The 72089-nt window shown below is 42.7% G+C and overlaps 1 protein-coding gene across 2 annotated transcripts; it reads left to right on the top strand.

Annotated features, from left to right (window-relative positions):
- Positions 1-26567: 26567 nt before the first annotated feature.
- On the top strand, positions 26568-71886 carry SLC10A2 (solute carrier family 10 member 2). Of its 2 annotated transcripts, XR_009740084.1 has the most exons (7): positions 26568-27129; positions 34997-35115; positions 39804-39892; positions 41297-41472; positions 43819-43976; positions 62816-62970; positions 71705-71886. XR_009740084.1 is itself a non-coding variant. In XM_061435328.1 (6 exons), exons 1-6 carry the CDS (start codon positions 26753-26755, stop codon positions 46509-46511), a joined length of 1011 nt encoding a protein of 336 aa, XP_061291312.1. In that variant the 5' UTR covers positions 26571-26752; the 3' UTR covers positions 46512-48438. The 2 variants fall into 2 exon arrangements, 1 of the variants encoding a protein (XP_061291312.1); XM_061435328.1 differs by lacking the exons at positions 62816-62970; positions 71705-71886 and adding an exon at positions 46420-48438 and having other exon boundaries at positions 26571-27129.
- Positions 71887-72089: the final 203 nt, after the last annotated feature.

Genomic DNA, 72089 nt, shown 5'->3' with positions numbered 1-72089 from the left:
GTAGGCACCAGATATAATCATATAACCTGATTTTTTCCCTCTGGTCCTAAATGGGGAAAAGTTACTTGTCTCTTTTGCTTGATATTTTATTGGTACAAAACATATAAAAAATAATAACATGTCAAGTTGAGCATTCTGCTTAACTGCCTTCTTTTTATACTTTGTCTATCCCTTTGCCTTTGACCTTGGGGAAACATGAACAGAATTTCCTCTACACCAATTCTGATGAGGTGAGTACCCTGCATATCCAGTGAGATAGTGGCTTATGTCATAAATTTCCTACTTCAAAATACATCTCTTTAATGGTCTTTAGCTGTCAAAAGAATTAACCTTTTAACTGATAATAAACTTTAATTGCTGATCACAACTAGACCTTTAGGTCTATTGTTACCTAAAAAGAATGCTTTGCATATAAGCAAGGTAAGACTTGTGTGTAGCCACTCACTAAAGATGTTTATGCCTCTTGGTAAGTTCCTCTGTCAGCCAACTATTAATTGTTTGAGCTAATAGGTAACAACATAATTGAAATTAATGATCCGATAACTCTCTTCTATTTTCCAAAAACCTTTTATTTTGTCTTTGTCACAACGTCTGCCACACTTAAATAACTTGTTTGGTCTCCTTCTATTTCTACTACCCGTGTGTATAGATGAAATGCCAGTAAGCAGACAAAAGTCAAATAGATCACACAGAGAATAAAAGAAAAGAGGTAAGTACAGTCAAAAAAAAGAATATTTATCCCCCAAATTTAAAAACTCAACTGCGTTTCCTTATTATAAGAATAGAGTGGGGGAAAGACTTTACATTCTGGTAGTTATAAATGATCAGCTTCCCTGGTAGCTCAGACGGTAAAGAATCTGCCTGCAATGCAGCATACCCAGGTTAAATCCCTAGGTTGGGAAAATCCCCTGGAGAAGGGAAAGGCTACCCACTCCAGTATTCTGGCCTGGAATGGAATGTATACCCCATGTGGTCACAAAGAGTCAGACACAACGTTCGTAATTAATTGCTTGCACTGTTTCATAACCGTCATGCGTGTGTGCTAAGTCACTTGAGTCATGTCCAACTCTTGCGACCCTATAGGCTGTAGCCCACCAGTCTCCTCTGTCCATGGGATTCCCCAGGCAAGAATACTGGAGTGGGCAGCTATGTCCTCCCACAGAGGACCTTCCTGACCCAGGGATCGAACCAGCATCTCTTACATCTTCTGCATTGGCAGGTGGGTTCTTTATCAATAGGGCTGCCTGGGAAGCCCTTCATATCCGTCATGCTCATTTAATTCATATAAAGTTCACATCTGAGCCAACCTCACCTTCCATTTCTGGGACATAGGTTCCCACTGACCATCCGTGTCCTCCTGCCCATCTCCACTAATCCAGGTGCCCCTGTGGCTTCCCAGGAAATGGCACTCACTCCTGAAGGATGACAGCTGTCACAAGAGAAGCTGTGTGGAAAGCGTCTACCCCTGCTTAGGGAACTAGAACCCACAAGCTTCAGCTAAGCGCTCAAATGCTGCACCTTAAGATCCCACACGTCACAACAAAGATGGATGACCCCAAGTGTGCAACTGAGACGGCGCAGCCAAATACATAAATAAACGGATATTTTAAAAATAAATTAAGTAAAGGTCAGTGCCAGATAAATATGCATTCAGCAAACATGTTTGCTGAGTGTCTAGGTTATGAAAGAGAACTTTATATATATTGTTATTTCTATCATCATCATCACCATCTCCACCAGACCACACTTTGGCACAGACCTCTGCCTTGACACTTCGCCCGACCCTTTGGGGATTAGCTCAGAGTCTCAGTCTGGCTTATTAGAGAGGGACCCCAACACGTCTCTCAAAGAAGCGGGAAAACTGTCCACAATTACTTCTCTCTGAGCCACAAGGATCACTTCGTATTCCAGAAGAGCAGTCTCTCCTCTGTGGCCCAGCACACAGCTCCCCAGCTGTGTTTATTCGCAGGGTCCCCTGAGCATCCGTTTCATTAACGAGTGTGTTGCCCTCACCACGCTGACTCAGATGGATGTGAAAGGGCCTTGTGCCGACGTGCCTGAGAACTCAAATGTCCTTCCAAACAAGAGCCCAGGACCCGAAAGCCCATTTATTGTTGAGACAGACGCATTTGTTCCCCTTGCTGAGCTGCAGGCAAAGTCCAGCAGTTCAGAACCAGGGAAAGGAAAAACATCTTTTTACATCGCTCTGTCCTGTGTATGATCTCCATCAAAGTGCCAAGACCAACCAAGTAACGAAACCAGACAAATGTATTTCCTTCACCAGTTTTAATATATTTGTGCAGATAGTTTGTGAAAAACTAACTCTTCGTGTTGTGAATTCCCAATCTCAGTAACCATCTATTTATGTTATCGATAAATCCTTGACAATATCCATGTGTGATTTTTGCCTCCTTTTCTAGGATGTAAATCTCAGAACACTGCCTTTATTACTTATTCACGTTCCTAGGCTCTTTACCTGCATAATTGCCTTTTTTTCTGTTTTCCTTTGTAAGCTAAATTCCAATGCCACCACTCCCAGACTGTGTAAGCTTGAGCAAGTTGCTCCCCCTCCTTCTACTTCAAGTTCTTTATCTATGAAGTGAGAATATAATAGCCCCAAACCCACAGGATTGATGAAAGGATAGAACATCTTGATACACTGAGAAACACAAAGAACTGAGGTGGGCAGAGACCAGGGACATTTTCAGTTTGAATATCCATTCAGGAAGAGATCAAAACATCAGGTGACAATATCTGAAACTTCAGTAATACAAAATGAATATTAAAGAAGTATTAGCCCTCATTATTTATTACGCAAGGGCCTTGTACCCAATAGGGCCATGTTCCAGGCATCTCAGTCCTAGACAGTCTTTTTCTTTTTAATTTATTTATTTTAATTGAAGGATAATTACAGTAAAATCAGGCTTCCCTGATGGCTCAGGCTGAAAAGCGTCTGCCTGCAATGCGGGAGACCTGGGTTCAATCCCTGGAACATCCCCTGGAGAAGGAAATGGCAACCCACTCCAGTACTCTTGCCTGGAAAACCCCATGGACGGAGGAGCCTGGTGGGCTACAGTCTGTGGGGTTGCAAGGAGTCGGACATGACTGAGCGACTTCATTTTCTTTTCTTTTACAGTACAATATGTATGTACCTCCACCCTACATGAACATGAATCTGCCATAGGCATACATGTGTGCCCTCCCTCCTGAACCCCCCTTCCCCCTCCCTCCCCACCCCACCCCTCCAGGCTGTCACAGAGCACCAGCTTTGGGTTCCCTGAGTCATACATTAAACCCCCACTGCCTATCCATTTTATATATGCTAATGTGTATGTTTGGGCTTCCCAGTGGCTCAGCAGTAAAGAATCTGCCTCCAATTCAAGAGTCTCAGAAGCCTCAGGTTCAATCTTTGGGTCAGGAACATCCCCTGGAGGAGAGTAAGGCAACCCACTCCAGGATTCTTGCCTGGAGAATCCCATGGACAAAGGAGTCTTGTGGGTTACAGTCCTCCAGATCTCAAAGATTTGGACATGACTGAAGCAACTCGGCACGCGTGCACACGAGGTATATGTTTCAGTGCTGTTCTCTCAAATCATCCCACCCTCTGCTTCTCCTGCTATGTCCAAAAAGTCCGTTCTTTACATCTGTGTCTCCTTTGCTGCCCTGCATGAAGGATCGTCAGTACCATCTTTATAGATTCCATATATATGCATTAATATACGATATTTGACATTCCAATTTCAGTAAATCATTTTCCACCCATTACCTTCCCATCATTCATTGACTCCTGACTCTTTAGACTTTCCTCCCTTCTGGTACTGGAACCTCATGACAATTCATCTTCTATGTTTCCACTTTTCATACTCCCAGCAGGGACGTTTTTGTGCTTGTCCTCTGGCCTCCATCTCTTCTAACTGTCTTCAGTTGTGGATACCTGTCCTCTAATGCCTCCCTCAGGACACCCTCACCAAAGGTAACCAACCAATGAGAAATAAGAACTTGGGCAATGGAGGGACTGGCTCAAGTGCATGCTGGGAGGATGGAAGGGCCTCCTGAACAGGACCAGAAAAATCAGCAGAGATGCACCTTTGGAGCTGGTTGGAACTCAGTCTTTCCTCTGGCACTTTGTGGTTGAAAGAGTGATCCATAGCATTTTTAAATGTTGCTTTCATTACATAGAAGCAGGAAAAAAGCTAGCCATCAAGTAGAAGCAACCTTGGCACATTCCCTACTTCTGTTCTGATTCCTGGCTTCCTAGAAAGGAGGAAGTGTTTGGAATAGAAGTGTGAACATGTTAGTCACTCAGTCCTATCTAACTCTTTGCGACCCCAGGGACTGTAGCCCACCAGGCTCCTCTGTCCACGGAATTCTCCAGGCCAGAATACTGGAGTGGGTAGCCATTCCCTTCTCCAGGGGATCTTCCCAACCCAGGGATCGAACCCGGGTCTCCCACATTGCAGGCAGATTCTTAACTGTCTGAGCCACACAGGGGAGCCCTGGAAGAGAAGTGAGGCACACCAAATGTGAAGCAGCAATGAGCTGACTGCCTCAGACCAGCCAGTCCCCCTTGAAAGCCGGCAGGAGGCCCCCTGACTTGAGTTCTCAGCTCTCCACCCCTAGGACCACCAACTCCCTTCTGGCTTCTTCAAAGCCCTCCCAAGTTAGCCCCCACCCACCTTCCCAGCTCCATCTACTTCAACTGCCTCCATACAGGATACCCTGAAGCAAGGCTGGAATATTTGACGTTCCCTGTGATCTCTCTCAATGATACATAATAATGTTTCTACCAGAAAGCTCTTCCCTCCTTTCTCCCCCCATCTCCCTCATTTTCCATATCAAATTTTACTTCCCCGCTAACCACAACCACTATGTCCTCCCACTCTCAGCACAAGATATAATCTCTCTCCATCAAACCGCTTTTAAAACTGTGGGTATACCTCTCCTTGGGCCCTTATTTCTTCTGCCCAATGCTATAATCATTCACATATTGAATCTTTTTTTCTCTTGCCACCATCAAACCATATTCACCTTCAAAGTAAAGACTGACTGTATCGTTGTATTCCCTGCCATGCCTAAAACAGCTTGGCATGTGGAAAGCCTTGAGTAAATATTTTCCAAGTCGAATCGAAGATCGTATTTTGGATAAATATCCTTTGATTTACTTTATATTTGTTTATATTTATTTAATTTTATTCTGCAAACATTGCTGACTCTATCAACTTCGTATTTATTCTCCCCTTTTGTTCCTTTTACTGGCAATGAAGAATACTCTCTGTAGAGTGTATATATATGAAACTCAAAAGAGAAAAAAGAGTGAAAAAAATTAAAGAAGGAAAGAAAATGGTGAACCAAGCCTTGTGACATTCTCAGATAACTTGCATACTACACCAGCTATGGCTCCACTAAAATAAACTAATATTTATAAGCAAGGTTATTATTCTTTGAGATCATGCTTCTCAATTATCCTTTCATTTATCTCTAAATCATCTTTCATCCCTGTGAAGTTTAGCGTTCTGTCCCTTTTTCCTTTGTAAACAATTCACTTCACAAATGCTGAATAATGAAATTAGGTTTAATAAGAGAAGGTTATGAATGTTGATAGAAGATAATTCATCTCTCTTTATCCTCCCTGTGCTTTGCTTCTCAGTTTCTATGGTTTCTTCTTTCTGGATCTGTGTCTCTTCGATGCCTTAAGGTCTGAAAGTTGAAAAGTAGAAAGGATGAGAAGAATTTCTGCTAATGAGGACAATTGGGTACTGTGACTTTGTAGTCAATATTCTCAGCACAAAGCAAAAGAATGCTAATTTCAGAGCTAGCTTAAATGTTTCATCTTGTTTTTCAACAGGAGCACCTGGAAGAATATATTGGTTTTGTTTCAATCGATTTTTTATAAGGCCCATCCTAGCCCAGCATATTATGATGGAAAAATAGAGCATATGCTGAAAAAATAGTATATTATTATGGTATTGAACAGAAATAGTGTGATTGATTAAAAAAAAAAACTGTCAATATTTTTGTTTCCAAATTATTTAAAAGACATTGACTCACTGAACCAGTAAAGAGAGAGGAAGGAAGGAAGGAAGGGGAAAGAAAAGAAAGGGAAAGAAGAGAAAAGATGCTGACATGGGAGAAATAACTCAAGCTCTCTGTTATAATAAGTACATTGAAAGAGCAAAGACTTTCAACTAAATTACACAGTGCCTGTCAAAGTTCAGGGTTGAATCTATCTAAAGGAAACAATATGGTCAGTTTTTTATAGTAAAGAGCTCCAATAAAGCCATCTGAAATGTCTAAATGTTTGTTTCTTGTGACTCACATTTTTCAGGAACACACAGTCATGTACTATCTGTTGTATAGTCAGCAACACACAAGGTATTAATGTCTTTCCAGGTTCAATGACCAAAAGGCTGCGTGTTGAAAACCCTTTGTCCTCCACTTTCAATAGTACTTGTACTGATGTAAAGAGAATAAGGTGGGTGGAGGGTATTCAGAAACTGGAATATACATTTTTGTAAAGGAAATCAGCGTGCAAAAAGAGGGTCTTTTTCGAGCACTGCCCTGCATCACAATTCTCCACTCAGACGTTCTTACTCAAAGACTCAAATTCTCTTAAAAGCAAAAATACTCCCTAGTTTTCTCTCGCCATTTCCTTAACTTAATATTCCATCTATTCTGTATTTCTCTTTTTAGTATTGCCAGATTTTGTGAATGTATACACAGGATGTCCAGTTAGGCTTGAATTTCAGACAAAAAAAAATTTTTTTTAGTATAAGTACATTCCGTGCAAACTGGGAAATTTTACACTTACAAAAAAAGAGTCACTGAATCATTGTTTTGAGTATAAGCATGTTCCAAATACTTCACAGGACACACCTACACTGAGAAGTCATTTTTGTTTATCTGAAGCTCAAACTGAACTGCACCTCCTGCATTTAATCTGTCAACTTGGCTCTTACGTCAAATCTGCCATTATCCAAGTCCAGACCAAATCCCATACCTTCAGGGAAATGTCTTCATACCTATCTTATTTCGAAGGGATTCATGCATTTATTCATCACCCCCTGCCAATCAACAAATATATATTGAATACCTATTTTCCTCCAGGAACTGTGTTAGGATCTGTAGCTAAAAGGCAGAGAGCGGCTAGAAGACAGGGAATAATGACACAAGAGAACAAGTGCCATGGAAAGAGAAGCACAGGGTACCACGGGAATTCCCCAGGTGAGTCTCTCAGTAGAACAGCTGACTGCCCATCCCTTTTTAAAAATCTCTTATCTAACTGTATCTTGTCCAAGGCCAAACACTATTTACATTCCTGGTTACTACCAGACAACAGCAGATCTGCTTGGTCTGAGAAACTAGAATCATGAAAGCTTTTTAAGTAACTGTTTAACTTAAGGTTAATTATCATGTAATTAAAATATAAAAATATCCTTACACATTTGTTAAAAAAAAATATTAGAGAAAACCAAACATAGTAAAGAGAGATATACTTGGGATGGAGTATTGTAACTTTATTACAAACCTAAGTAGGCTGAATGTTCTAAAGTCTTAGTGACTTCCAAAAGGTGACCTTATAAGGCCACATAATGAATGTCAAAAATATCCATTTTTCCATTTGCCTAGAATGAGGATACTTAAAACATAAGAGATTAATTTGGATTCACTCCAAAGCTCCATTCTCTAACGAAGGGCCGGCATGTTCCCACTTTTTGATGCTTGAGGCTTCTAGCAAATGCGTCATGATTTAAATTTCAGCTACCTGGATACTGATAGGAACCAGAGAACAAACATTTTTCCCATGGAAAGAGACAGCCAAACTGACAATCCTCAGGGAGTTTCAGCTTCAGGAAATCACCTTTGTCTGTGAAAAAACAGAGGATGCTGTGGTCTGGTCTCAGTGTTCATGTTCCACTTAGTTTAATGCAGTAAAACAGAGAGGAACGTTAGCTCTGTGTAATCATTGCTAATAATTAAGGGTTTCCCTGATGGCTCAGACGATAAAGAATCCACCTGCAATGCAGGAGACATGGGTTTGATCCCTAGGTCAAGAAGATCCCCTGCAGAAGGGAATGGCTACCCACTCCAATATTCTTGCCTGGGAAATCCCATGGACAGAGGAGCCTGGTGGGCTAGAGTTCATGGGATCATAGAGTCGAACACGACTGAGCAACTAACACTTTCTTTCGCTTTAAGGTATTAAAATAAGCAAAGTTGGTATGGCTGAGTCCCTTTGCTGTTCACACAAAACTATCACAGCATTGTTAACCAGCTATATATTAATAAAAATAATATTACATTTTATTAATATAAAAAAGTTTGAAGTAAATAAATAAAATAAGCAAAAAACCAATGGGAAGAGCTGTTTGTCTCCAGATGGCATACTGATACCAAAGCTAAGACTGACATTAATTGTGAAATACAGTCTATGATCTCTCATTTCAGAGTCAGAAATGGAAAGCTATCATATCACATTTTAATACTCATACAAATAACATTTCAAAAATATCAAAAATACACAAAATCTTCTTATTTTAGTTAAATTTTCCAACATACACATTGGTATGAACTTCATATATAATTGATAATACAGAGTATGACCTTTAGAAAAACGTAAAATGTCAACAGAGACATCCAGAGTGAACATGTCACAAAAGCCTGTGTTTATCACAATAAAAGATAAATAGGTTTGGGGGAATAATAGAATCTCAGAGACTGAAAGAACTTTAAAGGTTATCAAGTTTACTCACTGGAGATTTAAAACACTCTCCAGTATCTTTTCCCAAATCTAGGCAGTTCTGGCTTAAGTATGAGTGACTGTGGTGTCACCCAGGAGTTTGCAGCCTGTGTATACTCAAAACCATCCCAGAGACTGACTTACTGAGACAGAGAAAGAAAATGGGACTAAGATTGGGAAAGGATTTTGAAAGCATCTGTTTTCTACCAATTCCACAACAAGTATTTCTGTCTCTCTTTCAACTTCCACTCTGTCTTCCAACTCTTCGAAAGAGAACTTGGGCCCTTGGAGGAGGCCTGGGTGAGTTGGGAGTCATGGTTTATAGGGAATTGCTATGCACAGGCCTGTACTGTAATTAACAGAGCTTCTTTGATAACTAAGAATGACTTTCTCATCACCCCCAGGTGAAGGGCTGGGAGCAGTAAAAGTAATCGTGGAAAAAATATCTTGAAAACAAAATGTTTTTGTGACTTTTTACTGCTCCCAGCCCTTCGCCTGGGGGGATGAGAAAGTCGTTCTTATATTTTCAAAGAAGCCCTGTTAATTACAGTACAGGCCTGTGCATAGCATATTCCCTACAATGGTTGTAAGGAGAGTGAGGGTCAGAATGAGTGTGAGGTCAGTGGAGACAGTGCGGAGTCCTGAAGGAGAACAGCAAGTGTCTCCACCTTGGCCTGGAGATGGGGTGAGGCCATGTGATCAGAGACATTTCTTTTTTAAAAACTGTAGGAAAACACACATAACGTTTACCACCATAACCACCACTAGTTCATCATCATGGTTCTCCTGTGTATTCTTGCCACCTCTTCTCAATATCTGCTGCTTCTGTGCGGTCCATACCGTTTCTGGATTTTATTGTGCCCATCTTTGCATGACATATTCCCTCAGTATCTCTGATTTTCTTGAAGAGATCTCTAGTATTTCCCAGTTCTAGTTTTTACCAGTTCTGGACTGAACTGAACATCATGGTTCAGTCATTACTCTCTTGTGAGTTGTTTTAAGGTGTCAGTGTTTGGAAAGTTGATGAACTCCAACCTCTCTGAGCCAGCAAACCAAAAGATAAGACTATCATAGGAGGATCTCCCCAAAATTCTGCCACTTAAAGCACATTCCATGAGCAGCTGAACTCTGTCACAGGCTCATCTTTGGTGTCTAAATTTCATGTCGGGGTAAAGATATCTAGCTATCTACCTAGCAATAGTGAGGAATGAATCTCAGTGGGCAGATCTACCACAGGTTGTGAAGATCAAATCTTTCAACCTGAGATAAAGGATAGAACCTGGGACAGCACCTCATAAAAGCTCAAGTTTGGAAATGCACGCAGTCATGAAAACCAGGACATCCAATAAAAATGAAGAAATAAGCTGGAGAGTCCCAAGCTATGACAGGCAGGGCAAAAAGAAGCAAAAGCAAGAATCAGAACCGATGTGCCTTTGACAACCTTCAGTCCTCTCCAATCGGCGAAAGTACCCCTCTGCCATCTTCACCTCATTATCCTTGATGTCAACCTCTCCTCTGCCCCCTTTCAGATGAAATTCTCAGAAATAAATATAAAGTCAATCATTTACACCTTAACATGAAATATATTCTACTCAGTGGGCCCTGAGGATTGATTACTTGGATATTAAGCCTCACCTTCTATGATGAGGCACCACGGCAAGTTGAGTCCCTGGAAAAAACCATTTCGTGGTTGTTGTTCAGCCGCTAAGTGGTGTCCAACAATTTGCAACACCATCGACTGTAGCCCAGCAGGCTCCTCTGTCCATGGGATTTCCCAGGCAAGAATACCGGAGTGGGTTGTCATTTCCATCTCCAGGGGATCTTCCCAACCCAGGGATTGAACCCACATCTCCTGCTTGACAGGTTGATTCTTTACCACTGAGCCACCAGGAAATAATCATAAAGGTATTTAAATGGTCAGCTGACAGAGGAACCAAATACAGTTATCAATAGGTGTCCCAGGCCCAGGTAGGCTAAATAGGTCCAGAATCAGAAACCCAGGCAAGTCAGAAGCTTAGATTAGAAACAGTTCTGACCTGTCTGGATGGATTTTGCAAGCCATCAGTCACTGACACAGCTTTTATTTTGTTTCCTGGGTGTTTGTTTGTTTGTTTTCTTTTCTGTTTGTGGTTTTGATGTGTCTGACATCCTGATGGTTGCTGGTGGGGATGGAATGAGGAAGAGAGTGGACTGTTCATTCTCTAAGATAAATAGACAGGGATGACCAGGATTCTGAGTCCTAGTTTTCACCAGTTGTTAGAGTATCTATAGCCACCTCCAAAAAGGCCTGGGGTAGTCATACACACAAAGGACAAGGATGCACAAAATTATATTGTATGACTTTAATACTCTGCTTCACAACCCTTAACCTAAAGTAACTCAGTACACCACTTCTGCCCTGTTCCTATATGCACCTATTTCAATGTCTGTTCTCTCTTACTTTAAAAATCTGCATAAAGTTGGTACATATACACAATGGACTATTACCCAGCTATAGAAAAGAAACACATTTGAGTCAGTTCCAATGAGGTGAGTGAACCCAGCGCGTATTATACAGAGTGAAACAAGTCAAAAAGAGAAAGACAAATATCATGTATTAACACATAGATATGGAATCTACAAAGAATAGGAATAAAGATGGAACTCTTACGGTAGAAACAAACAAAACATCATACCTCAGAAATTATTTTGCCACACATGCAACAAAAATTCAAAATGCCCTCCTCAATAATTATCAAATGTTAAGATAATCTTCAGTGAAACAGATGGAATAAATCACTGTGAAATATTTACACATTTATTGGGGCTGCAGCAACTTCCCAGACAGTCTGAAATCCCAGAGTAATATTCCTCACGATGCAGCAGAGATTCTGGGGGAGTCATTACCACATCTGAGAAGCTCTGCTATTTCTATTTGGTCCTCAGGAACAGAGAAGGGCATTCTGATGGATGACTTCCAAATCAATGAGATCTTCTGTTTGTGGAAATAAGATATGCCGCAGGAAAATCAAGCTCATATGTGAGTAAATTGTGGTGCCTCACATCGCTTTATGGGAACTGACATCCATTGATTTTTTGAAAGTACACGCTTTACCAGAACTCAAGGATGTTTTTAAACACGGTTTTCTCATAGAGTATCATCAGCTTCCATCACTCTAAAATGAGATTCAATTAACATGTCCCAAGTGCCAGAGGGGCTGGCAATAGTGACAGCATTTAGTACAGTAGATCATAAAAATTAAAATGTTTGCTCTCCATAGCACTGCATTACATATGATATGCCTCTTAACTTCCCTAATTTTCCATCTTAGGAACCTTGAGAATTATGGTTTCTTATGGTCAGTCATAAGAAGAAGATGGAAAAGGCAATGGCACCCCACTCCAGTACTCTTGCCTGGAAAATCCTGTGGATGGAGGAGCCTGGTAGGCTGCCGTCCATGGGGTCGCTAAGAGTCGGACACGACTGAGCGACTTCACTTTCACTTTTCACTTTCACGCATTGGAGAAGGAAACGGCAACCCACTCCAGTGTTCTTGCCTGGAGAATCCCAGGGATGGGGGAGCCTGGTGGGCTGCCGTCTATGGGGTCCCACAGAGTCAGACACGACTGAAGCGACTTAGCAGCAGCAGCAGCAGCGTGGTCGGTGATACATATCAACATATTTTAAAGACAGGTTTCCTGGTAGATTACATAGTATGAAGACAGAACAATCAACTCATAACAAAAGTGAGAAGGCTCCATATCCAACCCTTCTTTCTTGTCAATTGCCTTGTTGAAATTAAGCTTCCTGGAAGAGATCATCTTTGAGGAGGAGAGAAGTGTAGTTTGAAAAGATGAAATGAAATATTCCTCAAGCTATGTAATAGCAACCTCCTGTTCTGCCAACGAGGAAGTATAAGATAAAATAAGATCTAAGCATTGTACAATCTTGCCTATAATATTTAGTGGCTTCATGAGCATGAGCAAAATAACATGATACGAGTAAAAACAGAAAGTAAATAGCAATAAACTACAGTGTGAAGTGTGAGGTCAGTATAGCTAACTGCCACATTATTGGACACGAATTTGAGCAAATTCTGGAAGAAAGTGGAGGATGAAGGAGCCTGGCAAGCTACAGTCCATGCGGTCGCAAAGAGTCAGCACGACTTAGTGACTGAAAAACATGTTATTTTCAGAATAAAGGTTAACATGTGAATTACTAATTTCAAATAACCTAATTCATTGACAGAGATAAATTCACATACAGATATTAATCAACTGTTGTCATTGTATAGTCACTCAGTCATGTCCAACTCTTTTGTGACCCCATGGACTATAGCCCAACAAGCTCCTCTGTCCATGGGATTTCTCAGGCAAGAAGTGAGTGAGTTACCATTTCCTTCTCCAGGGAATCTTTCTGACCCAGGGATTGAACCTGTGTCTCCTGCATTGGCAGGAGTATCCTTTACCACTGAGCCATGAGGGACACCCCAAAAAAGACAATTAGGAGAATCTATATATTTGGCAAATATTAATATATACTTCTAAGTAAACCTTGGATCAGAGAAGAAATTAAAATGAAAATTAGAAAAAGAAATTACACCCTAAAACATGCCTCCCTAAAGGCCATAGTATGGCTTTATTTCTTATTTGCATATTAAATAAATGAAATCACAGACTACAGTTTCTGGTATTGCCAGAATGTTTCATGGTGATTGATGTTTCATGATGATATCCTACAGACATCAATAATACATTTTGGCAAAAATATTAAAAAGAACTATTTGAAAGTAATGAGTAGTCACCAAAGACAGGAAGAAACTAAAAGATATTTGATTTTTGATACAAAAATGAACCACCTGGATGAGATCTATGATGACAAAGCTTTTCTCTGAAGGCGGACGTCAGTCCCTGCAGCGCTGTGTGGGAGAATTAGAGCAGAGAGCCACGGAAGCTTGAGATACCTGAGAAAAAGAATTTGGAATTGCCAGAGGATCTAAAAACTAAGGGAAAATCCCGAGGAAGACATAGGCAGATCTCCCCAAGTCTGCATATATTCTTCCCTAAATCCTTGGCTGACTTCTGAACAGCTGAGGTGCAGGGGAGATTTCAAGGAGCAAACCATAAAGCCAAAGCTGAGAGTCTGAAAGAACAGGGTGTAGATTTCAAATTTTTGTCCATCACTGAAGGAACAACTTCGATTTGCGTTCCAACAAATTAGAGGCGATTTGTAAACACTTTGGGCTTCCCATCAAAATCAAAGAAGGGCCATGCCTCAAAAATAAAATATATGTGTCAAGACGAAGCTGTCTAGACATTAGACTAGACTAAGTACAAAATCAACAGTCTCACTCATAAAATGAAAAGCCGATACAAGTTCAGTGTAGTAAGCCAATAATTTAACTGTCCACCGGGTCAATAAGCAACACTCCTCAGAGGAAGATTCTATAATTAAGTTCTCTGCAACAAATAATGCACAATATCCAGTACCTATGAGAGGATAAAACCTAGGCATGTGAAGAAGCAGGAAAATGTGACCCATACTCCAGCGAAAAAAATAATGTCTAGAGAAGACTTCAAAATGTGACATTCTGTATCAAGAAAATAGTGAAGTCCACCACTCTGCCTCAAAAAGAAAAAGACACAAGAAATCTGGAAACAAATAGGTTGGATATATAACCCAAAGCTAAGAATGTCAACATACAGTATCCATGTATTACCCCTTCAATGGATGAACAGATAAAGAAGTCATCTGTTCATATATATGAAATCCATGAAACACAGTTATAAAGCAAGATATAAATATTATAATGAGTGAAATGAGAACTCATCCTGGTTCCCAGTTGATGCACAACCTAACGTCCTCACTATGGCTTGCAGGGCTCTGCTTGGTCAGCCCTTCCAACCTGTAAACGTCTGCGTCTTCCGTTCCTCTTCTCTTTCCTCACTCCAGTCCAGGCCCGCTGGCCTCCTCTCTGGTCCTATAACTGCCAGGCAGGGCTGAGGGATTTCATCTAGGATCTTGCCTTCAAAATGAATTGTGAGTATAACCTTCTCTCAACACCATATCTGGCATCCTTCTCCTTACCATTTGTTTTTCTATTTATATTTATTAAATTATCATCATGTTTACTTTCATTATTTATCTTCCATCTCCCTCTGACCACACTACAAGCTCCACAAAGACAAGAATCTGCCCATTTTATCCCCCCGAGTGTATCCCAAACACCTAGAATAGTTCCTGGCTCATAGTAAGTACTCAAATATATATATATATTTTTTTTTTAATTTTATTTTATTTTTAAACTTTACATAATTGTATTAGTTTTGCCAAATATCAAAATGAATCCGCCACAGGTATACATGTGTTCCCCATCCTGAACTCTCCTCCTCAAATATATATTAATTAATACAGTCAGAAGTTGGAAGGCAGAGAAGCAATGTGAAAATGCTAATTTTTGCCGTCTTTTATGCTAGGGAGTCAAAATTGCATAAAATTCATTATGCGTTTTTAAATACAGTCAACAACATCTTATGATTTCCATAATGTGTGTGTGCATGTGTGTGTGTGAATTCACTTCAGTCATATCTGACTCTTTGCGACCCTATGGACTGATGCCCGCCAGGCTCCTCTGTCCATGGGGATTCTCCAGGCAAAAATACCCAAGTGGGTTGCCATGCCCTCCTTCCCGGGGACCTTCCCCACCCAGGGGTCGAACCTAGGTCTCCTGCCGCTCCTGCATTGCAGGCGGATTCTTTATCTCAGAGCCACTGGGGAAGCCCATGCTTTCCATAGGACCGTCTCAGTATTTATCTGAAATCCTTCATTTTCTATTTTTCTGATAAGCTCATATGAAATATTTTTAATTCATCTTATTTTTACAAGGACGTGCATACATGATCTCATTTTTATAAGCTTATCTCTCTCTATGCCAACAGAAAGACATCATCCTTCCCTCAGCATATCTGCGTAGGGACATATCTGACCTGACACTCACTTAATATTAACAAAGGTTATTTCTGGAGGCTAGTATTTGAACATTTTTCCTACTTTCTTCTTTGAACCTGTTTGCATTAATTGCATTAATTTATAATAAATATTTATCAGTGGTAAAAATTATAAAGTTAAATTTAAAAGATAAATTATTGCCTAATGAAGTATCTCTACCCAAATGTCCCCAAAGCAGCTCATATTCAACATGTACTCAAAACAGAAATTGACTACCCTCATCCTATTTACCCCAAGCTTGTTTTCTTGTGCTTCACTGAGGATGAGGCCTGCTTATCAAATTGCAACTTGAAATTTAAATCTCTCTTTGACTCTTTCTGACTTAACAAGGCACCTAGTTACCAAGCATTCTTTGTTTATAACTTAAATTAGTGTCAGAACCATCTCGGCTCCTCAATCCCATTGCTGTGATCAAAAACCCTGTACAGGAAGTAGTCCAAATTCCTTCATTCATCACTCAAATATCTGATCATTTGTCCTTAACCTCAGTCACTGCCTCTCCCCAGCCTAGACACCCTTCTTGAACTCATAAAAGCCTGGACAATTTGCCTACATCTAGGCTTTCCTGTATTTTATTAATTTTGTTTTCTCCTCTCTTTGTATTTAGTCAAGTATCCAAAAAATCTAACATGTCTCCAAGTACAGAGGAAAACAAGGAAAGATTTCTGTCTGTCTGGGTTTTTTGTCTTTTTTCCCCTTGATATAGAAGTTTGACAGGAGCTAGAGTACATGATGGAGAAGGCAATGACACCCCACTCCAGTACTCTTGCCTGGAAAATCCCATGGATGGAGGAGCCTGGTAGGCTGCAGTCCATTGGGTCGCTAAGAGTCAGACACGACTGAGCGACTTCACTTTCACTTTCATGCATTGGAGAAGGAAACGGCAACCCACTCCAGTGTTCTTGCCTGGAGAATCCCAGGGATGGGGGAGCCTGGTGGGAGGCCGTCTATGGGGTCGCACAGAGTCGGACACAAATGAAGCGACTTAGCAGCAGCAGCAGCAGAGTACATGAAGACGGTAAAGAGATGGGGTAGGTATACTCCCGGAAGGGAAACCAAGGGAGAAAATCCGAGAAATAAGACACAATCAGAGTGCATGTTCCAGTGTGCTTAGTCGCTCAGTCGTGTCCAGCTCTTTTGCGACCCCATGGACTGTAGCCAGCCAGGCTCCTCTGTCCACGGGATTCTCCAGGCAAGAATACTGGAGTGGGTTGCCATTTCCTTCTCCAGGGGATCTTCCCGACCCAGGGACTGAACCCAGGTTTCCTGCCTGGCAGGCGGATTCTTTACCACTGAGTCACCCAGGAACCCCTTCTAGGGTTACATCATCTGCTTAACTGGCTGACCCTGCCACTTGGAGAGGTCTGTTGCCCGGATGCCACTGTTCCTGTTTTGGAAGGTATGTGTTTTATTAGAAAGGTTGGTACCTTGAACTTTGTTTCTCAAAGTACCCTTGCACATGAAGCTCCTGACATGACTGACATATAATTGGTGTGTAACGACCAGCCGCTTGACCCCCTCTGAGGTCCAGCCAGCCACAAAGCCACATCTAGGGCATCTCTCATGGATAAGGGGTCTGGCTGTGGTGGACAGGACCAGTTTCTTGAAGACTAGGAAGGACAATGGGAATCCAGGCATTTGCAGAGAGCTATTGGAAGTCAAAGTGAAACCATGCTCAAGGACACACGAGGCTGGGGCTGGTAATAAATCTGAGATCAAGAAGAGGGGTGGGGGAGAGTTGCTGAGCAAGAACAGTAAATGCCACTCATGTAGCAACACTGATAGGCGAGGCAGAGAGGAAAGGTGAGGATGGATGATTTATACGACCAAGACTGAGGAATCTTGCATGTGGACATCGGTCATGGAAACCCCCATGATTGGGGTTTTCACAGCCTGATACAGAGCACGAAGCAAAGGTCCAGTTGAACGTTTGCAAGAAGAGAATGTTCTTAGGCACTTGGTTAGCAGGACTTCTTTCCTGACTCAACTCTGATGCAAAATATAGAGCAATGAGTAAGAGAAAGTCATGCTCCAGAAGGACTGAGTAGGAGTTGGAGCTAAGGATTAAATTGTGTCCCTCCAAAGATTTATATATTCAAGTCCTAATGTGCAGTACCTCAGGATGTGGCTTTATTTGGACATACAGTTTTTACAGATGATCAATTTAAGATGAGGTCATTAGAGTGGATCCTAGTCTAATAAAAAAATTGCAGGTCTCATTCCAAGGTTTTTTAAACTAATTTCTACTGGAGAGTAGTTGATCTACAATGTTGTGTTAGTTTCAGATGCACAGCAAAGTGAATCTGTTATACATATATTCGCTCTTTTTTAGATTCTATTCCCATATAGGTCATTACAGAGTGCTGAGTTGAGTTACCTGTGCTATACAGTGGTAGATCCTTACTAGTTACCTATTTTATATACAGTGGTATGTATATGTCAACCCCAACCTTCCAATGTACCCCCTGCTTAACCTCTGGTAACCATAAGCTTGTTTTCTACATCTGTGACTCTATTTCTGCTTTGTAAATAGCTTCACCTGTACCATGTTTTTAGACTCCACATATAAACAATATCATACAATATTTGTCTTTCTCTGTCTGACTTATCTACTTAGTATGATAAACTCTAATTCCATCCATGTGACTGCAAATAGCATTATTCCAACCTCATGCGAAGAGTTGACTCATTGGAAAAGACTCTGATGCTGGGAGGGATTGGGGGCAGGAGGAGAAGGGCAGGACGACAGAGGATGAGATGGCTGGATGGCACCACTGACTCACCACGTGAGTCTGAGTGAACTCCGGGAGTTGGTGATGGACAGGGAGCCCTGGTGTGCTGCAATTCATGGGTTGCAAAGAGTCAGACACGACTGAGCAACTGAGCCGAACTTAACGGAATCTTTTTTATGACTGAGTAGTACTCCATTGTGTGTGTGTGTGTGTGTATTAATCTTTTTCATGACTGAGTAGTACTCCATTGCATATATGTACCATACATTCTTTATCCATTCTTGTGCCAACGGACATTCAGTTTGCTTCCATGTCTTGGCTGTTATAAACAGTGCTGCAGTGAACACTGGGATGCATGTATCTTTTCAAATTATGGCTTTTCTCCAGATACAGGCCCAAGAGTGGGATTGCTGGATCGTATGGTAGCTCTATTTTAGTTTTTTAAGGAATAGTCTAATATAATTGTGTGCTCCTACAAAGAGGAGATTTGGACATAGAGATACAGTGGCACAAGTGATAACACCTTGTGAAGATAAAGGAAGATATTGAGGTGATGCTGCTATAAGCCAACGACCACCAAAGACTGCCATCCAGCCCCCAGGAGTCAGGATACGCCATGAAACAGTCTCCCTCAGGAGGAGCCAGTGCTGCCAGACAGCTTGATCTTGGACCTCTACCCTCTAGAACTCTGAGTACCAGTGTGTGGTACTTTGCTATGGCAGCAGGAACAAACTAAGGTGGGTAGAAACTGACAATTAAAAAAGTGAACAAGTAAACAAGCAGTGGATTTCCACTAGCAGTGAGGGCTTTAAAGAACAAGCAGGGGACTTCCCTGGCAGGCCAGTGGCTGAGAATCCACCTTCCAATACAGGGAAGTTAAACCCCTGTTCACGGAACTGTGAGCTAAGATCCCACATGCCACGGGGCAGCTAGACCCATGTGCTGTAGCTACCGAGCCTACACACTCTGGAGCTCACACTCCACAACTAGAGAGATGCAGCAAAGACCCAGTGCAGCCAGAAATAAATAAGTAGATAAATAAAGAGAGTTCCAATACCTAAAAAAAAAAAAGGACAAGCAGAGTATTGGGATTAAATGCAGACAGAGTATTTTTTAAACAAGGTCATCAGAAGAGGCTTCTCTAAAGAATGCCATGTGAAGAAGACTTAAATGAAGTGAGGGAATAAACAGTCCTGAAAGCAAATGGAAATGGTTCTGGGCAAAGCAACAGGGAGCCCAAAATCCAGAGGGAGACATGAGGCGCTCATGTCTTCAGAAACATCAAGAAGACAAGAGTGGCTGAAGCAAGACCATGGCAGAGGTTCAGATTAAAAAGATGGGGCCAGGCTATGCAGAATCTTTTAGAACACAATAGTTTGGGTTTTATTCTGTGTGTAACGGGAACTTATATGGAGAAGTTGAGCAGAGATTGGCATAATCCGATGAGTTTAGTTTTAGCTGTTTGGGCATAAAGACTGCTATGTGGAGAGCAGAGGATGGCGGGGAAAAGACGGATAGCTGGAGGCAGGCTGTAGCTCAGGTGATACTACGCTGCCGGCCAGAGAGGGGCGGTAGCGAGGCGAGAAGATGCCGCAGGACGTATGGCCATCCTAGGCGAAGGGACCAAGCCTCGTGAAGGGTCTTGAGAAGCCGTCAGGACGAGGGAAGAGTTGGTATTAACACGTGGGTGATCTGGCTGAGATGCTGGCTCTAGGAATAAAACTTCAGATGTAAGGTGGGAGGAGCTGAGTTTCTGAGACACTTCCTGCTTAAGTGAGCCAGGTCAGGGTCAATAGCAGAGGTGTTATTGAGCTAAAGCACAGTGCACCTTGAGTCCGATGGGAGTAGGTTTTCTGGCGCAGAGCTATCAAACTCGCAAGTATTTCCTTGGCCACCAAGCCTGGAGATCTTGCCAAGGGAAGTAGTCTGTGTGTGTACATGCTTGGGGGGGGGGGGGGGGGGGCAGAGGTCTACACACTGAATAAGCATAAAGGTGTACACAGCCTGGCTTCTCACTGCCAGTGGGAAATTGGAGGTACAGTGTGAAATGAGTCCCTTGGTGTCTGTCTGACCCAACAAACCTGATGCCCACATCTACCTGAGGCTCCGAGGGAGACTTGTTTTTTTTTAAAGGAGCTGGTATACCAGAGCTCACACACCTGTGTATGAGAAATGGTTTACTTCCTCCAAGCCTCAGTCACTCCATCTGCAAATTGGAGGTGGTAATACCTTCCTCACAAGGAGATGGACTGTTTCTCTATGTTAACAATGTCACAGTCTTACTCTTCCGAACTTGACAGATGATACAAATAATTTAAGACCCTGGTGACCCTCTCTAAGAAGCAAACTGTAATCTATTGAGGGTGTAAAAATTCATAGAGAATAAACGATTGAGGAGCTGAGATTATGAGACCACTCTTTGAGATTATGCATCTGTATCTCAGCCAGCTCTTGATGATATGAGTACACGCTTGAAGATCCAGAGAGAATCTGGCTCACATTACAACACAAATTCAATTTTTTTTTAAGATAGTGCCCATTTTCAAATTTAGTACCACTTTGAAATCAGTGAGTTGCAATTGATTTGTAATTAGCTGTGTTTGTATACAAATGGTCTTGAACCACAAAACTAAAGAGCATACCCAAGAAATAGTGATGGTCATCGTCCTAATAAGGGACAACACGACCCAGAAAATAAATTCATGGTTACCAAAGGGGAAAAGGGGTGGGAAGGGATAAATTAGGAGTTTGGGATTAGCAGATAGACACCACCATGTATAAACGAGATAACCAACAAGGCCTTACTCTATAGCACAGAGAACTATACTCAATATCTTGTAAAAATTTATAAGGGAAAAGAACATGAAAAAAGAATGTATGATTCACAGCAAGTGTATATTGTATATCTGAAGCTAACACAACTTTGTAAATCAACTCTACTTCAATAAAATTAAATTTAAAAAATATTATGAGTCACTGAGGAAGCAAAAAGGACCCAAGCATTGCCTCTGTAGAAAAGGGTTTGCTTGGAGGTTTATCTAGAGTTGATTAACCCAAGAGTACTTTATTAAAGACTTACAGAGAGCAATGTTTTTAGACATATAGAGAATGTTTAACTGATTGCCACAAAATGACTAAGCCGTAGTTAGTTAGCAACCATAGGATGGTAAACCAAACCAACCCTTGTTAAAAAGTGAAGATGAAATATCCATCTCCCTACCTCCCTACATCCTGATGCTCCTCAAATCCCCTATTTCTACCCCCTACTTTATTCTCCCATGAAATCATCTCAGGTCTGGTCTTATCTTTCATCATTTGCCTTCTCTGGGCCAGGACCTATGTCAACCCCCCCACCCCCCAGTCTGTTCCTGCAACCGCATAAGTGTTATTATTTTTTAATCAACTTCTATTACAGTACAGTTGCTTTACAATGTCATGTTAGTTTCTGCTATACAGCAAGATGAATCAGCTATACGTGTACATATACCCCCTCTTCTTGGATTTCCTTCCCATTTAGGTCACCATGGGGCACTGAGTGTGGTTCCCAGTGCTGTACACTAGGTTCTCACTAGTTACTATTTTATCCATAGAATCAGGAGTGTATATGTGTCCACCCCAGTCCCCCAGTTCATTCCATCCCTCCCCTGCTTTCCCGCTCGGTATTCATATATTTGTTCTCTACATCTGTCTGTGTCTGTATTTCTGCTTCGTGAAAAAGATCATCTAGAAGTGTTGCTACTTCTAACTTTCTGTTAAAGAACAGCAAGCTTCTCACGCCTTCAGTCTCCTTTCTCCCACATCCAAGGGTAACACCGTCTCGACCTCTAACCCCATAGATCAGTGTCGCTTGTTTCTGTATGTGCTGTTTCCTGTCTGGCCTCTTTTACTCAGCATTCACCTTGTTGTGGCAGATCATTCATCCTAATTAATGCACGAAATTACATTGTGTGGCTAGACCACGATTAACGTACCCATTCCACCCCCGGTGGACCTTCGGATAGTGTCCAGGTTGGATCTATTATGAGTGGTGCTTCCAAGGACTTTCTAGTTCAAACCTTTCAAGGAACTCAGTTGATGGATTTGTTAGGTCTTTACCCCGGACTTGAATGACTGGGTCACAGGCCACGTGTATGTTTAGCTTGAATCATTCTTGTAAGTGGTTACACCATCCTTCAGACTTTTAATATGGCTTCACATTCAAAAGCCTTAACAGTTGGCCCAGTGTCTTCAACAGAAGAAGACCTAGAATTCAGATCTTCTGAGTCCAAGTCCAGTGCTTTTCACATTCACCAAGTTCTAAACCCTTCATCCTAAATACCTTCCTCTTCCCAATACTTTGCTCTCATTTTTCCTTCACAGCCTCTCAGATGCATGCACAGCTAGTTGTTCCTGGGGCTCTTCTCCCCAGGGTATTTTTGTCTCAAAGAGGGTCCTTGGAGACTCCAAAGAATAATTCTAATTGTGGGATTTTCAGGTTCCATAAAAGCTCAATCCATAAGAAAGTACGGGAGAAAGGAGAGAGGGAAGTTGTTTCAGAGAGGACTGTGCAGAGAGGACTGTGCAGAGAGGACTGTGCAGACTCTCTCAGGTCCCCAGGGCTGTTCTCTGAACAGAGCCATTCCTGATGGAGCACAACCGGAAACAGAGAGCTCAATTCTCATCATGTGAACTTCAGAGCAAACACCTTGCACGTGTGTGTGTGTGTGTGTGTGTGCGCTAAGTCACTTCAGTTGTGTCTCAGTGACGGTATGGACTGTAGTCTGCCAGGCTCCTCTGTCCATGGGATTCTGCAGGCAAGAATACTGAAGTGGGTTGCCATGCCCTCCTCCAGGGGATCTTCCCAACCCAGGGACTGAACCCACGTCTCTTACGTCTCCTGCGTTGGCCAGCAGGTTCTTTACCACTAGCGCCCCCTGGGAAGCCCGCAAACCCCTTGGAAAGCTATTAAACCCTCATTTCTCCAAAACCATGTATCTACACCGGAACCAGAGGGAAGAAAGGCTGAGCCATTCAGCCCACCACCCTCCGTGTCTCCACTCAGGAGGCCAGGAACAGAAACCGGCTGCTGGCTTCTTGAAGGAGGCCTCGTATCTGAGCCCCGGGCATGAAGAAGCTGAGCAGAAAAGACTGAGAAAGATGACAATGGAAATCGAGCCCCAGCCTCCCAACGGCTCACTCAGGTGTGCATCTGTTCCCTGATTCTGTGTCGTGATTAAAGCAAATGATTTTTTTTTTCTTCATGTTTAGATCTTTCCTCTTCGTCCTGGTCTGCTGCCTGAATTTGAATGCAGCTGAGTTAAGGGTATTAATTAATTGTGAATCACTCCCATACTTGAATAGAAGGCCTCCAGAGCCTAATGTGCAAATTTATGTAAAAACAATGTGAAAATTAGAAATGCACTGGCACATTTTTTTTTTAAACCAGAACAGTAGCGCTCCAGTCTAGTCAAACAGACTGCTCATTTGCAAGTTGTCTATATGCAAAGCATTCAGCCCCTGGGAGCCTCAAACCTCCTTTAGCAAGTCGTCTGAAATTTGAGAAGAGCTTTGCTCCCCAGCCTGATTTTCTCTCCCTTCACGGGTCTCTGCTGTGGACCAAGGGCTGGGAGGCTTGTACCTGGCAACTCCAGGCACGGCCAGAACACGTAGCTCATCCTGGAAAAGTCCTAGTGCTTCCACACGAGCCACAGGACCCTGATTCCCCTTTCCAGACCAGACTTGGAGTAGGAGATGCTGTGTGCCCGCGGGTCCTGGGCTAGCTCTCAGACTCTCCGGGGCGATGCTGGAGGTCAGAGCAGGGCAGCGGCTTGGAAAGCCGATCATCGACCTTAGGTAGGAGTGTGTCAAGTTCACGATTTTACAGCTCTGCACCGGGCAGTCCCTCCCCTCCCCTGGCTTGGCTTAAGGGAGTGGGAGGGTGGGGAAGAGCTCTCAGGGCAGTGCCAAGGTGTAGCAGCAGGGGGCACATTCCTGTCATCAGTGCTTGGCTGGCAGGCAGTGAGCCAGAAAGGGTCAGAGGTCAGAAGATGCTCAGAGCCACTCAGCAAGGCAGGGCATGTCATTCCACTCCCAGGAGCTGGAAGGGGGAGCCAGGATGGGAATGAGCTAGCTCTAATATTTCAGCTAGTCTAGTCAAGGCTATGGTTTTTCCAGTAGTCATGTATGGATACGAGAGTTAGACTATAAAGAAAGCTGAGCGCAGAAGAAATGATGCTTTTGAACTGTGGTGTTGGAGAAGACTCTTGAGAATCCCTTGGACTGCAAGGAGATCCAAATAGTCCATCCTAAAGGAGATCAGACAGTATTCATTGGAAGGACTGATGTTGAAGCTGAAACTCCAATATTTTGGCCACCTGATACAAAGAACTGACTCATTTGAAAAGACCCTGATGTTGGAAAAGATTGAAGGCAGGAGGAGAAGGGGACAACAGAGGATGAGATGGTTGGATGGCATCACCGACTCAATGGACATGGGTTTGGGTGGACTCCGGGCGTTGGTGATGGACAGGGAGGCCTGGCATGCTGCGGTTCATGGTGCCGCAAAGAGTAGGACACAACTGAGCGACTGAACTGAACTGAACTGAATCTTTTAGCTTCGGGAGGGGGAAGGGTGATGGCAGAGAAGGAGGGTCTCCCAGGAATTGGCAGGCAGAGCCCATAAGCCCACCCACGTAGGGAAGGCAGGAATGGACCCACCCACAAGGGGTAGGCAGTCATGGACCCAGACACCCGGGGAAGGCAACCCTGGAGCAGGCTCCTGGGACAGCAGGGACCCTGAGTCCCTGTCACCCTTTGAGGACATGGCTCAGGGTTTTCCCAGCAGCTCAACCCCAAACAGAGGGGTCACGGTCAGGGACCCCAGCAGGTCATGGTCAGGGACTTCTGACTCAGTTGACTCCGTTGCTGGCTTAGTGGCTGGCACCCCCATCTCCCACCCCCCCACCCCTACTGCCCACAGCTCCTGTTCACTCAAATTATGACAAAGTTTGATTTCCCACATCGAGTTGCTCTGTAAACACTGATTGCAGTAAGTTCTTCAGTACGAAAGTAACCGGTAAATGTGATTTTCACCAGCTTGGGTGCAGTTGGCAACACCCTAACGCGGGTATTGAGACCAGTGTGATGCCTGGATCAGCAACCTCACCCTGAACTGGGAACTCGTCAGAAATGCAGACGCCTGGGGCCCACCCCAGCCTTCCAGACTCAGAATCTGCATTTTAACAAGACCCTCTGTGATTCCTGAGTCCACGGAGTTCAGAGAAACCCTTTTTAAAGGTATTTCTCTTAGTCTCCACCAGGCTAAACTGAGTTTCAGCTTTCCAGTTAATATCTGCTGGACTCAGACAGTAAAGAAGCTGCCTGCAACTCAGGAGACCTGGGTTCAGTCCCTGGGTTGGGAAAATCCCCTGGTGAAGGGAATAGCAACCCAACCTCAGATCCCTATCCCCCTCCAAAATTTTTAATTCCAGTTCCTGACACCCATCACTTTGACCTACTCCTCTGAGGTTCATCCCTCCAGGTAATTGTATTATCTCTCTGGCCATGAAGCCCTTTGTCACCATGGTGACGCATACATAATTATAACTGATGGGGCTTTCCTGGCCAGCCTTCCCACCAGACGACACGGAAAACATCCTACCCTTCTGCGTGTTACTCTCCCATAGGTGTGCAACAAGACCCTACAAGTTTCTCAAACTTAAATATTCCTTCCACGATCACTATAGACCAACACACACAGACAGATCAATGTGGAAGGAAAACTATTTTGGGGAGGAACTTGGTGGTCTGGGTTCTAGCACAAAGCCTGATACTGATCAGTAATTTGATTTGTCACAAGGCACTCGGCTTCTCAGGACCCAGTTCCCCCACATTGCACAGAGATGAGACAGGCCCCTTCTGTAATAGTTCAAGCTGATTTTAAGTGTCACTTAACTGAGATTATTTAACAAAGCTTCCCAGCATTAAACATTAACACGGCTCTTTTTATAATGCACAGTTCGTTATCATGCTAATAAATGATTAATTAGATTTCTCTGTCTGGGCCAATAATTTGGCAGGGCTTTTATGATTCATAATTTGTGCTGTGTTGTAAGGTTACCTCTCGAAACTGACATTCTAGCATTTATTGTTTTTTATTGCCTCTCTGAGGTGGCTTTGGAAGGAGACACCAGGTGACACGTGTTTGAAAAGGGTTTAAAAGTTGGATGCAGTTGGAGTGGACGGTGTTTATCTAGTAGGAGCAGTGAACTGGAACTGCTGTGGACTTCAGTGAGCGTTTGAGCAGAACAGCCAGCAATGGATAACTCAATGGTCTGTTTGGCCAATGCAACAGTTTGCAATGGCACGTCCTGTCTGGTACCAGACAGCAACTTCAACGCCGTTCTAAGTACAATCCTGAGCGCCGTCCTGACCATCCTGTTGGCTCTGGTGATGTTCTCCATGGGATGCAATGTGGAACTCAAGAAATTCCTTGGGCACATAAAGCGGCCATGGGGCATCTGTGTTGGCTTCCTCTGTCAGTTCGGGATCATGCCCCTCACAGGATTCATCCTCTCCGTGGCCTTTGACATCATGCCCATCCAAGCTGTAGTGGTCCTCATCATGGGATGCTGTCCAGGAGGGACTGCCTCCAACATCCTGGCCTATTGGGTGGATGGCGACATGGACCTGAGGTAAGATATGTAAGCCTCCCAGCATCGCATTAATGGCATTGAATTAACCTTCTCAGTAGCCTGTGGCATCGTGAATGCCCATCTGCTCTGCCATGGATATGGGGTCCAGCCAAGACGAGAGAGAGCTGCCTTTAACTCGCCTTCCTGCACAGCCGCTGTGCTGTGGGAATTCAAGGGTTCTTTTCCGTGTTTGTGTTTTTGAATCTAACTCAGTTAACAAGGAGTTGGATAATTGCTGTTTCTCTTTGGGAAAAGAGTCCAAGTTTTTCCAAAAAAGAAATTCTTTCCAACCCAGAAGCTACACCTGAGAAAGTTTTCCTTGGTATCAGGAAAAAAAAAAACAAAACTTTCTTTGTGGTGATGAGGAGTCCTGAATGGAATCATGAAATCAAAGTGTCCAGTAAACATTAGACCCTAGGATGAGACCATGACCAAACACAGCCAGTTTTGGGGGACAAGATTTCTCTTGGTATAAAATCTAAAATAAAATTTCAAAAATGTACATTTGCTTCACTTCTACTGGCATTAAATTAAAAAAAAAAAAAAGACTACAGCAGTTTTTAAAAAAATTAGGCTTACCTTCCTATAAAATAAACAGAGGATGGTTTCTCTGCTTCCCACAGAGAAATCTTAATTGCAGTGTTTGTCCATTTCATCCTATGCTAATCTGAACTAGCACTGGGGGGGAAAAAAACTAATCGGAATAAGGTGAAGCATTAATGGGAGGGGACCAAGAATTTTAATGCTACAAGTTGAGTAGACAAATACGTTTTTCCTTCCCTCACCATTCCTCATTTCCGGTGAAAGGTGTGCATTTCTGCAAACCAGCTGGGTATCAGGATAATGTGTGCTTATTAAATCCTGAACAGTAGGCAAGAGGCTCTGTTCACCCCCTCAGCAACAACACTCAGAGAGACGCTCACGGTGGAGAAATATAACCACCGCAAACTGTCAAACCGGATTCCGGATTGATGCGGCACCCGGTGGGCACGCGGGAGCCTGACACCTCAAGCTCTGCTGATGCCCATTTCTCCAGAAGCTTTAGAAAAATCACATCAATGGTATATCTTCATGTTACATCTCTCTCACATAAGGAAGTACCTTCTCTTCCCTGTAACAGATTTTTTTTTTCCTTAATGAAAGTCCTGTGAGGAGCAAAGGATGGCAAGTACTGTTCAGGTTTAGTTAATCTGTGAACCGCCATATAGCAATAAGGCCTCCTTACATTCCATCTCAGTCTGACCTGGATGGAGGCACAGGGGTGGGAATCTACAAGCGAGTTGAGGGGGGTGAAGTGAATTGAAGACAGGACTTTGCCACCAAACAGCTTTTATGTAATATTACGTAATGCAATTTTTCAACAAAATGAAAGAGCCTGTATCTCCATGTAAGGCTACACGTGTGATCATCTGTAAGACAGAAAAGTGTGTTTGGTGCTGAGTTGATCAGCTTTGGGGGTAGATTCCCTTCTGGGGGCTGAAACAGTAAAACCTTATCTAAAGGTTCTCACTCACACTTCCCTGTGGCTTAAAGGAAATTCTATTTCTCTGGAAACAGAGATGATTATGTAATCTTGCTTCCCTTGCATAACAATTCCTGTAAGAAATAAAAATATTAAGAAATAAGAGAGCCAGAAGTAGAGTTTGAAATTGCAGTGGAAACCCCCCAGCTGAATCAGGGTAGATGAATCCTTCAGCAAGTCAGAAGTCCTCTTATAGGACTGTGGTGTTGAAAATTGTTAATTTTCGTCCTGGAAAGTGCGCACTCCACTGATCCCCTTGTCTTGTGAACAATACCAATACCCGCCCAGTGCAGTCATCATACCTCTCTAGCAATTTCACCTCTCTGGAACTCAAACAAGACCCAGTGAAAGACGCGGCACACCCAAAGTAAATCCTGCTTGATCTCATAGACGTTCTTCACACAGGACCTACTTACGTGCCCAATTCTCAAGCTTTGCTGTACTTTTACCCAGAACAGAGGATGAGGCACAGGAAGTTGGGGGTGGGGGAGGCAATCTATTAGAGGGACAGGATTGTGTCTCACGGCAGCAAGGTTCCCCCAAATCCTGACCTCAATTTAAAGATTAAAATGCCTCCAAAGCGAAGAAGACAACTCACAAAACACAGCAGCTCTTCTTTTTTGTGACCCCATGGACTGTAGTCCCCAGGCTCCTCTGTCCATGGGATTCTCCAAGGAAGAATACTGGAGTGGGTATCCCCTTCTCCAGAGGATCCCAATGCAGGGATCAAACCCAGGTCTCCTGCATTGCAGGCAGGCAGATAGGATTCTTTACTGTCTGAGCCACCAGGGAAGCCCTCAGTTCTTTTAGGGACAGACAGCTCTATGAACCTGTCACCCAGAAGACACCACTGCATTTTAGTGGAACAAGTAATAGTGTATCAGGAATAATAATCCGTGAAAGGAGGTTAAATTATACCATGATGAAGGCAATGAATTGCATTATGCCTTGCATCTGTTAGAGGAAAAACTGTTGAAATATTTTTCTTTAGAAAATATATTTTAGAAAAATATACTTCTAAATATATTTTCTAACTTCAGAAAAGTAGATTTTCTTTAGAGCAAATTAAGAAAGTGACATCTCACCTATCGGGAAACGGTTTGCCAACATTTTTTTTTCTTTCCTTGTGAGCAGTGGATAACTAAAGTCTCCTGATCACATGTGTGGATACAATTCTATCTAACCTTTATATCTCCAGTTCTGTCCTCTGGGGGCTTTAGCTTCTCCATTTCCACGTAAATTCTAGCAATGCAGCTGAGATGTGACTGATTATGCCAACAGGTACCTGCACTAGTTCAGCAGATACCACAGAACAGGAGCAAATCAGTATCATTTGGCTTTCACTTTCCTGGGTGTGGTTTCAGCGGGAAATTAAATTCTCTCTCTCTCACCCCATCGTCTTTTCCAAAACCTGGGAAAGTGAAAGTGAAATCACTCAGTCATGTCCGACTCTTTGCAACACCATGGACTGTAGCCTACCACGCTTCTCCGTCCATGGGATTTTCCAGGCAAGAATACTGGAGTGGGTTGCCATTTCCTTCTCCAGAGGATCTTCCCGACCCAGGGATCGAACCCAGGTCTCCTGCATTATAGGCAAAAGCTTTACTGTCTGAGCCACCAGGGAAGTCATCAATTTGCAGTCTCTGGTGACTACACACACACACACACATTACAAAATAGAGACCTTGCTAATGAAATCCTTGCTTACTGATGTACAGCAAGTAGGAGTTCAGCTCCTTCACTCCAGTCTAGAAGGTTGTCCTGGGAATCTGATCAGGAAACAGGTGTTTTCACCTGTTCTAGCCCTGTCATGGGTGCATTAAGCACAAAATGTCTCGGGGAGAAACAGAGGTGTTTTCAGATGAATTTGCCAGAGGCCCAGGCTCACAGTTCTGGGAGCGAACACAGAGAGCCCCACCCCCTTGTGTCTGCTCTACACACAAAGTCTCCCTGTTTTTGAATCTCCCCTTTCTTTAACAATGGCTTGGGCACACTGCACGGGCTTCCTTGGTGGCTCAGTCCTTAAAGAATCCACCTGCAATGCAGGAAACTGCCTGCAATGCAGGAGATGGAGGTTCGATCCCTGGGTCAGGAAGATCCGCTGGAGAAGGAAATGGCAACCCACTCCAGTATTCCTGCCTGGAGAATCCCATGGACAGAGGAGCCTGGCGAACTATAGTCCATGGGGTCCCAAGAGCCAGACAAGACTTAGCAAGTAAACCGCCGCCACACCACCCAAGGATTTTTCCTTCCCGTTTTCTTTTTTCTCACTTCTTTGGGGAATTGCTGCCTGTGCACCCTTTCTCCCGTCCCCCTTAATTCCTTTATTGCTATGCACAGTCTACACTCCCTTCTATTATTTTCTAGGAAAGTAGGAAATTTTCTAGAAAAGTACGGAAAGTTTCTAGATTTTCTTACCACCTCCTTTATTCTTCATCCAGGTGCCATTACATTTTTCATCTTCCAGCTTTGTGTTCACTGTTATTTGAGTTGCTCTAGGTTGACCCTCGGGCTTATCGCAAATTCAAAGCAGTTCCTCCCATTTCAACCACATATATGTCCCGCTCTCATTTAAGAATTAATTCAACACTATATGAATTTCCCTTTATTTTTCCCCTCAAAGGAACCAAGCCTTGCCTCTCTGCAGCATTTCTTTTTACTTACTGGCAAACACTTAGTAGGCGCTGTTAGGAGCCACTCACAGGAAAAGCTCAGTTCACTTCAGCTCAGTCACTCAGTCATGTCTGACTCATTGTGACCCCATGGACTGCAGCATACCAGGCCTCCCTGTCCATCATCAACACCCGAGTTTACTCAAATTCATGTCCATTGAGTCGGTGATGCCATCCAACCAGTGTATTTTATCCTCAAACTAATCCTCTGAGGTTAGTATTAATACTATTACTTTCTGCATTTGATAAATGATGAAATTAAGGCTCCAAACCTTGACAGAGGTAATAGTCAGTGTATGTGAGAGTCCAAATCAGAATCCAGATCTATTCATTTATCCCTGTCCAGACTCTGAGCCTCCGTTCCATGCTGATTCTATGTCATCTCTTCTGCTGTCCAGCCTCACCTATATTCACTTCTTTTGCTGTTTCAAACTTGGTGTTTCATTTCTAATATGATTACAGTCTTTTGCATTTTTCATCACTGACTTCACCAAATTCCTCAACATTCACTGAATTCTCATTTATTGCTTTCTTTTAATTCCAAAAGGAAAACAAGAAGGAAAAAAATTCTCCCTGGTAGTGAATAGGGCTAAGACAAGAATTTAAACCAAGAAGTTTCTTTTTTTCTTATCTTATGTTCTCTCTTATTCCGATGTAAATGCAAATGCACGGTTAGTGTTTCCGCTGTTGACCCCTTTGCTGTTTGTTGCTGTTGCTGTTGTTCAGTCACTCAGTTGAGTCTGACTCTTTGCGACCCCACGCACTGCAAAATGCCAGGCCTCCCTGTCCTTCACCATCTCCCGGAGCTTACTCAAACTCACGTCCACTGAGTTGGTAATACCATCCAACCATCGCATCCTCTGTTGTCCGCTTCTCCTCCTGCCTTCTCCTCCTTGCTGTTTGCAGAACTTCTGATTTTTTATATAAAATGACCTTTTCCTTTTGTTAATGTACCCTCCGACATTGCTCCTTAAAATCATTTATCTGAGTTGGTTTTCATCTCATTTCGAGTAGTTCAACCCTTCTATTCTCGTGCCCTCTGCAGTGTGTTAATGCTCCCGGTGGCCACTAAACCTAAACCGCCCCCTTCTCCAGCTCCTGTCCTGGCCCTCCTCCTGGCCTCTGTGAAACTGTTCTTGCCAAACTCAAGACCATGATACAACTTCACAGACTGTATTAGCAATGAGTCAGAATTGAAGCTTTTACAAAGAAATTTGAAAGAAAAATAAGGAGAGAAACAGACTTCCTCTCAAAAGGTGTTCTCATGGTTAAAAACAAAAGGTACTCACCTATCTCTTCGCTGTGATCTAGGTAATGAACACTGCCCCCTTCTCCACCCGCTCTTGTCATCTCCACTCTGGAAAGCATATTGGATGAACTGGAATAAAAGTAATTTGATTATGGGGATAACTTTAAATCCATCCTAATTTATTTTTTAAAATAAAAGATAAAAAAGAGGATGACAAAGGAGGAGAGAGGGGGAAAAGTTGTCCACAAACTCCAGGACTTTACTTATAAGTAGGATCAAACACTGTTTATGACAAATTAACTTATTATTCTGGCATAGAACTCTGCTTTTAGCATCCTCTTGTGTATCTAAGTTAAGGCAACCTGTCACCATAATAGACTGAACCTCTTGGAAATACTTCATGTACATCCTCAGCATTGGTTACTGTTACACTATTTTAGCTCTACTAAGACAAATTTTTTTTTTCTAAATCCTTTAAACATATTTTAAATGAGTTCATTCTGTTTGTTTTAAAAAAAAAAAAAAAAAAGATTATCAGGCAAGTTAAGCCCCCTGATAAACATTTCCCTATTCTTTATTTTGCAAAAACTGGGGTTTTGGGGGGGGCAGTGGCGAGGAGCTGGTGGTGTAAATTATTTAATATTTTCCTTGAAGTCCACGTATAATCCTTTTAAGAAGTTACTACTCGGATAGTCTCAGTGCTACAACTATTAGAGGGCCTTTCAGAAAAAATTCTCTGTGCCAAAACACAACACACACATGCACACACACACATGCACACACACACATGCACACATACCCAACTGCCAGGCAGGCTTAGGGCTAACTGGCTCTTTGAATCATTCTAAGCGCTGGACACACTGGGTCCCTAGGCCTGTGAGGTGGTAACAATTATGATCTTCATTTCACAGAGAAGGAAACTGGCCAAGAGAAGTCAAGTAAGCTAAGAGCCACGTAGGTGGACAGCCCTGCTTCCAAGCCAGGCAGGGTCTGGCCCAGCCGTCTAAGGGCCACATTTCCTGGGAATAGACTATGCACCACCACCACCACCCACCGAGTACCTTGCAGAGGCTGGAAGACCCCTTACCCGAAAGCCCTCCTCCATCCACGCAGTGGTGCTGAAGAAGCATCATTCCACACCCTCCATCTCCAGAGCCGATGTCCTCCTACTCAGCCAGGTCCACTCATTCACGTGCGGATGCTCTTGGCAGGAGACTCCCAGACCTTGGTTCTCTTTGAAGTTTTTTATATATAATTTTACTTACTTATTTGTTCTGTATTTCTGGCTGCCCTGGGTCTCCGTGGTCTTTTCTCTCCAGGTCTCCCTGGCCTTTTCTCTAGCTGGGGTGAGCGGGGGTTACTCTTGGTTACAGCGCTCGGGCTTCTTATTGCGGGGGCCTCTCTCTTTGTAGAGCTCAGGCTGTAGGTGCTTGGGCCTCAGTCACTGTGCTCCACAGGCTCAGTAGCTGTGGCTCCTGGGCTTAGTTGCTCCGTGGCATACGGGATCTTCCTGGACCAGGGAATGAACCCATGTTCCCCGCATTGGCAGATGAATTCTTACCCACTGCACCACCAGGGAAGTCCCAGACCTTGGTTCTGCTGAACTCCATTTGCTGAATCTCTTAGCAGTATAAACGAGGTCCACCCTGCCTGCTCTCCTGGTTTCTTTGATTTTTGAAGTCAATTTCCTCTCCTTTTCTCAAGCTTTTGGGGGGTGGGTCGAGGAATAATTTGACTGCTTTAAGGAAAGACACCGAGACTTCTTCCCTTGGACATGCGCTTTCCTTCAGGGGCTGTGGAGACCCATCTCATCTCAAGCTGGACAGACACGCCAAAGCCTACGAAGTCTTGGCAGGTGTAAATATGTTTGCTGTTCTCTGATCGGAGGTTCTCAGGGCGGCATGTCCAAGCACCTTGTACCTTGTTTAACAATGAGTTTAAGTTGTCACGAAATATCTTCTCTGATGCTTGAGAAGCAATGGAAAGTGAAAGTGTTAGCTGCTCTGTCATGTCTGACTCTTTGTGAACCCCGTGGACTGTAGCCCGCCAGGCTCCTCTGTCCATGGGATTCTCTAGGCAAGAATACTGGAGTGGGTTGCCATTTCCTTCTCCAGGGGATCTTCCCGACCCAGGAATCGAACCTGAGTCTCCCACATTGCAGGCAGATTCTTCAATGTCTGAACCACCAAGGGAGGCCCGAGAAGCAATAGGGAGGGAGACAAAATAGAAAGGGACTCAGTACAGATCTCACCATCTTGTCCCTGGTGTGGCCTGCACGGGACATGTATATTTCCATCCATCAGACCGGGTGGCACAGTTTGGAGAGAGTCTTTGGCAGGACTTTCTGATCATGGGTTGAGAAAGGAAACCACCTCTCCCCTGGAAAGCCCAGGTGGCCATGTCAATTTGCCCGTTTCCTTCCAGCGTCAGCATGACCACCTGCTCCACGCTGCTCGCCCTAGGGATGATGCCGCTGTGCCTGTTAATCTACACCAAAATGTGGGTTGATTCGGGGATGATCGTGATTCCCTACGATAACATAGGTAAGTCACTTGTCGGGCCAGACCCTGAACCTGGCCAGGCTCCCCTCTGCTTGCCCCTGGCTAGCTTCTCAGGCCAGACTCAGCCTCAGCTAGACCTTACCTCTCACACCCTCTATAGTCTGTGCATTCTTGCTCTTTGGAAGAAAAGTTAGGACAAACCTAGGCAGTATATTTAAAAGCAGAGGCATCACTGGGCCAAAAAAGGTCCATATAGTCAAAGATACGGTTTTTCCAGTATGAGAGTTGGACCCATAAAGAAAGCTGAGCACCAAAGAATTGATGCTTTTGAACTGTGGTGTTGGAGAAGACTCTTGAGAGTCCCTTAGACAGCAAGGAGATCCAACCAGTCCATCCTAAGGGAGATAGGTCCTGAATATTCATTGGAAGGACTGATGCTGAAGCTGAAGCTCCAGTACTCTGGCCATCTGATGTGAAGGACTGACTCATCTGAAAAGACCCTGATACTGGGAAAGATTGAAGGCAGGAGGAGAAGGGGGTGACAGAGGATGAGATGGTTGGTCGGCATCACTGACTCAATGGACATGAGTTTGCGCAAACTCCTGGAGATACTGAAGGACAGGGAAGCCTGGTGTGCTGCAGTCCATGGGGTCTGCAAAGAACCAGACACTCTTAGTGACCGAACAACAACAAAGGCCGTTAGGACAAGTCTCGCCTGCGTTTGAATGAGGATTAGCAGAATCTGAATTCCGAACCTTGAGCCCATGGGAGAATTGGTTTTGTCCTCCGCTGAAATCACCAGGGAGAGGGGCTGACGGGAAGGACCCCTGAGCACAGCTGTCTGGACCTAAGGGGACTGGAGCCTGGTGCACAGGAGGCTCTGTCCTTCCCATAATCCAGAGCACAACTAATCCAGGGGGGACGAGTCTGCTCCCAAATACTCAAGTTAAAGAAATCCAAGAAAACATTCCACTGATGATTTCAAAATAGGGCCCCCAGTAAGCAACAGCCACGAGAAGCCTTCAGGTGAAACACACTGTTTATAACTGTCCCCTGGGGACCGTGTCTTGATTCAGAAGATGATCTACCGACCCAGCTTGTGTATCCGGTCCCAGGAGTCCAGTGTGCAAGCTGTAACTCTGTGTCTACTCGTCTCAGGTCCCAGATGGTCACCTCCACACCCAAAGGGCTTCCATTTCTAGGGGAACACATAATGGCAGGAGATTAGGTACCTGGTGGAACGTGGGGTCAAGGGCAGGACAGGATAGTTCCTGGTCTACGCAAACCAGGCATCTGCCAGAACCAGGACCATTGCAGCTGAGATGTGGGTGAGTTAGCACATCAGGACCCATCGCTGATATGCTAATAGTCTTTTCTCAACTGCCCTTGGAGACACGTATCTCCCTAATGGGCTGCCACAAAGAGGTGTGGGGGTCCCATGGAAGGGTGCATGTGAATAAAGACTGAATGGTGCCTCAGAAAGATGGTTGGTTGTAAAAAGGATTCCGGTTGGCATGGAAAGCTGTCCTGGATGGCTTCCATTTCTAAGAAAGATTGGTTCTGTGATTAAAAAAAAAAAAAAAAAAACATGATTCAGGTCTACAGAACTGAATCCGAACAAACTTTGGCACAGCCCCTGGGGACAATCTGTATTGTCGTATCTTCAGATGGTCTCTACTTTCTCTCTATTCCTACCATGGCCATTAGACAACCCCTTCCCCATCCCTCCCCAAAAGCAGTTCTTTTTGGCACACGTGTTCAGTATGGGATTTCCCCTCCAGTGGTCCTTCTACTGACCCCAGGGAACTCCTTCCTGCCAGGCATCATCTACTGCAAGTAGGCCTTAGCTGACCCTGCACAACCGCCTACCCAGGCCTCATGCTGCTCAACCCCCAGTCTGCCACCTGGGAAGGGCACCTTCCTAAAGAGGGCAATTTGCTTGAGTGGTGTACACTTCTCACAGAACTTGTTTGCTGAATGAGAATTTTTAATTCTAAATCACTTGTTGTTTAAGAAAAAAATTTAGTCTGAAAGCATCCTCCTCTTAATATTCATTCCCTTCTGGAAAATGCCCCATGGCAATATTGGGAAATTCTAACTACAGTGTGAATGATTGATAGCAAGGAAAAGAAAGTGAAAAAGAGTCAGTAGTACCCCCAAAGGAGAAAGACGTCATCATACAAGACATGAAGGGCAAAAAGGAAAAGAAAATAGAAGTGAAGAGAAACAGAGAGGAAAAGATTAAAAAAATCTTCAATGAGAGCCTGCCAAACAAAGATATTAACTCTGCTTATTCACCATTTTGTCCAGGCCTGTTTTCCAACCTAATCTTCTTGTTATCCGTTAATGTGGAAAACACACAATCTAATTAATTAGCAAGATGTTATCACTACTTTTTCAACGAGGCAATTTAGGCTCAGGGCATATGTTTAATTTGTCCAAGATGAGAGGGAAGCTGGGAGTAGCCCTCCCGTCTGCTCTCACCCTGCTCTGTGGGCAGGGCTGTTGTGCCTAGCTCCCATACGGTGCTTCCGATGTTCTGATAACTCAGCAAACACGCCCTGAGTCCCTCCAGAGGATGAGAGCTAGGTAGAGACCAAGGCCACTTGCGCAGCCGGTAACACCGCAAACACCGCAACAAGTTGCTGTTTCTCCTCCTCCCTCAAAGCATTTGAAGCAGTCTAGGACCAGGAACTGTGCATCCACTTCACCATCGGATTCTCACATCAGCACCGTGAGATGGAAAGCTACCCATTCCACAGATGGGGAACCCAAGACTCAGGGGCACAAAGCACTCACAGTTCTCACAGCTTGTGAATAAGGTCCCGCTCTGAGTCTGTCTGGCTCCAGGTTCCACCGCGTGACTCTGTTCCCCATTCTCTTTCCTTCTCTTTTTTTCTTTCTCCCTTCTTCCCTCTGGCACTTGCCACATAAACTTGGTTAAAGATCCAGTTATGGTTCAAATGGCATGACTGTAAGCAGAGGCTTTCACATCAAAATAGACAGGTATTTGCCACAGAGAGCTCAGGCACACGGGGAATAAGGTACACAAGATCCAGCCTGCTGGGGAGTAAAGGATGACAACAACCCACCTCTCCAGGCGGGAGTCCTACACTCTGAAAGAGACGAAGGGCAAAGGGTGTCTTTTCCAGCCAACTGTGAGTCAACTTTCAAACTTTATGCGGTCTCATATGGATCAAGACAGGAAATGCAATTCTGCCATCGACTTGAGCAGCTGGTCCTGCTTGTGCGTGTATCCTGCAGCCTCAGGCTGCCCCCAAAAGATAAAGACTCAGCAAAGAGGGGCCGAACATGGAGCTGGGCTGCCTTTGAACAGACCCAACATGTGACAAATACATCACCAAAGCCCAATCACACTCACATACCAATCACAGTATCAGTCCCCAGATGGAAGACGCTACAGGACGGTTGATATGCATCAGCATGGTTTTCCTTTAAGGCAGACAAACATCCCTTTAGGGAACAGTCTGGAGACCAAGAGGAAGAATGTTCCTCCCAAGAGCGGGATGCAAGGGCCCCCAAAGGGGATTTTTCTAGGAGCTCTTACCAGGATGTCCATCAGTGACCCTTTTCATTTCCTTTATTCCACCATTTTCTCCTTCTTCTGTCATTCCTGTTTTTCTTTTTTCTTCTCCTGCTTTTGGTACGCTTAGCTATTACTTAATCCCGTTGTGTAATTTCTGGGGAAAAGTCATTGCAGACCCTTATACTGCCAGGAGGGCCAGAAGGCTGCAAAGACTTTATGTTTTTATCACTATTACATTCGTTTTAAATTGACATTTACAGACCTGGAATCCAGAATCCATTTCACAGTCCTAGTTCTATCTACTCCAGTACCGAGCAACACCCACTCTCAGAATTTCATTATTCAACTCCAGTTTCTCCTGGTGCTTTAAAAGGATGTCTGAAAAAGAAACAGCCTGTGAGAACTTACAAGTTGTTTGGTGGTATATTATCTAAAAGCAGCCACTGGACAAATGAGTGTTAAATAATAAGGAGAAACAAACCACATGTCGCAAGTACAGCAGTAAATTTAACACGGAGAAATTGAAGCATGACTCTTTCATCTGGCTGGGTGAGCACGTTCCTGCAAAGAAGTATAATTACTTGAGAGGTCGCCAAATATGTTATCTCATGGAAAATTTAAAGCATGCTTTTTCAACCTATTGTCTCACCTCTCTGCTGCAGGTTTGAATCACCCTAGTCAATTTTAACTCAAAGTCATTAGCCACAGAATGCCTGCAGAATCCTGGACTTTTTTCTTTTATTTCTACTACTGTGAAGTAACAGACAGATGTTAACTATCATCTTTGTACACCCCAAGAATACACACACACACACACACACACACTTTGAAAAGATATTTTTCATAGGATATAAAACTCCAAAGCCAAATAAGCCAAGATGCTGACAAGTTGAAACTAAAAGATATCAATTGATAGTATAAGGAAGTCTAAAAAAATTAATCTAAGATTTAGGGAAAGGATTTATATCATCAATATAATCGATTTTTCCACCAGAAATATTGAATTATTTACTGGAGTAGGTGAAGCAGTAGAGTTTGTGGGAGTTTGTTTGTTTTTTAATTATTTAGTGTCTTCAAGAAAGGAGTCTGATCTATATCTTAAACCTTTTGGAGACCGCTTATTCTTGTTTTCATCCTCCCTGTGCTGCGTTCTGTCGATCACACTGCTCTCTGTCACCTTCAGGTATATCTCTGGTGGCTCTTGTTGTTCCCGTCTCCCTTGGGATGTATGTTAACCACAAGTGGCCCCAAAAAGCCAAGATCATCCTTAAGGTAAGAGTCCCACGTCACTCATGACACAGGCAGCACACTCAAGGCCCCAACGTGTGTGCTGCAATGACGAGTCTCTCCATCAACTGAACTGGTTTTCTCACGGGATCAGAAAGCCCCTTCCAAGGGGCCTTCGTTAGTAGACACGCAGCCCACTCCTCTGGAATGCCCTTCCCTGTCCACGTGGCAAGTTTCTATCCACCCTTTGGGATTCCCAGTTCACCCCGTTCAAATGTGGCCTCTTGGCTTTTTTCTACTCTGTACACACACAGCACTTTATTTTACCTCTGCTCTGTGGGTTTGTATTATAAAATATATCTAGATGGCTGTCTTAGAAAATAGGTCATGTCTTTCTCACCCCTGTATCCTTATGGCCAATCCAGTGCCTGGCAATTGATAGATTTTATATTTATATAAATATATATATATATGTGTGTGTGTGCGTGTATATGGGTAAGTGTATATATACAGATATAAAAATATATTAAATATATAATGTGTGTATATTACACACATATATATGTAAAAAATGATACATATATATATATATACACATACAAATGATGATGTATATAATGAGTAACCATTCATTCCCTGTCACCAACTATATTCTAACCGGATGAGATGGAGATAGATGATACAGATATATAGACACGGACTGTATGCGTGGCTGAGTCCCTTCACTGTTCGCCTGAAATTATCACAACACTGTTAATTGGCTATACTCCAATACAAAATAAAAAGCTCAAAAGGAAAAAAAAAGATGTATATATATGGACAGATTCCACTTCCCAGTGGGCAAAATAAGCCATCTAGTGTTCTTTTTTTCCTCTCACAAAAAAAAAAAACAAAAACCATTATCATCTCCATTTCTTTTTTTTCTAATGTGAAAAGGAGACAGCAATAACGCTAGTTTGGCTCGCCCATGCCTTTTTAACGTTCATAGACTTTCATTTCCACTTTCTCATTACCAAGACAATCATAAAAGGTGACTAGGGCAGGATTTCATCTTCAATCCTAGATGAAAAAGCTGTGCCTCGGAGAGGGTTCATGACTGACCTAAGGAAGGCAGGCAGGGGGAGGTGAATTTGGAAGCCAGGTCTTCTGATTCTTCCTGGAGTGGGTTCTCCTCCCCTGTGACAAGGATGATTTGCAAGTAGAACATCTTCTTCAGGCCAACTGAGATTAACAGCACTCTGTGTCCTGTTAATCTTCCTATAACTGGAAGCGTTGGGCAAGCACCAGCATTTCCCATGGGTCTACCATGACCATCGGGCAAGAGACACACAGAGGGGTCACTGTTCTCATTTCCCCAGAAGGAAAGAGAGCCTTAGGCTTCTTCTCCCAAAAGAGTACTTGAGTTTGCTTCGACTCACGATTGTTGCTGCTGTTGTGTCTCTCTTCCAGATTGGATCCATCACAGGCGCCCTGCTCATAGTGCTCATAGCGGTGGTTGGAGGCGTGCTGTACCAGAGCGCCTGGATCATACAGCCCAGACTCTGGATCATAGGAACCATATTTCCCATAGCTGGCTACTCCTTAGGGTTTTTTCTGGCTAGGATAGCCGGTCAGTCCTGGCACAGGTATGGTGTTTTTAGTGAATCAGACTAGGAATTTTCTTCTGTGATAGCCACTGTATTCTTCTGCTCCGTGTGGGTGTGTGCACAAGCGCTCAGCCGTGTCCACCTCTTTGCAACCTCATGGACTGTAGCCCGCCAGGCTCCTCTCTCCATGAAATTTCTCAGGCAAGAATATTGGAGTGGGTTGCTGTATCCTACTCCAAGAGATCTTCCCGATCCAGGGATCAAACCTGCATCTCCTGCATCAGCAGGCAGATTCTTTACCACTGAGCCCCCTGGGAAGCCCAACTCGTTTGCTAGGGCTGCTCAAAGTACCAAAAACTGAGAGGCTTCAACAGCAGAAATCTGTCTCCCAGTTCTAGAGGACAGATGCCCAGAATCTGGGTGTCAGCAGGGTAGGTCCTTTGTGAGGAATAAAGGGGAGTCTGTTCAGGTCCCTCCCCTTGGCTGATAGATGCATCTTCCCGTTTCTCCTCACACTGCCTTCTTTCTAAGGATGTCTGTATGTTCATATTCCTGCTTTTCATAAGGACACTGGTTGTATTGAACTAGGGTACATCCAAATCATGTCTTCACTATTAATAATTGTATCTTTAGTGACTTTATTTCCAAATCGTGTCCGAATCTGAGGTCCTGAGGGTTAGGACCTTTAGCATACGCATCTAGAAAAATACAACTCAGCCTAGAACAGCTGCAAATACAAGGCAAATTCAAAATTTCTCGCCTGTCATAACGTTCACCCTATTTCTGACGACATCACTCTGACTAGATGCATTCATTCCTAAAGTATGCACATTCCCCAGGAAGACAACACCGACTGCCTCTTGCTGTTCAAATGCTCCTGGACACCCCCCATACAGCGCATGTTGACTCTTCTGCAGTCACATACTCTTATTCTCCAAACAAAGCAACTTCAACAAAAGCATCCACACCGGCCTTGTGACCTACAAGGCTCCTCTAGCCAGAAGCAAGATGAACTCATGATCCACACAGGTTGTGGCACGTGTGGGCCTGCTACAAGGAAGGGCATTTCATCTCCAACCAGCACATCGGAATGTAATTTTATTTTATCCTTTTTATTTATATAAAATGTATTCAGTATTCTGTTGAATAAGTATATGTCACTTATAAATGAACATTATCCAATATACTAAGTATAACATACATAAATTATACATATGTGCACTATAGAAATAGATGACAAGATATTGTCTACTGCTCAGAGGATAAAATAAGCTAAGTGGTGTTCCTTGTTCCTCTGGACCAGAAATATTATAAACCTCAATTTTTTTAATGTAAAGAGGAGAAAACAGTAACAGCAGCTTTTGTTTACACAAGACTTTTTAACGTTTATAGAGGTTTTTTTAATTTTATTTTATTTTTATTTGGAGGATAATTACTTTACAATTAGTGATGGTTTGTGCCATCCATCACCATGAATCAGCCACAGGCTGATGTTCCCTCCCTCTTATACACCCCCCCCACCTCCCTCCCTATCTCACCCCTCTAGGTTGTCATAGAGGTTTTATAGAGGTTCATATCCATTTTCTCATTATTACAGTAATCATTAGGGTGACTAGAGTAAGATTTCATCTATGTATATGTAGAGAAAAAGGTAAAATATCTATATTATCTAATAATATATTAATAAGTTACATATTTGTCTAATATAAATAAAACTATGTGAATAAATGCATTAAAACAGATATATTTATACATACATATATATGTACTTGTTCTCACATTTGCTTTTTTTCTGGAGTAATTTTTTTTTAGAATAATTTAGTGCTGTGTTATCTTCCAGTGTACCGCAAAGTGATTGTTATACATATGTGCATATTATTTTTCAAATTCTTTTCCATTATAGATTGTTAGAAGATATTGAGGGTTTCCCAGGTGGCTCAGTGGGTAAAGAATCCACCTGCAGTGCAGGAGATGCAGGAGACATAGGTTCAGTCCCTGGGTCTGGGAGATCCCCTGGATGAGAGCAAGGCAACCCACTTCCGTATTCTTGCCTGGAAAATCCCATGGACAGACGAGCCTGACGGGCTACAGGCTATGGGGCCTCAGAGTCGGACACGACTGAAGCGACTAAGCACGCGGGCACGCACAAGATATTGAGTGTAGTTCCCTGTATAGTGGGTCTCCTTGTTGATTACCTCCTTTATATATAGTGGTGTGTGTCTGTTAATCCCAAACTCCTGGTTTACCCCTCCCCGCCCTCTGCCATCCCCTTTGTAACCATAAGGTTTCTACACTCATGTTTACTTCTACTGTTCACAATAACAAAGCAGAACAACACCCAGAACAAACCGGTGAAAACACTGGTTCTCCGGACCTCTCCTTCAGGTGCCGAACCGTTGCTTTGGAAACAGGGATGCAGAACACACAGCTGTGCTCCACCATCGTCCAGCTCTCCTTCACCCCCGAGGAGCTCAACCTCATATTCACCTTCCCGCTCATCTACAGCATCTTCCAGATCATCGCGGCGGCTCTGTTCCTGGCAGGTGAGGGGCACTCACAGTCACCTTTCATGCTGACGCGCTTTGAGGAATCCTGAAGTTGCCAGTACGGCATTTTTTAGTTCCCTGTTTCTGGCAGTGAAATAAGTGGGTGGTGAAAGTCGCCCATATTATTACGACTTGATATTAAGCATATCAAGATGATGTACTGAGAAAAATGGTTCCCTGGAGTAGGACATGGCAACCCATTCCAGTGTTCTGGCCTGAGAAACTCCATGGACTGGAGGGTTACAGCCACGGGGTCGCAAAGGTCAGATACAATGAGTGACACACACACTCACACACACACACGTATAGCATATTTATCAGAAAATTGGTGTAGCAAGAGACATTTATCAGGCTAAGTTATATTGGAAGACATATATGTGTACATATATTATTTATATATATTTATTTATATATATTTTAGTAGCCATACAATTGAAACAGTTGAAGCACACTCATTCTTTATTTCAAGTATGGGGAAGAGCAAGTCTGATTTTTTAATTTTATTCTAACGTAGCATATAGCTCTGATCCATTAGCCCCTGCCACTTGCCAGCCTTCACCTGCCTGAAACTTTTCTCAACATTTTCTAATGACTGGTGATATTTGACCTTTGTTTTCAAACCCTGGTTTTCTTTATTTTTAATAAAGAAACTTCACCTTTAAGCTTCATGGCACTTTAACAGGGACAGCATAGTGAAGGCGGATGAAAAATTAACATGACTCTTAAGTGATCCAATAAGCAGAGATACAGTTTTGCTTTTCCACTTAGCTCCAATAGGTATTCAACTGGCCCATGGGAGCTAATCGTTCTCCACACTGTGGTCTTGAATGTAGTTCTCAAAGCACAGTTTTCCTTCCTAGAATAGGGCCCTCTGGATCCATTAGAAACGTTCCGGTGAGTTATCCCCGGTCCAGGACAGAGGGCTCCACGGCCTAATTACCTTGTTTTCTCTTTGTTGGATATGCACCCAATTTGGTGCACTGTGGGATTTTTCCAAATAAGTACTGGCGGCATCTACCAGACAAACCAGAGAAAGTAGACTGGCGATGGAGCAGTCGCATAGATTTACTAGTTAAGTAACTGGGATTAATAGATAAGCTGAAGGAATAATGGAAAAGCGGGTAATAGCATCGGTCTTATATTTTGCCACAGTTTTAGCAGCAAGAATATAAACCAGGAGGCGCTTCTCCTAAGGACATGCAGTGCTGAGACATATTTTGGTGCAAAGATTATAAGTCTAAATGTTTTTTGGACCAACGAAAGGAAAGAAGGAGGGAAAGAAGGAAGGAGAAAATAGTTTGGTTAAATAAAATCAGTGCTAAGGTGAGGATTCCTGGCTTAAAACAGTGCGTAATAAAAGTAGAATATTTTAATTAACCACAAGTTCAATTCAATAGAGTCAATAGCTCAGTGGCTTCGAAACTAATATATTAGAAGTGCGGGGACCAACCATGGAGATACGGATCTTGACGTATGAAGACCCTGGAAGCAGGCTGTTGTCTTTCTCAGCTGTGCGTCATCACAAGAGTTGGCGTTTACTGATCTCTTGGTCGTCTCCCAGGGTTGTACTACACACTTGAGCATTTTATCTCACAATTGCCCTATGAGACAGATAGCACTATTATATCAATTTTAAGTGTGAGATACTGGAATCTGAGGGTGCCAATAAATAATACCTTCTCTTCCCCTATTGACTTTGGAACCAAATGAGAAGTAGAAGGGAAAAAATATCAGATACTTAGATAACAAAATAGCACGTTTATTGTATTCAATTGATAAAGCTTAATTAGAAAATACAGCTGGCAACAATGACCAGATTGGGCTTGTTAATACCACCCCTTTTCATTGCTTCCCACGGGTGCGTTTAGCACACAGATACATCAACCACAGGCTAGTCTGTCCAGGTGTGAGCTGATCTCAAAAATATTCTGACACAAGGCTGCTATAAGAGACTAGCAGCTTCATGGACGAGAGGAAGGCTGATCACCCATCAGCCAGGGCCCCACCATCATGGGAAGAAGTGCGTGAAGGCTGGGAGAGACAGTTATTCCAGCTCAACTCCCCCAACACAGACCAGCAGACCAAGGTCTTGACAATGCACCTTAGCTTATCTGTTGAGGACCTGTGCATAACTGGGAGATGGTAGGGACAGAAGACGTGCTTCTGTGGTTGTTACTGGTAAGTACCAGCAACCTAACTGATGCCTGCCGAAGTCAGGTGAGTGCATAGCCCCTCGTGTGCTAGGTCCTTCTGCAGTGCAGTCGCCCCTCTTACCATGAGGGATCCATGGAACTCAGAGCGGGGGTCGTGCTCACTACGTGCCTCCCGCCCACAGAAAATGCCAACTGTTTTTTGAGTTACCAATTACAACGCCTGTCCAATGTAAGTTGGCAGCTGATTACTATGAAATTTGCTTCATCTGCTGTGTGTTGTTTTCTAGTGTACGTGGTATACAAGAAATATTATAGGAAAAACAATGTGGAATTTCCGGAGGGCAGAGACAACGAACCAGTACCTAAGTCATCGTTCTAACAGGTCAATGAAGGATTTCAACCAGACGAAAAGCAAACACCAGTGGACCAAAAAGCATCCTAAAGAATATGCTTTAGCTCTAACAAATACTTAATTCTTTGTTTGGATAGGATATTTGGCAGAAAAAAAGTTACAGTGAAAATTTAAATTTGAATTGAATTCATGTATTGGTTTTGGTACCAAGCGACTGGCGATCCAAATATTTAATGTAACAAATATTTGTACACATATATGTGATTTTATATATATATATATATATATATATACACACACACACACACATATGTATACATTGGTTTTGAGTATGGCCCCAAAATATCCTTGAACATCAGACTAAACCCAACATAGGACACAAGAGAATTTAATAACCAAATTAGAATCCAGCCCATAACTTGATAGGGATTTTTTACATCTGTCACTCAGCCTTGGGAGTCCAATGATGCTCACTTGATTTTTTGTAGGAAAAACAGAATTCTTCAAATTCAATGGCTTGAGTTTGGCAAAGCTCTTTGAGCCCTGGAGACTTGCCCGTATGACTCTGGTTACTATGACAGCTAGCTGGTTCATAGGAAGCCCACACAGTAGACATTCTAGAGCAGAAAGGGGGCAGTAGGCACAGAGAGCAGGAGATGCTTTGGAAGAAACAAGATTGAACTCCATTCAATGGGAGATCATGGCAAATACAAGGAAAAGCGAAAAAACCAGAAACTTGCTTGAAATGTGAGACCAGAGTCAACGAGATACACAGGAGTAAGTAGCAGTAAGAATGAAGCCAGGGAGCCAGCGGGGAAACGAGTAAGGTATCACACAGTGAGGAAGAGGAGGACAAACCCAGGGCCCAGAGCAGGAAGGGCATTGCCAGCTGAGTCCCTGGGCTGCTGTAAACAGGTCTAACAGGAGGAAGCTAAGAGGATTTGGACAATGGCAGCGAGGTTTCAAGGCAAATGTGGAACAGCTGGCCAACAGTCGGGTCTCCATCACCAGGCTAATTTAATCTCCTTTCCTTCACTCTGCAGCGATTCATTCTCAATTCAGTTCAGAGTAGGTTAGTTCCATTTTCTATTGGGTTGACCAAAAAAATTCGTTTGGGTTTTTCCGAAAGATAGTACAGGAAAAACCCAAACGAGGTTTTTGGCCAACCCAATATTCGGCCATTTTTCACTGCCTCATCCATTGCCTTTCAAACGTCTTGGTTTCCAAGGGCCTGTTGCATTCGGTTGGTGTGAGTTCGGGTCAAGCTGGTGCCTCAACATTACAGGATCATGAATTATAGGATCAGCTCTTAGCTCGAGTATCACTGGGGAGGGACTCTGCTTTGAAATGCGTCCCATTTATGCCTCGTTATACTAGGTTCACATTTACAATTGAATGAGTCCTCTGTATGCTTCCATTGTCAAGCAAACATATTAAAAGGAACTAGGGATTTGTTTAAAGGCTAGTAGGGGAGAGGTTTTACCAATCTTCCTATTAGGGAGGGTCAAAGACTATTGTTCCAAATGGTGCAAAAGGAAGACTTTTCCCTCTGTCTGTCAAGTTCTTCCTACATTTGTCTCATAAAATGGGAAGCAGGCAGATGCATTAAAGACATGCCATGAATTCATATCATAATTTCAAGACGCCCAAAGTCAAGGGCCTGGATGCCAGCAGCTGCAGCAAGCAGATTTTTTCCTCCCTGTTCATCAAGATATGTAAGTCAAACAGAATTTGGCTCTCTTACACAACGTAGTATCTTGTGAGTTGCAGTTTTTTTTTTCTAATGTGCTAGAGGGAAGAAAAATAGCTGAGCTTTCTCAAATGAAAGTTCTCTATTTTTAAATGGGTTTGAAAGCCTGATTAAATTATGTATTTTATTGCCTCTGTGAGTATCCCATTAAATGAATATTTTATTTTAAAGGCTTGAATAAATGAAAATAATTTTTGTAATGACTGGGCTGGTCTATTTGGATCTTTGCAACCACTGTCTTCAGTGTTCAGTTCCAGAGAATTTTCAAATGTTCAATTGTTTCTCGAAAAGTGCCTGAAAGAAACTCTCAATTAAATACTCTAATAATTAGTTCTCCCACTGATACAGATTGAGGTGGTCCCCAAGAAAATCATACTGGAGGAATATTAACCAAAGATTCTTAAAAACAGGGTGACAATGCCTGATTTTAAATAACAGTAAAAGTCAGGTGGCTCAGTGTCAAAGAATCCACCTGCCTGTGCAGGAGATGCGGGAGACATGGGTCCCATCCCTGGGTCAGGCAGATCCCCTGGAGGAAGAAATGGCCACTCACTCCACTGTTCTTGCTTGAGAAATCCCATGGACAGAGGAGCCTGGCGGGCTACCGTCCACGGGGTCGCAAAGAGTCAGACACAACTAACCACACACATAAATAAGACCACCACCACCACTTTCTATGAAAAATGTACAGAGAGAGAGAGACAGAGAGACGCAGAGATATGGAGAGAGACGGAGATACTTCATTTGTGGTCGTGGGGCATTACAATCTCTCTCGTCGACAAGACTTGAAGAAATGCAGGTTATGACCTTCACTTGGCCGCTCACAGACACCACTGTGTTCTCCACTGGGAAACTCTCACTCTCTTCCAGAAGGGAACAATTTACCTTTCTGGGAATATCTGGCATTCCACTGCCTCTTAAACTTTTACTTCTGAAGAACCACATTAGCTTAGAACAAAGGTCTTCAGGCTGTGGTATGGATGCTCCCAGTACATGAAATTGTCCCAGGAGTACTCAGGCATGGATGGGGAAACAGGTCCCATTTCTTCAGCTTGCACGCGTACACTTTCCCAAACCTCCCCTGCTTAAATACCCCAAAGCTTGAGATGCCCTGGGTTCTCCCTTCTCACCCTCTCCCGGCAAGATGCTCTCCCTTGAAAAAGGAAAGCCTTACTCTCACCAGCCCTCACCTTTCTACAGCACATCAGCCCAGAATAAAAGACTTCTGAACACCAATTAAAGGAACAATTCAGAATAACAGTGTCTAAGAAAGGCTTCTCATCTGTTTATTTAAGATTTTAGAAATGGAGTGTTCTGACCTGCGTTGGGATATTTTGAATCTAGAAATACTGTACAATGGGATAGGAACGAAGAGAATTTTCTGTTAATGGCCAGCATTTCCATCCTCAACTATTTACACACACAAAAATAAATAAATCAATCCTCACTGTGAGAGCAATCAAGGGAGCCTTGGTTAGAAACACTGAGAGAAGACACATTCATCCAAGGATGAAAAACTTCCGGCAAATATCCAAATTTTATCTATCCTGAGTCGGAATTCTGATGTGAAGGGATTGGTACAGGAACCTATGTTGAGGTATCTGTTAGGACTGAAAGATGGAATTCAATATTTTTTTTCTGGCAAAAAGTGTGAGTTAGCTGATTGGCTGGACAATGAAGAAACATGAAGGGCACTTTCCATAAAGTAGATGAGCAAAATCTGCAGCACCAATGTTTTCTAAAATCTATTTTAAAACATGTCATAATATAAAATTATCCTCCAGTTGAAAACAAAAACAAAATGATTAGACTATGTAAGGACTCTCGGGCTTCCCAGGTGGCACAAGTGGTAAAGAATCCCCCTGCCAATACAGTAGACACAAGAGAGGTGGGTTCGATCCCTGGGTCAGGAAGATCCCCTGAAGAAGGATATGGCAACTCACTCCAGTATCCTTTCCTAGAAATCCCATGGATAGGGGAACCTGGAAGGATCATGGGATTGCAGAAAGTCACACATGACTGAGCGACTGAGCACACACACGTATGAAGACTCTTACAAACCAATAAGAAGGAAAGTGATAAAAATGAGCAAAATTGAACAGACTCTTTAGCAAAGAAGAGCAGTAAAGCCAATAAGCATAGGACAATGGCAAACAATAAGTGGAAAGATGCTCGACACCGTGAGCAGCTAAGTGACAGTGATGTCGCGCAGTCGTATCCAAATCTTTGCAGCCCTATGGACTGTAGCCTATCAGGCTCCTCAATTCATGGAATTTTCCAGGCAAGAGTACTGGAGTGGGTTGCCATATTCTCCTCCATGGGATCTTCCCGATCCAGGGATCGAACCCAGGTCTCCCGCATTGCAGGCAGACAATTTACCGTCTGAGCCACCAGGGAAGTCTGGTATGAAGAGTTAAGATAACTTCAAGTCAAAATCACGAGGTATCACTGCATCCCAATAAAATAGCTAAAAGAAAAAAAAATCACTGATGACAGGGACTTACCTGGTGGTCTGGTGGCGGAGACTTCAAGCTCTCAAAACAAGGGACCCAGGTTCGATCCCTGGTGAGGGTACCAAATCCCACATGCTGCAATTAAAAGATCCCGCATGCTGCAAGGAATATCGAAGATCCTGCCTGCTGCTACTAAAACTCGGCACAGCCAAATAAATTACTGATGACAGTGAGTATTGATGGGGATATGAACAGCAACTCTCAGAAACTGCTGGCAGTAGGGTCACTTCAAAACCAGTCTGCAGTTTCTAATAACATTACACACACACTAACTGTATAGCCTGCGATCTCACTCCCAGGTGTTGACTCAGATTCTAGAAGTAAAACATAGTAACAGAAAGATCAGGGCCAGACACCTGCAGGAGGCGTGGACTGCAGCAGGCTGGGGTACCATTGTGGAGTGATGGAAATGCTCCTTACCACGATGGTGGTGGGGGTTACCAAATCTTAAACATTTGTCAAAATGCACAGAACTGTACCTGTAAAACTGATGAGTTTTACTCTGTGTAAATTACACCATTTATAAAACTGATTAAGAATTGATGCAAAGAGCCGACTTACTGGAAAAGATCCTGATGCTGGGAAAGATTGAAGGCAAAAAGAGAAGAGGGAGGCAGAAGATGACTCAATGAACACGAACTTGAGCAAATTCCAGGAGACAGTGAAGGACAGGGGAGCCTGGCGAGCTGCAGTCCAAGGGGTCGCAAATAGTTGGACATGACTTATCGACAGAACAACAGCAAATGTATTCCATTCCCAATCATCTCTGAGAATACTGAGATAAATTTGGAGCCTCTAAGTCAAAGACTAACAGACTCTAAGAGCTATTTGATAAGGCTTAGCCAAGCCTTCTCAGTCTATTACATAGACACAGAAACAGTGAACAGTGCAAGTTCTAGAAATCTTTGGAAAACCAGGTATCTCCAATTCTTTGCTTTCCACAAAACTTAGAGATTCTAATCAGGTTGTCAACCTTGCATTAGTTTTCTTTATAGACAGCTGTGATTTCTTTGGCACGTAACTTGGAAGAAGTTCAAACTTGAAGGACAATAAATAGATACCAAAGTCCTTTCATTGTCATCTCTCTCTTTGTGTGAGACAAGGTTGATCAGCATTTCAATCTATAAAATTCAGCAAGAGGAGCAAAGTAGATGCTGAACCCTATTCAGCTGAAGAAGACTTCTGAGAGCCCCTTGGACTGTAAGGAGATCCAACCAGTCCATCCTAAAGGAAATCAGTCCTGAATATTCATTGGAAGGACTGGTGCTGAAGCCGAAGCTCCAATACTTGGGCCACCTGATGCGAAGAACTGACTCACTGGAAAAGACCCTGATGCTGGGAAAGATTGAGGGCAGGAGGAGAAGGGGACGACAGAGGATGAGATGGTTGGATAACATCATCGACTCAATGGACATGAGTTTGAACAAACTCCAGGAGTTGGTGAAGGACAGGGAAGCCTCGTACACTGTGGTCCATGGGGTCACAAAGAGTCAGACACAGTTTAGTGACTGAACAGCAACAATCTCAGTCTAACAACAGCAGCAAAAGTTTACCGGGTGCCTCTGTATTGCAGGCTTTCTTTAACTTCAGTACTTTGTGAACTGTTTCCATTCTCACAACAATTCTGTGGCATAAGTAATATTTTCTTCCTTCTATGGACGAGGACATTTAGGCACAGAGAGCACAGTAACTTTCTCAATATCACACAGCCAGCAGGTAGCAAAACTTGATTGGAACTCAAGAAACCCGGCTCCACATTCCACACTGCTGACCACAGTGTTGACTATATCATACTCATCCACAGACACATGGGATTTCGCATCGCTCACAAATGTGTTACATTAAAATAAGACTCCTCAGTGGAAATGAAATTATAATGTAAATCCAAGTAGAAAAACGGTGTGAAATCCCCAAAATACGAAGGCAGAACTTGTCCATAGTTTTTTCTTTCCTTTTTAAACAGCTTTATTGAGATAGTTATTTACCATGCAATTTATCCATTTATAGTATAGTTTTATGATTTTTAGTATATTTACATATAAGTGCAATTATCTCCATAGTCAATTTTGAAATACTTTCCCCACTTCAAAAATAAACATGCATTTCATCTGTTCAGTTCAGTCAGTTCAGTCGCTCAGTCGTGTCCGACTCTTTGCGACCCCATGAACCACAGCACGCCAGGCCTCCCTGTCCATGACCAACTCCCAGAGTTTACCCAGACTCATGCCCATCGAGTCAGTGATGCCATCTAACCATCTCATCCTCTGTTGTCCCCTTCTCCTCTCGCCTTCAATCTTTCCCAGCATCAGGGTCTTTTCAAATGGGTCAGCTCTTTGCATCAGGTGGCCAAAGTATTGGAGTTTCAGCTTCAACATCAGTCCTTCCAATGAACACCCAGGACTGATCTCCTTTAGAATGGACTGGTTGGATCTCCTTGCAGTCCAAGGGACTCTCAGGAGTCTTCTCCAACACCACAGTGCAAAAGCATCAATTCTTCAGTGCTCAGCTTTCTTTATATTCCAACTCTCACATCCATATATGACTACTGGAAAAACCATAGCCTTGACTAGATGGACCTTTGCTGACAAAGTAATGTCTCTGCTTTTAAATAAGCTGTCTAGGTTGGTCATAACTTTCCTTCCAAGGAGTAAGCATCTTTTAATTTCATGGCTGCAATCACCATCTGCAGTGATTTTGGAGCCCAAAAAAATAAAGTCAGCCACTGTTTCCACTGTTTCCCCATCTATTTCCAATGAAGTGATGGGACCAGATGCCATGATCTTAGTTTTCTGAATGTTGAGTTTTAAGCCAACTTTTTCACTCTCCTCTTTCACTTTCATCAAGAGGCTCTTTAGTTCTTCTTCACTTTCTGCCATAAGGGTACACATATCTGAGGTTATTCATATTTCTCCCAGCAATCTTGATGAAGCCTGTGCTTCATCCAGCCCAGCATTTCTCATGATGTACTCTGAATATAAGTTAAATAAGCAGGGTGACAATATATAGCCTTGACGTACTCCTTTTCCTAGTTGGAACCAGTCTGTTGTTCCATGTCCAGTTCTAACTGTTGCTTCCTGACCTGCATACAGGTTTCTCAAAAGGCGGTCAGGTGGTCAGGTATTCCCATCTCTTTCAGAATTTTCCACAGGAACCCACCTATTCCTTCATACCTCCCAGCCATAAACAAATACTAATCTGTTTTTTGTCTTCATAGGTTTCCCTATTCTAGATTTTCATATGAATTAAGCCAAGTAATATTTAGATTTTTTTGTTATGGTTTACTTTCACTCAGCATAATGTTTTCAAGGTTTATCCAATCTGCCACATTACCAGTACACTTCTTCTTTGTAATGGCCAGGTAATATTCTATCGCTTGAATCCACTCAGGTGTCCTCAGTCATGTCCAGCTCTTTGCAACCCCATGGACTGTAGCCCCACCAGGCTCCTCTGTCCATGGGATTCTCCAGACAAGAATACTAGAGTGGGATGCCATGCCCTCCTCCAGGGCATCTTCCCAACCTAGGGATTGAACCTGAGTCCCTTGTGTCTTCTGCATTGCAGTCAAGATCTTTACTTATTTATCCAGTCATTGGTTGAAGGCAGAACTTAATCAATATTATAAATTAATTATTTTTATTAACAAGGTTATCATGCCTATGAGGTACGCAGATTTCACTGGATACATCTAAAAGTGATGTAACAATTGGGCTTCCCTGGTAGCTCATATGGTAAAGAGTCTGTCTGCAATGCAGGAGACCCAGGCTCAATCCCTGGGTGGGGAAGATCCCCCGGAGAAGGAAATGGCAACTCATTCCAGTATTCTTGTCTAGAAAATCCTGTGGACAGAGGAGGAATCTGGTGGGTTATAATCCATGGGATCACAAAGAGTCGGACATGACTGAGCAACTAACAACGACAACACAGTGTATTTACAAAATTACCTTTGCAACTGTAGTTAGAAATCGAATCTATAATTATTTAATCTTGTGATGAACAATGGCAAAATCACCTAAATATGTATAAAGATATTCACAAATTTTAAAAGTTATTTGGGATTATATGAAATCTAGTGGGTTGTTTTGTTTTTTTTTTTATTTCAGCCTTCTGGCCTTCTGGTATAACTTGCTAAGTGCTGCATTTTAAAGCCTGCTCAGTGTTATAAAGATGGCAGGGGAAGTTGAAGAAATACAACTTTTTCCGCAAATAAAATACATAGGGACACAAAGACACACATATAATGCCAAAAGTAATAAGAAAGATAGTTCTCTTGACCTATCTAGCGATAATTTTGATCACTCTTCAAAGTTAAAATAGTGGTTTGGGCTGTTTAAACACAAAGATTACTTGCATGTTGAACCAGCAGAGTTTTCAACTGACTGACTGATCCATCCATTATGAAAGTTGTTAAGTCACCATGGTTACATCATTCTCAAACCAGGAGAATTTAAAAAAAAAAATAGCTTTTCAAAAATAACAAATATGATTGGGTCCTTCTGCTACTGTGGATATAATAACTCTTTTGCAAGTAATCTCTTGGAGCTAAGGAACGTTATAATGGCTACTAAGCTGGGATCGCTAACAATGTCTATCCTTTAAAGGAATCAGTGCAGGTGATACAGACATTCATTAGGACAGAAGAAAGCAGCCAGAGGGACACGGTTATGAAATAATGTGAAGTGAAAAAATAACTTAGTGTTTAATTATCTTTCCACTGAAATGCATGTAAATGATATGAATCAAAAGGAAAATAGAAGCATGAAAACCAGTTAAGGAAACGGCGATGAGAGATGGTTTGGCAATCTATTTCTGTATTATTATATAATATGTGAGAATCAAATAAAATCAAGAGGGAAAGAAAGAAACACTAAGAATCACCTCCAGGGTACAACAGCTCCCCACATGTCAATATGCAGATCGGGGTGAGTGTGGATGGAGGGGGACGCCGATGGTGATGCGATCAGCCTGTGTCCCCTGTGCCTCCTCGTCCAGCTGGTCCCTGGGGGCCTCTGTTCCTAATCGCTAGAGCCCGGCTCCCCAGCTGTGGCCGGCACTATGGCCTGGTTAGCCCCACTGGGTGTTCTAACCCAACATTCAGCTCTGATTCCCTTCTCCCGTTTCCTCCCTCAACTAAAATCTCACGCACCCACTTTTCTTTGCAGCTAGGTGGCCTTATGCCTCAGTTCTAGACAATTGCACGGAGGCAGAAATGTCCAGGGAGATTGAATAACAGTAAAACCTTTGGTAATTTCTGGTCGATGTTGCTGTAAGGTTAACAGATGCGTCTGGCATTGCTTCTTCCTCCACGTCCTTCTGCCTTCAAGAAAAAGAGTGCCTGGTGCCAGTCCAGCGGCTAGGAGGGAACAGAAACCCAAACAGACACCAGCCCTAGGACCTCTAACCACTGACCAATGCCACCAGCATCCTGCCTCCGAGCTTACTGAACCTGAGAAGAATAAACACTATTTAGTGAAGCGGCTGTTGCCCAGACGTGCTGTTATTCGCAACTAGAAGCATTCCTAATTCATAGACCTAGTCATCACTATCACTGGAGCTGCCTCGGGTATAAGACTCCCACACAAACATCTGAGGACACAGCCATGGACAAGAAGAAGCTGAAAGGTGTAGGGAACAGTCAAGACAAATCTTCTCCACAGACAGCTTTGCTCAGGGCACAAGTGGCAAGTTCTGTAAAAGCAGTGATTTGCAGGGGGGAGGAAATGCCACACAGTTGGCAAGATCTTAGTTCCCTGACCAGGGATCAAACCTGAGCCCCTGGTAACGAAAACGCTGAGTCCTAACCACTGGCCCACCAGGGAATTCCCAGTTTGTCTACCTCTTATCACAAAAAATCAGTACATATTTGTGAAAGTGAATACACTGATCCTGAATCAAATTACAAAAAGCATTGCTCATTTTCAAGCCAAAAAAATCTTCCCATAGACTAAAAATTAAATGAAAAGTAATAAACACAGAAGTTGCAGATATAAGGACTAGGAATTTTCTGGATTATTTCCAAGTGTCTATTGCCAAGCTACATGTTGGAATATTTTACTTTGTACATAGCATGATTATAATTTTATTAGTCTTCCCAGACCATGAAAATTTCTTTAAAGTATATTTACACTATTCATTTGCTCTAATGTAAACAAATGTCCTGCCCAACACTGATCGAATGAGATTGGAAAGACAAAAAAAATCAAAAAATTCAAATTATATAATCCTAATGTGTAGTAATAGTTTTTAAAGCTTTCAAATGCATGCTTATTACATCGGGCTTCCAATTGCACATAGAGGCATCACTCAGATGGTTCTTTTATTGAGTAAATATGCATTAGGCGCAATTTTAAGCATTCATTATTAACTCAGCCAACCAGAACAAATCCATTAACAGCGAGCTTATCTAGTTTATCAAATGAATCTAGACTAGGTTCTTAGGAATGTGCTTAAATGTTATATTTATTCATTAGACTTCACTGGAATCCCAAAATAATATATTCATTATGCTAGGCATTTTTAATGGACTGTGTCAAATGATGTTCTCCAAAATGCTGAAGTGATATAATACAATTAACTTTATAACCCAGGTGTTAATTCTCATGATATAAAGGGCCATGAATGAATCACCAACATTATAAAGAATTGTGTTACCTTTGGTCTCTAAGCTCCCCATACTGATGTCTTCCCAAACTTCCAACCCCTACTTACCATTCACATTTGAAACTGTGATCTTTTATTCTTTACCTGGAGATTCTGCTGCTGAACCTGAGAAATTTCCTCAAAGTTGATATTTCCTCCATACCACTGGACAGGGTCCACTGCTTGGGAATGCTCCTAAATCCAGATTCTATCAATTTTGTGCCTCCAAAGGTGAGAATAAAATCACTTGTCCAGCATGAATTGGTATCTTTTTTTAAAAAAAAATTATTTTATCTTACATAACACATACCACATCAATCAAAATGCTGAAAATGATTTAATTTTCAGATTTGGTGATCTTATTATTATTCTCTACCCATAAGTTTTTCTTTTTTAAACTTTTTTTATTGGAGTATAACTGATTTACAATGTTGTGTTAGTTACTGCTGTACAGCAAAGGGAATTAGCTAAACATATACATATAGACGTAGGGCTTCCCTGGTGACTCAGACAGTAAAGAATCTGCCTGCAATGCAGGAAACCTGGGTTTGATCCCTGGGTCATCCTGACCCTTTCTCCAGATCCCCTGGAGAAGGAAATGGCTCCCCACTCCAGTATTCTTGCCTGGAGAATCCCATGGACAGAGGAGCCTGGCGGGCTACAGACCATGGGGTCGCAAAGAGTCGGACATGACTGAGTGACTGAGCACACACACAGGTAGACTGTGATGGAGATTAATTGTATAAGGACTGTTTTAATGTACTATAGGTCTTTAAAACACTCAGAGTGTCTTTATTCCTTTATCATGCCACCTGGACAAAAGGTATCTTAATCTTATGTTTCAAAAATTCATTAATCCTACAACATATTGTTTCATAACTCACAAAATATACATTGGCTCATACCCAATGTTTTCTGGCTAAACAAGCAAGCATTTATCGAGGGCTCATGCCTCACTGAATTTCAATACCCTTGGAAAGAACTGCAATGATGAAAAGAATTTCTAAAGGGCAAACTGCGATTATGCCTGTGTGTGTGTGTATGTGTGTGTGTGTGTGGCTTCGTGCATGCACACACACGTTTTGTGTATCTAATTAGTACACACAGGATCCTGATATTTACAGGGAAGACGATTTCCGCAAGAAACAGCAACTATCCTTGCAAAGGCAAGATGCATCTTTACAGAGAGGCGACCTTTGATTATAACATTTGCAGGCTGGCTGCCTTCTGAACCTTGCTTGCCTTTGTTTATTACACTCATTTCTGACAATTCAGAAAAGACTGAGTCTTGCAGTTAACATCTACTCAGCAGCTTCATTTCCCAAGGAAACGTGCCTCAAGGACCCTGCCCCACCTCTTTCTGCAACTCCCTTCTTCAAGGACTTGGGCATTTTATAGACTTGTAAAAAAGCTGTGTTATATCTGATGATGACAAGCACATCAGTCGTTTACCTAAAGTTCTGTCCCTTCCACACTCTACCTTATCTCTTCTTTTATAACTCTAGTTTATTGTTATTGGCGTTACTGAATCATAAACCTAAGAAGAAAAAAATGTTTCATTTTAAAATATCTTCTATACTATTTGGGGGTTACACCCATACTTTGAATCTTCATCACATACTGGAGTAGGAAATGGCAACCCACTCCAGTATTCGTGCCTGGAAAATTTCATGGACAGAGGAGTCTGGCAGGCTACAGTTCATGGGGTGGCAAAGAGTTAGACATGACTGAGCACTGAGCATGAACACATTGCATATCAGTTCTTTAAAATCTCTGCGTGTTGTATCATATCACATAAGAGTATTTCAAGCTGTCTTGCCTTTCCCCCACCAATATATAATCTCCATGAGGCCAAGGACATTTATACGCAATCCCATGTAACCTTAGACCTAAAATAGTGCCTAGCTCATAATAGGGGCTCAATACTTGTTAAGGCTTCCTGGGTGTCTCAGTGGTAAAGAATCCACCTACCAATGCAGGAGATATGGTTTCCATCCCTGGCGCGGGAAGATCCCCTGGAGAAGGAAACAGCAACCCACTCCAGTATTGTTGCCTGGGAAATCCCATGAACAGAGGAGCCTGGCGGGCTACAGTCCATTGGGTCACAAAAGAGTGGGACATGACTGAGTTACTAAACAGCAACATTTGTTAACAAAGAGTATGAAAATCTATTGTTGAAAATATTAACACGTGAAACATTTTTCTGCTCCCATTTTCTTCCAGTTACCCTGCTCCTTATAAATCTTCTCCTCATTCTTTCCATAAACGCTTATATAATCTGTGATCCTCTCCATTATTTCTTTCTTGGCTCTATGATCTTCAACTACAGTGTAAGCACAGTCATCCCTTGGTTTCTATGGGGGATTGGTTCTAGAACTGCCATGGATATTAAATTCAAGATGCTCATGTCTCATATAAAATGTGGTTTTATCTGCATATAATCTATGCACAGCCTCCCCTGCGCTTCTCTGATGGCTCAGTGGTAAAGAATCCACCTGCCAATGCAAGAGACACCAAGAGGTGAGGGTTCGATCCCCCGGTCAGGAAGATGCCCTGGAGGAAGAACCAGCAGCCCACTCCAGTATCCTTGCCTGGAAAATCCCATGGACAGAGGAGCCTGGTGGGCTACAGTCCATGGGGTCAGACACAACTGAGTGCCTGAGCGAACACACACATACACACAGAATATCTAATACAGTGGAAATGCTATGCTAATAGTTGTAAATACAATGCAAATACTATGTAAATAGTTACTAAGCTCTGTTTTTTAGAACTTTCTGGAATTTTCTCTTCCAAATATTTTTGATCTAAGGTTAGTTGAGTCCTTGGATGTGGAACCTGTGGATATGGAGGGCTGACTGTAAAATGTCTCATTAAAATAGACTTAGTGGCTTTCTTTACACCGTTAAGGATGTATACCCAACCCTGAGCTCTCATTTCAACTCTAGTCCTGGAACTAATCGCATGTAGGATACTGCTCCTTTAAAGTAAATCTATCCTCTTTACTCCAGCATTGCATGCACTCACCTAATTTCATTCCTTCTATCAACAGCATTTGCCAAGTCAGCCCAGCTTGAAACTCTGAAACCACCTTCTCCTCTTCCCCTTTCCTTCATCTCCTATAGCCAGCAAGTTAAATGATGGCTCCAGTATGAATTCAAAAGGCCTCTTAGAAAAAACAGGGTCATTTGTAGTGCTGTGAATGGACTTAGAGTCTGTCACACAGAGTGAAGTAAGTCAGAGAAAAACAAACACATGTCACATATTAATGCGTGTATAGGGAATCTAGAAAAATGATACTGGTAAGCCTATTTGCAGGGCAGAAATAGAGACACTGATGTAGAGATTGGGCATGTGGACACAATGGGAGGAAGGGAAGAGGGGGACGAATTGGGAGATTAGGACTGCTGTAGATACACTACCATGTGTAGGACAGACAGCCAGTGGGAACCTTCTGCGTGACGCAGAGAGCTCAGCTTGGGGCTCTGTGATAAACTAGAGGGGTGGGATGGGGGGGGGTGGAGAGGCTCAAGAGGGAGGGGACACATGTATACACAGGGCTGATCCACATTGTTTGTCGTACAGCAGAAACTAACACAGCTCTGTAAAGCAATTATCCTCCAATAAAATTTTAGAAAAGCCCTCTAAGTCCAGCCCCTCTCCCTCACTTCCATCACCATACCCCACACTGGCCCTCATTTTCTCTTGTCTGGGCACCTTCATTAGCTTCTTGGGTTCCCTTCCTCCAGTTTCTCTTCCCTCCAAAATCCTGTCCACCCAGCCCTTGACAGCACATCCAACCAATGTTAGGAGTTGACTGCTGTTTGTTCAGTGAATGAATGGAAGAATGGATTCGTGAATAAATGCTGTATTGCATAAAGTGCCTTACATATTTCACAGTAGTCACCCCATGCCAATATGTCTCAGCTCAGACTCTGAATCTGTCTACAGTCTGATACCAGCTTCTGTCTACTATTTTCAAACTACCCTACCAGCCCAAGTAGTTTGCCCTAAGCAGGCCAGAATCAAGTTTCTCTGGCTCGGGAAATCACCCAAGCTTTGACACATGCAAACTTCACCCCGCTACCTCCGTGAATGCATGTCTAGAATGACTTGTGCCCTCCCTGGCCATCCATCGTCTCTTAATTCCTATAACATCCCCTAAACAGTAGTGATAAATTTTGGCATTCTATCTGCAACGTCATTTCACTGTTTCTTGCCTATATATCTCTTTCTCTCAGCTAGATTTACATAATACTGGAAAATGGACAGTATATTTTAAGGTCTTTGCTCAACTGGCTACAGTGATTTAAAGGCCTATGTATCTCTCTAACTCTTGATATACTTCATTTTGCTGATGCATACATCCCACAAAGAATAAGAAGGAAACAAACTTTAAAGCAAAGAAAAAAAATGTACACATAACAGACTCCTGGAAGGACAAGAAACCACATGTTCTATACCAATTAATTAACATGAAGCATATAACTCAAGAGAACCTATAGAAGTAAAAATTTCTAAATGTTTACATTTATAGTCACAAAATTGAAAAAATGTAAATGATCAGAATTCGAAGCAGAATATTTTATTGTTTTCATTATTGCTTTCTGAAATGCCAAAACTAACTTACTGCTAATATCAGTTAGTTGAAATGAGAATATATATATACACACACATATACATAAACATTCCTGTTGTATAAAAACTATCTAGAAAAATTTACTTAATTTAATGGTTCTCAATGTACTTAAGAATAACAAACTGTACAACCTGTTTTTTTTAAAGTGCCCAGTAATAATAATGTCAAAAGACAGAGGATAAATAGAGACAGAAATCAGATATCAAAGAAAGTACCATATAATTTTATTAAGGATGCTTGTTCCTGCAACTCAAAAGTTGAAAATGTTCTTATCGGATAAGTTTCAAAGATAAGAAGAGCAACTGAAGATAAGAGTTTATTTTTGACCCTCCAAGGACTAGCGGGCATTTAGTAGGGCATAAAAATAATAAAGGAAATAACTCACATTTTTTGGCTTCAGGAAATACCCTGCTGTTTATGGAAATAATTTCCCAGTCTTTATCCCCTGTTTTTTCAGATAATTATTTCAGTGTTCATTTAGCTTTGGTGCTTAATAATAGAAGTTTTTAAGGAGAGATTTTAGACAAAAAGCCTAAGATGTAAGCAGAGGGACTGTGAGGGGGATGGTGCGTCTTCCCCTACTCCTACATCCTGCTTCCCTCTTCCTGCCAAGTGCCCCGCCGTGGGTCATTCAAATTTCTAGTCTCACCTGGCATTCCTTCCCCAGAAAACTTGCTCTCCAATAAGGCTGACCCTCTTCAACATTTTACCATAACTCCTCATGCACACTTGACTCTCCACCTTAATATCAGCCATTTCTGTAGCCTCTGACATCTTCTTCCCCTCTTTCCAGCTACCCAGGTTTGACCATCCTTGGAGGTCCCACTCGAATGCCACCTCCCGTGAGGAGCTCTCCCTGATCACATCAGAATCTTCAGAAATGCTGCTGAGCTGTAACATTCAGACAAATGCTGTGTCTTCTCTCCTCAAGTGGGTTAGCCCGTACAGGTGGGTTGACACTGTCCATGAAAAGAGTCAATCAACAATCTATAATAGGAATAGGAGTTTGGCGACTTGCCTGGTGACCCAGTGATTAAGACTTGGCCTTTCAATATAGGGGGTGCTGGTCAGGGAGCTAAGATCCTACGAGCTTTGGGGCCCAAAAACCAAAACATAAAACAGAAGCAACACTGTAACAAACTCAATAAAGACTTTAAAAATGGTCCACATTGAAAAAAAAAAAAACTTAAAACAAACGCTTTATTTGAGCCACACTGAGGACTATAACCCAGAAGCCAGCATCCCAGATAACTCTGAGGAACTGCTCTGGAGAAGTGTAGTTTCAGCACAGTTCTACATCTGCCAGAACAAAGAACAATGAACAGGTCAGAGATACATGCCTTCAAGGTTTCAGAAACACAGCACCCACACAGTGAGTCATCCTGGCCTTGGCACCTGGGAAGGGAGTCTTATCATCAAAGGAGTCCCTGCCTTGGCACCCCAGGAAGGAAGGCATTTAATCTACTTTTAACATGAGCATTCTTTACCTCTGGTCAATGCACCCTTTCCTTTACTAATTCAAGCAGATGTACAATATACATTTGAAAGTTGCCAACCGGCTGTTTTAACTAGCATAAAATTCAAGTTAACTCACGTATAAGCCATAGAGACTTCCCCAGACTTCAATAAGTGGACATTTCTTTTATCGATATCATGTTTTATGCTTCAAAGGACAAGGGATTGGGGCCAAAAATGAGCCTACTTTGCTTCAAATGCCTACCTCCTAATTCCTTCTTCTTAAGTCTTCACATGGTGGCTCCCCTGATAGCTCAGATGGCAAAGCATTCCCCTGCAATGCAGGAGACCCTGGTTCGATCCATGGTTTGGGAAGATCCCCAGGAGAAGGAAATGGCAACCCACTCCAGTACTCTTGCCTGGCAAATTCCATGGGTGGAGGAGCCTGGTAGGCTACAGTCCATGGGGTCTCAAAGAGTCCGGACATGACTGAGCGACTTCACTTTCACTAAGTCTTCACATCTTCTTTACTGTCTTCTATTTTGGTGAGTTTCTGTTTAAACATGTCTCATCTCCCCTAACAATAGGAGGAACTTCTTAAGAGCAGGGCTCTGTCTGGTGTTGTAGGATTCGACCACCAGGATGTGGAGTGTCGTACATGGACTAAGAAATAACCAGGGACTCAGGAAGTATCCCTTTAATAATTGTAACACAGTGGTTTAGAGTTCAAACATCTGGAATCCAATTCTGACTCTGTCGCCTACACCCCGTGGCAGTGTGGTCTAGGAGGTTGCTATTTATCCTCCACCAGCCTCGGCAGCTGCATCTGGGAAATGTAGCAGCATCAGCTATTTTCCAGTCCTGTTTTGGGTATTCCCAGGGCTGTGGTGCTTTCAGTGGTCTTCTTCCACCCATAACTGGGAGAGGGGCCATGTCTTTGGTGAGAGACAATGCTTTGTTTACGAAATTGTAACTATCCCTTTAAACTCTCTGCAGAAAATTTACTCCTTTTCACCGTATTTTTCTGAAGTTTCCCTGCCAAACTCGTAAAAGTATGGGAAGGCAATAAAAACAAAGGAAAGGAAGCATTTATAATATATATGTTGACTCTGAATAATAACCCAAACAAATAACGCTGTCAAGGTCTTTGCTGTCAAGCATCACTTTGGAATCCTTGATGGGTATCCAACCTCACTTAGAAGCAGTAAGCTGAGTCCTGGAGACACTTTTGTGGTTCCCTGCAGCCTTGGTTGAAGGCTTTAGCCCATGACACTCGCTTCAGTGAAAAGTTCAACCACCTTCAGTCCTTTCAAACAGAACAACCCTGCCTGGCCTTGTGCTGTTGTGTCTTTACTACTGCTTGGGGAGCTACACCAAAAATGAACTGATCTGAGCAGCCAAGTGGCAGGCTTCTGGGAGGCTAACATTTGCTCGCCTGAGTGACTCTCTGATTCTCACATGCCAAAACAATTAAGGAAGCAGCAGTGGGTTAAAAAATGTCCTTTTTTTTTTTTCCTGTCTCAGCCATGGCACACAGCTCCTCTGCATAATTTGTTTTCCATTATGCAGACTTCAACATCTTGTTTACCACCGCTCAGATGGAGTGTTCTATTTAGGAAAGTTTCAGGGTTTCTATGAATTGATTAAGAGTGAGATTTAAAAATATAAAAAGTGATCAGTATTCAGTGAAAGAGGCATTGCGGATCAGCCATGAGTATGTGCAATGATGCACCAGCCAGGGAAGTGAGCCAACTCGGGATCTTTGCTCATTGGAGTATCATTTATCTACTGAGCAAACCTTGTCTGCCAGCCATCGGGCTTGGCTTTGGGAGTAGATCAATTTCCTTGCTTTAGGATCCTGCATATTATCTTTTATATTTGTGATTCATAATCAACATGATCTGATTAGCAAATCAAGGAGAGAAACATCGACACTCCAGAAGATCCATCTGAACACACACAAAAAGTTTAAAACCAACTTCCCCACAATATGGTACTGTCCAGTTAACTTCACGGCCATGGTCTTTAAAGGTCTCCCAAAAAAGCACCTCTCCAACAACATTATGTAACCCTTTCCACTTTTTCAAGCCATGAAATGTATTATCTTAGCTAAAGTCAGCTCATCATAGGCTCTGTGCTATAAGCACTTACTTGATTTAGCCCTTTTAAACATTTATTTCACTGTTTTTTGCCATCCTCCCAGTCCTTGGAAAATAGTTTCTTCCACTCTACCAAATCAAGACTGCTTCTCTCAAATTCAATCAATTAGAATCATTTCTTCCAGAAAATGCTTTTACTCTGAGTTTCAGTCACAACGTTCATTCAAATAAAGAGTATCCCACTCAATCTCATATTATATCTAGATTATTTTACAATATAAATGTAAATATGCATTTACTATGCAACCTGGTGGCTCAGACGGTAAAGAATCCGCCTGTAATGCAGGAGACGTGGGTTCGATCCCTGGGTCAGGAAGATCTCGTGAAGAAGGAAATGGCAACCCACTCCAATGTTCTTGCCTGGAGAATTCCATGGACAGAGGAGCCTGGCAGGCTACAGTCCACAGGGTCTCAAAGAGTCAGATATTACTGAGCAACAAATACACTTCAAAACTTTGCACAGACCAGCTATATAATTAACGTCTAATGAATGCATAAAATTTCCTTCAGCTTCTCATCTCTCCACATGAAGAGTCTTTCCAGTATACCATCAATTCCAGTAGTGCACATTCTGGCACATCAATGGTTCTGTTATGAAGAGAGACCAATTACAAAGCTATAAAGACCATTAGAGACACTTTTTAAAAAAATGCACGGGGTTTGTGGAAAGAGGAAAGTAAAGGTTTAGTCATTTAAGAGTCGGAGCCACTTCAAAGGGGCCTTTGATTTTTAGAAGTGAGCCCTGGGAAATATAGACTAAAGCAAATAGAACAGATGCTTGGCAAGTTAGCCCTAGTTTTCTAAGAAAACACACACACAATTAAACAATGACTGGTCAAAGCATAAATGACTGGTCAAATCATAAAAGATGTCTTTTATCCAGAAATTTCAGTAATGAATAGACAGATCCAGGAAATTTGCACAGAGAAAAATAGATTTCCAAGCTAGGTGCCCAATGAACACAGATCAGCAAAGCAGTCACGGTTTTAAGCTGGCCTCCCAGATGTCTCTTTGGCCAGAAATGGTGCAGACCTGCAGAAACTTCTCAAATTAGCCCAGAATCCCAGGACTGACCTGGAAGGGAACCACAGGGAAGTTGGAACAGAAGCTGTTTGGTCCTTTGCCAACCTTGACCTCAGCGAGAAACTGCCGAATAAAAAAGCACCATCAAATCTTTAAGAGAATTACCCTTAACCACACAACAGTCAGAGGGCTGAATGGGCATGAAAATGCACCTTTTTACCACACCTCTTCTGAGCTCAGAGCACTGAATCTTGTCTGAAATCTGACAGTAGAAAAGATTATTTCACCTGTTTGGTGTCAGAATTAACCCCACGATAACACCTTAAGTCAGACCATGAGAAGTGGTTGAGGCTGTTTCTGATGTAGGTACAGCAATGCTGAGGAATAGATAGATAGATAATGGGGCTTCCCAGGTGGCTCAGTAGTAAAGAACCCACCCACCAGTGCAGGAGATGCAGGACACACGGGTTCAGTCTCTGGTTCGGAAAGATCCCCTGGAGAAGGAAATGGCAACCCAGCCCAGTGTTCTTGCCTAGAGAATCCCATGGACAGAGGAGTCTGGTGGGCTACAGTCCTCTGGGTCGCAAAGAATCAGACACAACCATGCAACTGAGCATGCACACATATTTAAGATATATTTAACAACAATGCATATTTAATAAGTTATATATATGTGTGTATAGCTTAACTTATTAAACTTGATGTTCCTTTCCTCTGAATGTCTTATTAAAGGAATAGAAAAGAACCATCAGTTGGTTATGGCCCCACAATACAGTTTTCTATATATGTGTATCTCAGTACACGGGCAGTCACTTGAGATAGTGACTCAGAATTGGATGCCGAAAGGATTTCAGTAGAGATCCCTTTTGGTGACATTGCAATAGAAACTCACAAGTTAATCAAATGCCATGAAATTTTTCCGCGATAATCTCTGCTGCCAACACTGCATGGGCAAGTAGCTGTTTCCATTTACAGCTTCCAAGGAGGGAACTTAGGCTGACAGGTAGGACACAGACCATCCTAGGAGGAAAATATGCTTGAAATACAGGTTTTTTTCGTCATGTTCTTAACATCCTCTCCCCTGCATCTGCATCCAGTCCCAAGAACGGCAGCTTCTGAGTCGTGACACGCAATCTGTTGGCTTCAAGCCCTGTAAGAAGTTGGACGGGTGCCCTCTTGGGATGTCACTACATCCTCTTTCTACCGTGTGACCCTCCACAGATGCCTTGTCGTGTCCGCCTCTTCAGCTGTCTGCTTTTGAGCATCCTGCTTCTGAGAACACGGGCGGTGAGCTGCTGAGGCGGGGTTCAGGAGCCCCACCTCCACGCCACCTCCTGCCCAGTGGCTTACCTGCTGATCTTAACCAGTACTAGTCAACTCAGCCCACACAGTTCAAGCAGACCCACGTCCTGGGTCATCTAACTACATGGCCTTCAGCACAGTCTGTCCTTTTTTTGTAGTTTTTTTTAATCTTTACCTCTTACTAAACTTAATAACGTAACACCATATCTGATTTTTAAAATTATATATATATATACACACACGCGCACGCACAAGAAAAGGAGACTTGAGGGAGGAGGTCAGACGCATAAAAGTGTGATATGTCCAGCCAGAGCCAAATTCCTGAAGGGTGAGCCCACTACAAGGCCAAGCAAAATAAGACACGATCGGCGCTAACTCCATTTTCAAAAGTTCCCACGTGCGGGTTTACGAGGGCCTGGAGGGACGACCTGCTCTCAATTGTGTCCTGTTTAATTTGGCCATTTCAAGGTCTAACTCTTTTCTCACTTGGCTCTGGTTGGAGATATCACACCTCGAAGTGTCTGAACCTGATTCTTAACTCGGCTATTTCAGTGCCCATTAAATGTTTCTGATTTGGTATCACTCTAAAAGAATGTGTGAGCGGTTTCTTACACCAATGTCTGGACTGACTGGGGTCACATGTGATTGGTAGGTTTCCACTATTCAGCTATTTCGCACCACCTCACCCCCACCCAACAGCTGTAACCTCGGGGTTCATCTTCTGTGTGGGAGGCCAAAATATGCTGAGGTCAGGCACCAAAGAAGTTAGATTTGCACCGCTGCAATCACAAGAAAACAAAAAATGACAATGGCTTAGAATGAAATAGATGTGTTCTCTTTGCCTGGGGTTTCTCATTAACACGGTTCACAAGTGAAAAAAAAAAAAATAGATAGAGGTGTTGCTAATCCAGTAGATGAAAGGCAGAAATCACTTCCTTGTGTCTGTCAGTTTCTTCGTTTATTAAGTGGTGAGACTACTGTGTATCACACAGTAACTCAGTATAGGGTTTAGAGAGACAGTGGAGGACAGGGAAGCCTGGCGTGCTGCAGTCCGTGGGGTCACAAAGAGCCAGACACGATTTAGCGGCTGAACAACAGCAACAGGATTTAGTGGGAAGAAACTCAAATGGGATGAACTCTAAATTCCTTCGTAGAAATGCATTGTATTTGTTTCTCTCCCCAAGAAAGAATTAAATTCAGTCTAAAGAGACACATAAATACTAGAAAACCTAAATTAAAATATTTTAGAAAGAAGATTCATAAAACGGGGTAAGGAATGAGCAGATGGATGATGAAGGTTACAGTCAGAAAACAGCATTGGAACCCTGGTTTATAAGCTCTCTAAATCATTTGTCTCATGGAGCCTCGGTTTCCTTACATGTAAAGTAGAATCTCAACTAAACTCTACTTCAGTGGATTTTTGAGGATCACATGAGACTGTAGACATAAAAGTATGCTGCAGAGTACAAATCCCGATAAGATATTTCACTAACATCATAAAAGAAGTCAAGAGTAACTGTCAAAATAGGTGGGACTATAACTGTAAGGGTAGCGCTAATGGTGAAGAACCCCCCTGCCAATGCAGGAGACATTAGGGATGTGGGTTCGATCCCTGGGTCAGGAAGATCCCCTGGAGGAGGGCATGGCACCCCACTCCAGTATTCTTGCCTGGAGAATCCCATGGACAGAGGAGCCTGGGGGACTACAGTCCATGGGGTCGCAAAGAGTCAGATAGGACTGAAGCAACTTGGCACGTATGCACGTACAGCTGGAAGAGTTCACGGAAAGATGGAAAGAGATTATTAGCGTGAATCAAAGAAGGTTAGAGAAGTGTGCTTTGGAGCAGGTGCAGTTTTAGGTGAGCCTTGAGGACAGGTCCAATCTGAGCAAGTACAAGAGAGGAAGAAAGTCTTCAGGGAGAGAGGAGTAGCATACAGGTTCGGGGGTTGGGGAAGTGAAGCTGGAGGGTCTCAGGTGCAAAAGCAGGTGACGTCATGGTGTGGGGAAACGGTGCTCCGGTGAGAGCCCTGGCGTTGGGATGGACACCCAGGGCACGAATGAGTGCCATTCCTGCTGTAGACTGCATATCTGGGTCCTCCCCAAATTTGCTGAATCCTAACTCCCAGCGTCACAGTCTTCAGGAGATAATGAGGGTGAGGCCAAGTCAGAAGGGCAGGGCCCTGGTGTGACAGGGTTAGAGCCTTTGTACGGAGAGTCACTACTGTAACAAGAGTCAAGGGGATCATTTAGAGTCATGCGAGTATTCAGAGAGACAAGGCCTCCTGCAAGGCAGGAGAAGAGACTTCAGAATAAAAACCCACCTTACTGACCCTTGATCTAGGACTTTCTAGCCTCCAGAAACACCAGGATCAAATGTCTCTTGTTTAAGTGGCCCCATCTGTGGTATTTTGCTATGACAGCCCCAGCTGACTACGACAAGCTCCAAACATGGGCAGCCTCGAAAAGCAGCCAGAGGGACGGGGCTGAATACGGTAGCCTGTTGGTTCCTGAGGGGGTGGTGAAATGAATTTGGTGATGGTGTGCGGGGTGAAACGGAAAGGAATAAGGCTGAAAACAGATGAGCGTGTGATGAAAATGGCTGGGAAGGTAGCAGTGAGGTGGAGAGACTGAATCTGATGGGCTTTCGTAAGACTGAAAAACAACAGGGGACTTGCCTGACTGTCGGGTGGTTAAGAACCCGCACTTACATTGCAGCGGACGTGGGTTCGATCCTGGGGCAGGGAACTAACGACCCCACATGCTGGGCTCAACACAGCCAAAAAATAAATAAAAACAAGTTTTAAAAATACATTTAAAAAAAAATAAAAGACTTAAACAACAGCATCCAGAGATTGGGAATAAAGGAGCAGGAAAAGCCAGCCTGATTCCTAACTTTGGCTCTTATGTTTTAAAAAAGAAAAAAAAAAAAAAATGGATGAGGGGCTTGGAGTAAGCAGGTTGAACTGTTCAAAATAAAAACTCAAATATTGTTATAATCCATCTTCTTCATTTTAATACAGAGCACTAAGCCTTTGCTCATAGACTGGCCAATCAAAGATTAGGATTCTAAGAGTACTATGCTCAGTTTGTCTTAATTCCAAGCTTCCAAGAGAGTCACTGCTATATCCTGCTGCTTATACATTGAGCTAAAAAGGGCTAGCCAAGCACTCCATTCCTTACTGGTAAGTTTATTTGTAAATGAGTGAGCTAGCATTTGTGAATAATGGGACCCCTGCAAAAACACTGCCATGCAAACATAAAAATTAGTATGCCGAAACACACAGTCATTATAATAAATATTCATGATCAGTGGAACAACTAACTCTCAAAAATTCCACATTTTCAATCAGGAACTTCCCGAATTATAATTTGGAATTTCATTATTGGGCTGTCTGTTAGTTATTCAAAGACTAAACTTAAAATTTAGATATACAAATCCTGAAAGTTTCCTGTTTAATAAATTTATCTTAATAGATATTTTCTCAAATTTATAAAGCTGCTTTTTTCCTTCTGAGTCTGTATTTTTGTTAGAGTCATTCGAAATATTCTGGAGATGTAAGCAGAAGAAAATATTACATTTATCAGACCAAAGAAAGTATTTTATTCATTTCTTTATTACTAAAAAATGTGAGTTATTCATTTATAGATAGAGATTATAGATATAGATATATAAAATCTAATTCAGAGCATTAAAGCTAGTGGTAATTTTACAAGTCATCTAATGTACTGCTCTTATTTAACAGGTCAAACCACTGAGACCCAAACTTCCAGAGCCCGACCTCATTTTATTGTATTCTGCTTTATTGTACTTCATAGACACTGTGTTCTCTACAAATTGAAATTTTATGGCAGCCCTGCATGAGCAAGTCTGTGAGCATCATTTTTCTAATAGCATCTGCTCACTTCCTGTCTCTGTGTCACATTTCAATAATTCTCAATTTTTCCATTTTATCATATTTATTAATATTAAGATGATCAGTGGTCAGTGAATTTTGATGTTACAATTGCAAAAAGATTACAGTCCACTGAAGGTTCAAATGATGGTTAGCATTTCTTAACAGTAAAGTAATTTTTAATTGAGATACATGCTTTTTGGGACATAAAACATAATAGATTGTAGTATAGTGT

The sequence above is a fragment of the Bos javanicus genome, chromosome 12 (genome assembly GCF_032452875.1).
Source record: "Bos javanicus breed banteng chromosome 12, ARS-OSU_banteng_1.0, whole genome shotgun sequence".
In the NCBI taxonomy this organism is placed as follows: domain Eukaryota; kingdom Metazoa; phylum Chordata; class Mammalia; order Artiodactyla; family Bovidae; genus Bos; species Bos javanicus.
The sequence above is the reverse complement of the archived record's forward strand: the minus strand, read 5'-3'. Positions and strand labels throughout refer to the sequence as shown.

Excerpts from the sequence above, each read along its gene's own strand:
- SLC10A2 (XM_061435328.1), top strand. The coding sequence starts at position 26,753 with ATGGATAACTCAATGGTCTGTTTGGCCAATGCAACAGTTTGCAATGGC. Across the intron at positions 41,473-43,818 it reads GCCGGTCAGTCCTGGCACAG|GTGCCGAACCGTTGCTTTGG; the intron begins GTATGGTGTTTT and ends CCTCTCCTTCAG. Across the intron at positions 43,977-46,419 it reads GGCGGCTCTGTTCCTGGCAG|TGTACGTGGTATACAAGAAA; the intron begins GTGAGGGGCACT and ends GTTGTTTTCTAG.